The sequence below is a fragment of the Stomoxys calcitrans genome, chromosome 3 (genome assembly GCF_963082655.1).
Source record: "Stomoxys calcitrans chromosome 3, idStoCalc2.1, whole genome shotgun sequence".
Taxonomy (NCBI): Eukaryota; Metazoa; Arthropoda; class Insecta; order Diptera; family Muscidae; genus Stomoxys; species Stomoxys calcitrans.
In genome coordinates this window covers 123,145,987-123,218,075 of record NC_081554.1, presented here as the reverse complement: position 1 = coordinate 123,218,075, position 72,089 = coordinate 123,145,987, and the positions used below count along the sequence as shown (strand labels likewise).

The 72,089-nt window shown below is 37.1% G+C and overlaps 1 protein-coding gene across 1 annotated transcript; it reads right to left on the bottom strand.

The window, feature by feature from the left end:
- Positions 1-16,691: 16,691 nt before the first annotated feature.
- LOC106090688 (neurogenic protein big brain) lies at positions 16,692-55,027 on the bottom strand. Its single transcript, XM_013256968.2, has 5 exons — positions 54,395-55,027; positions 51,001-51,167; positions 45,396-45,522; positions 22,357-22,564; positions 16,692-19,038 (listed from the first exon to the last, which is right to left on the bottom strand). Exons 1-5 carry the CDS (start codon positions 54,580-54,582, stop codon positions 17,590-17,592), a joined length of 2,139 nt encoding a protein of 712 aa, XP_013112422.1. The 5' UTR covers positions 54,583-55,027; the 3' UTR covers positions 16,692-17,589.
- Positions 55,028-72,089: the final 17,062 nt, after the last annotated feature.

Here is a 72,089-nt window from a genome sequence, read left to right as displayed (position 1 = left end):
ACCTTCTTTAAACATTGATTAAAAGGGTAAAACTAGTCACGACGTTACTGCAATTCAATAGACTTTAGCTTAAAAAAAAACAATGTAAAAGAAACTGATACATATACTAATATTTATGGGTACATGGCTAGATTTAATCGGATTTAATGGCCTCTCATCGCTTCCTCTTCTTCTTTCAGGGCTCCTGCCGCCGAACATGGGTCTGCCCCCGCTGGAAGCTTACGTGCTGTCCGTCCGTCTATGTCCGTCCAAATCTTGTAATAGTATTGTGTAAGTATTAGTATTATTAAACAAAAATAAAAGGGTTTTTAAATTAGTTTTCTCTTTATAATTTTCTTTTCATTAGGCCATTATCTCACGCCTGAAAGGATGGCAGTCGGGTTGATTTGGCTGGGACAAACATCCCTACGGAAACTCCCTACCTGGCTAGAAAGAGCTCTATCTATGGGGTATGGAACTAGACCAACCAAAGCTAGACTTGGTCTTTTAAAAGATAAGTATAAACCAAATATAATAAAAATGCCTACCTAACAAAACTAATTTATTCTCTTCTATTTTTAGATAATTTATTCGTCCGTCCGTCAATGTGTGGAGTATAGGAGTAAGTCTAGGTAAGCTATCACCTGGGGACACTGCTGAATGTGAGTGCCTTGTTCTGGAAGTCCCACGATGGTGCAGAAAGGATGAGCCGGTGGTGAGCAAGCTGAGCGGTTGTTTTAATCGTCTTTTTTTTTCCAATTGATTTTAGTTTATAATTAGTTCGTAATGTAGTTCCTTTTTTTTTTGTTTTAATAATAACAGCTTTTTATTCAGTTTCTTTTGCTTTGAAAGATTAGCTATTAAGTTGGTTTTTAAGCGTAGCTTTTAATGCAATTTCTAATTCAATAGTTGGTAGTTTAGTTTTAAAGATAATCTGGTTTTCCTCTTTCTTGTTGATTAGTTTTTGAAAGTTCTTTGGTTTTCTTTTTTTTTTTTCAATAAAGAAATAGAAACAGTTCGACTCGGATTTTTTATATATATTTTTTTTTTTTTTTTTTTTTTTATTAAACTATTTGTTTTACTTGGGATCTTAATATATTCAATTCATAGTTTTTCTGTTTGAGATCATCCAAATATATTTTCCCTTTTGCTTATTTGGTATTTAATAACCAAGAGCATTAACCAAAAACAACAACACCAAAACTGCACTTGACTGCACTTCACTTTCCTCGTTTCAATTCCTCACTTTTGTTTCGGCTGCCAGGCTCACCTCCGGTTTGCTGCACGTTTAAAATCGAAAAGAAAGATTTTTCTTCCCAGGCTAGTGGCCTATGTTGTCATTTTGTCCATCATGGCGCTCTTCCCAGCCAGAACTTCCTCTGATGGGCCAAATGACAACACCACACCAACTGTCCTACTGTCAATCAGTCAGGGGTCGTGGTTTATGCTAAGCAGCTGACAACGTTCGTCAAATGTCCGCTAGATGGCGCTTCGAGCGACATTAAGGCGCACGCGACAAAGAAATGACAAAATCTCAAATCTACTACACATTTTTAGAAACTACAGTTCACTCACATTCAAATCTTATCACACAATACACAAAAAAAAAATAAAATTAATTTGATTTAACTGCCTTTTTATTCAACTGGACCACACAAACAAAGGTATTTTAATTAACCGGGCAAAACGATCACTTTACTTCTTCCCACGACTTCTCTTTGCTAAATGGCTTCTTTTTGGCCCCACCAGCTTATATAGGCCCATTTTCCTCCCGCCAAATGCCAATTTTCCACGATCAACCATTTTCCTTGTAACTTTCTTTTGGCCGCATTTTCTTTTCTCCAAAAAATACACAACCTTTCTCTGTCACTCTTTCTTCAATGTCAGGGCCGGTATTTTGTTATGGTGAATGTTTCTTCAGTATCAACCCTGGCCATTCAACCTTCAAATTAACGGACAACAGATTTGTCGGACAATTCGTCGCTCTACACCAGTGCGACTTACCCCACGTCATCCATTAACTCTAAGCTCCTCTGACAATCTGGTGACACTTGCAGCCAACTTCATGCATTTCCACATTCACTCGCACGCCACCACCACCTCACAACATCAACCAGAAGCACGCCGGAGAGCACATAAGAAAATATATATTTAATTTTAAAAGAAAACACAATGTGCTCATCCATCTAGGAATATCTCCCTATTTGGATCGCCGTCCTAGTTTATACATCGGTGGTGGCGTGCTTTGGCCATAACAATTCTAACATGTTAATTACCATAGCACCCCCCACCCCCTTATAGCTATCGTGGCCTCGCTACTGACTGTTCGTCTTAGGATGGCCTGCAACAACACTTAGGTAAAATTAGAAGTTTGGCGATCGCGTTTATTTTACGTAAGAAAACGACTTGTAGCGCAGCGACAGTGGTTGTGCTCTTTTTGGGCGTCGTGAAATGTAAATTTTCCGTAGATGAAAAACAAGTTATAGCAAAATGAACACTTTTCATTAATATTTTCCTCTCATTGTTTATATGGAGTTTCACCGCGAAAACCGACTATAGTACCAACCTTTACTTGTTAATGTTTCAGGATTCACTGAAACATATATATTCACATGAAACACAGATATACATTTTTTTTTTTAATTTTTGGCTGTACTTGGCATTGAGAATGTTAACTTGTTCTCTTTTTACATTCATTCTTTGGTTATGTTTTCTCATATTTGATGAATTTTTCAATGGGGAGATTTGACATCCTTAATGATATTCATGGAGCCTATCCACTTTATGTTTTCGCAAGTGACCAACCTTCTATTAGTGAATCTTGTTAATGCTTAATAAAACATGAATAATATTCACCGTTTAATTAGTCATTACACATTTCCCTGTACGACGTACAGATGTATAGAATCGAAATCCATGTGCCAGAAGTGCTGGGGTCTGGTAGGAATTTTGATAGATTTAACATTTTTTTCAATTTATTTACACATACTCATTTACCCGTATACATTTGTTGCAATGAAATCAAGGCGGATTTAAAAAGGTGATTTTACGCGAACAGCTGTTAACAGCAGGTTAGGTTTGACGGTATTAAGATGCCAGATTTTTGTTTTCATTCTCTTTGTTGTGTTATCTTCTATCTCGCATGTTTTCTACTCATGTGCGCACACGTATACACACACGCACACAAATTTCTTTGTGTGTGCTGCAAAACGGCGATCAGCTTGATGACAAGATGGCGGATTGCATCATATCATTTGTGGTTTTTGTACAAATGAGACCACCTTCAATTGTTTCGCCATGCAATGAGATGAATAAGGTCACAGTGAAGCTTCAATTTCATATGATAAAAGATCACTCTAAACTTAATTTAAATATAAAAATTTATTATATTGGATGTTAACCTCACCCCAAATGTAATACAACGCAACACTAACAAGGAAAAGTGCTACGCCCAGTGTTAAGTGTACCGATCGACTTTTTGTCCGATTGTCATCAAATTTTGCATATATCACTTTGTGACCCAAGGACAAAATCTTTTTGGCGCAATCTTTTCAACATCTTCAACGAAATAAGTTGAGATTTGTATATACCTCCAATATATATTTTTTATTCGATTTAATGAGTGCAGTAACCACAATTTTGGTCCGATAATAACAATATCTAGTAAGAGGGTTTCCTTCAATACCTTAAAAGGTTAAAAAATTTAAATTTGATCAGATTTAGATTAAGTTATATGAGCGCGCCGCAAGCCTTTTCTTAACTGTTTAAAATCTGCTTCCAATTAAAAAAACAAATTTTAGAGATAAGATTTAATTAATTTTTTTAAGAAATTTGTGTATGTAAACTAAAAAAAACAGAAAAATACAAGAAATACATTCGCATCCTATAAGAATTCGCTCAGGATTCGATAAAAAATGTCGCAAAGAATATCCGAATTCTGCAAAATATTATTCCAGAATTCGGTCAGAAATCGAAACGAGGAGTCGAAAAAAACATTAGAATTCTTTTAAAATTTGATAAGAATTCGTAAAGACAAGTCGGAAAGTACATCCGAATTCCATAAAACTTAAATTCAGAATTTGGTCAGAAGTCGATACGATTAGTTGGAAAACAGACTCGGGTTCTATTAAAATTCTTTCAGAAGTCTTAACGAAAACTACAAATTCCGTTCCGAATTTCCCATAATTTTGGTTCAAAATTCTGTTAAAAACATCAGATTTTCCTCCGACATTCCGTTCCGAAGCGATGTCAACCATTCCATACATTTTTCGTTAAGAATTCGGACAGACTGCGGATTTGAATTCGGATAAATGTTCCGACTTTGTACAGAGTTCTTACCGAATTATGAACGTTTGGTTCACTGGCTATTCACGTAAAACTCACACGTGGATGAATAGGGCAACATCTGTTGTTTGTTTGCGTATAATTAAAGTAGCAATAGCTTTCAATCGGTTAACAGCAGGAAGTGTATTTTTTGTTAGTTTTTAATAATGCACAAGTTTGCAATACAATGCTGTTTTTGCTTGCAAAACTTGCCAGTAACTCTAATGACAGACTCTAATCAGGCATGTTAATTGCTCCCACTTCCCAAAAACTTTAAAACAGGCAAATAGAATCGGCTCCAATCGATGGAAGATGTGAAAATTTTCAATGATTTGTAGAAGCTAGTGCAATCGCGTGTGTATAATATGAAAGCTTAAATATATTGATTTAATTAAGTCAGTTAAATATTTTTTTGAAAGAATCATAGATTTCCAAATTGAGTTGATAACCGCTTTAATTGAATTATTCAGATTTTCATTATTACAAATTGAAAAATCGTTTACTAATAATGCAAATTTCTTTATAGGACCGATTTCAGCAAAAATTTTAACTGAGTGCATAAATTTCTTAATTAAAGGTTGGTAATATATTCGGATTTCGCGGTGAAACTCCAAAAGAAAAAATGAGCAGAAAATATAAAAGTGTTAATTTCGCCATGTTAATTTCGCCATAACTTGTTTTTTCATCTAGGGGAAATTTAAATTTCATGGCGCCCAAAAAGACAACATATATGAATTTGAGTGCGGGCCATACACTCACATTTGTATGTAAACATGTACGTAAGCAGCTGATAAATTGGTTGGCGCCATATGATTTTTTATATGTAAATGGCAAACCTTTCAAACCACCGAAAGAACGATTTAGGGAATTTCGAACAGATTTATTGAGTTGCATGTTGTGAAAGAAATATTTATTTTTCTATCGAGTATAATTACTTATATTAAAAAAATACTTTCTTATTTATGTATCCACAAACACTTCATTTCTTCCAACCAGAGTAAATACATGTGAGCCACATTACTAATACTAACAAACACCCAGTTGCAATTAGAAGTTTGGCGATCGCGTTTATCTTGTGTAAGAAGATGACTTGTTGCACAGCGACTACGGTGTGCTCTCCCGAAATGTTAATTTTCCCTAGATGAAAAAACAAGTTATGACGAAACGAATACATTTCGGCAAATTTTTCCGTTTGTTTTTTTTATATGGGGTTTCAACACGAAAACCGAATATAGTATCGGTCTTTAAACAGAGATTTTTACTTTTTTTGTGTGGAGCGAACAAAATGTTGCAAAAAACTTTTAGCTGATTTTGCCTTCAGTATATTAACAACGATCAACACAAATTAATAGAATAAGCTTTTCTCCATTTAAGGTTATAATATAATATCACCCAGAAAAAATTAAAAAACTAGGTTCAATTAAGAAATTTGTACATTCAGTTAAAAAAAAAAATGCTGAAATCGGTCCTATAAAGGAATTATTATTATTGATTATCAATTTAAATGTATGATAAGCTTAAAAATTCAACTAAAAAAATTCCATAAACCAATTAATTGGTGTTTGCCATTTTGAAGCAATTTTTTCTGTTTTAACAAAAATAAATAATTTATATTTTTCACATGAATAAAAACCATTCCATTTCATTGGATTAGATTGTGTACAAAACAATAAATATATTGCTTAAAATTTCATACATTTTAGTATCCCGTGCTTCGAAAAATATAAGAAAAATTATCGTTTACATTATGAGCCTTTCTTTATTATAGGGGACATGGTCTGTATAGAGTATTATAAACAAATTAATTTATAAACGTATTGAAAACGTATCGTAATAAATACCAATCTTCGCATTTTGCGTACAATGCCACGAAATCTAGCGCCGTTCTCCAAGTCAATATAATCTCTATATGGATAATAAACTATTAGAATTAGATATTAGTATTAATATTTATAAATATCACGTTTACTTTCTACAACGCCCCCCAGTTTGTTGCGATTGGATTTTATCCACTCTATTTGTTCAGATCCATGGCGAAAAAATTAAAGGTGGTCTTATTTGAATAACAACCACAAATCATGAGGTGCAATCCGCCATCTTGCCATCAAGCTGATCGACGAGAAAAAGTTGTACTCAGCTGTTACGTTACACTACCTGATAATTATGTCATGATTCTTTTGGCATTACATATGTGTGTAAATTTGTGTAAATTTTGTAAAGTTCAGAGCAATATTGTGGCTACTACAGCCTTGAAAGGATGAAAGATATATATAGGAGCTTTATCTAAATCTCAACCAATTTTGTTCAAAATATCTTTGGGCCAAAAAAGAGTCGTTTGCAAAATTTTGTGACAACTGGACAATAAATGCGACCTGTACCTTGATCACAAGAATACATGGACTGACAGACGGACATAGTTAAATCGAATCAGGAAGTGATTCTAAGCCGATCGGTTTACTTATTTAAGGGTCTAGCTTTTCTCCTTCTAAGCGTTGCAAATAAATTATATACCCTGTATCACAGTGGTGGTGTAGGATATAAAAACGTTTCATTTACATTTACAATTTTGTGAAATTCTGTGCAAAATTTTGTGTTCGCAGAAAATACTATTGAAATTTAATCTTTTTAAAATACTTTGATTGAAATTTTGTTTTCAGTGAATTTTTTTTATGGAAATTTGCCAATCTGCCAACCATTGTATTGCAATCTGCCAACTGACAGCTCTATCGTAAATCTTGACATTTTTGAGGTTATACGTACTCAGAACGTTTTGACATACGAGCGCTATTTGTGTTGTTTACAAATGCAAATGCAAATGCAATGCAAATTTTGCCCACGAATATTCCACTAAGGAACAGGGGCAAACTTCTCACATATCAATGAGTGCAGTCCGATTCAAGTTTAAGCTCAATGATAAGGAGCCTCCTTTTTATAGCCGAGTCCGAACGGCGTGCCGCAGTGCGACACCTCTTTGGAGAGAAGTTTTACATGGCATAGTACCTCACAAATGTTGCCAGCATTAGGAGGGGAAAACCACCGCTGAAAATTGTTCTGATGGTCTCGCCAGGATTCGAACCCAGGCGTTCAGCGTCATAGGCGGACATGCTAACCTCTGCGCTACGGAGTGTTGTTTACAGTAACTTAAAAGATTCATCTAGCCCAAAAAATGGAATTAAATCTTGAACATTTTCGTGCGATTAGACGTGGATTCACTCAAGAACAGTGCATAGATGAACTTTATTAAATTTTTGGCTATGGCCATCAAGGACCAGTGTTTATCGATTGTGTGGTGAATTCGTCGTCCAAAATCAGTTGTTGTTCCAAAAACCATTGGTGCTGTGCGCTGATATTGCAAGATCGTCATGTGACCTTTCGTGAGATTGGTCAAAGAAATGCTCCAAAAATACGAAACAACTGCGTTTTTGAGCACTCAAAACAACGATTTGATGAGTCATCAGCCTTATAGTCGTGACATGGCACCGAATGACTTCATTTTATACAATACAATGAGAAGTCAATGTTTTTCGACACCTGCGGTTGATGCGTTGAGAATGCATGTTTTGGAGATACCTCAATCAGAGTGGCAAAAGTGCTCCGACAATTGGTTCAAACGCATGCAAAAGTGTATAGATCGTAATGGGGAATATTTTGAAAACAATAAAGCGATGATTAATATATTTTTTTTTTTTTGTTGATTAATATTTGTTTTTGTGTTCTCTAAAGGCAAATATTAAAGGCAACGCTCGTACATTCACTTTTCTCGATATTTTTAGATAATAGGTTTAAAAGCAAAAAACTCGCTTATTTCATTTAGTAGAACATTCTGTCAATACTAATGGTAAAAATTTAATAATATTGTTAAATTAAAATCTTACTGATTTCAAAAAACTCTGTACGTCGGCCAAATAATATTTTTAAGGTGTAGCTGTATTCCATTTTTAAGAGCTGTGGACTAATTTGTAAGGAAAGTACCATTTTGTACGTTTTAGTACCATATGAACGAATTTCCAAAAAAATCTTCATGTCGGCCGGTATATAATGACAAGATATAATTGTATCCCAATTTTAGAAGTTGTACCTCAATCTGTAAAGAATGTACCATTTGTACGTTTTAGTACACTAATGTACGAATTTAAAAAAATCTTCTAGGCGGTCGTTACATACTGGCAAGGTGTACATATCCAATTTTCATAGCTGTAGATCAGTTTGTAAAGAAGTACCATTTTGTACATTTTAGTATCTAAATGTACGAATATCAAAAAATATTCTAGTCTCTCGATATACGTCGCAAGGTGTATCTGTAACCTAATTTTGAGCCTTAGCTTAATCCGTAAAGAAAGTACCATTTTGTACGTTTTAGTACAGAAATGTACGAATTAAAAAATCTCCTAGTCGCCTGGTATATACACTCAAGGTGTACCTGCATCCAATTTTTTTTATTTCCGTTCTGATCGCCCAACACGAGCTGTCATCATTGGCATCCCAATGTTGAGAGTTTTATCTCAATCCGTAAAGAAACTACCCAGTTGTACGTCTTCGTCCAATAAATGTATACCTGCATACCGAATTTCAGAGCCCTGTAAAGAATGTACCAATTTCACCACCATAAGTACGTTTACTTCCAGTTTTGGACGAGCCTACGATTATTTTTACCATATAGCTTAATTCTAGCTGCAGCTGTTCGCAGTAGATGAAGTAAGGCTGTTTCGTACTATTTTGTACTTTTTGGTACCTAAATGTACGAATTTTGAAAAATGTATTAGTCACCCACCGGAGGCCACCTGAACGCCTGGGTTCGAATCCTGGCGAGACCATCAGAACAATTTTCAGCGGTGGTTTTCCCCTCCTAATGCTGGCAACATTTGTGAGGTACTATGCCATGTAAAACTTCTCTCCAAAGAGGTGTCGCACTGCGGCACGCCGTTCGGACTCGGCTATAAAAAGGAGGCTCCTTATCATTGAGCTTAAACTTGAATCGGACTGCACTCATTGATATGTGAGAAGTTTGCCTCTGTTCCTTAGTGGAATGTTCATGGGTAAAATTTGTTTATTAGTCATCCATCATATAACTTCGTAGTTGTACCTACATGGTAAATTTCAGAGCTTTAGCTCAATCCACAAAGAAAGTACCAAGTGGTACCAATTTCGGTACTAAATGTAAGTTTTCTCCCGGGAAATATTTTTCAAAATTTTTCCACCCCACCGCAATTTTTATGACACAGCATCCTTTAGGCAAAATTTCGAAGTTTTAGCTCCAACCGTTCGTCCTGTGCGAAGTTTACCTATTCTTACCTTTTTGGTAATTTTTAGTACCTAAATGTAGAAATGTCCGAAAATTCATTTAGACTCCCAACTAATGTTGCCTTAGTGTACCTAAGTACCAAAATTCAGAGCTCTACCTCAATTAGTAAAGAAAATACCAAATAGTATTAATTGCGATACTAAACGTACTATTTTCCGACTTCGATTTTGCGAAATTTTGTTCTTAAATTTTTTCGAGACGCTCTTTAATTTGAGTCCAAAATCACAACCCTGGCACTTTCCGTTCGCGCTGGACAAAAGTTCATCATTTCGTACAAATATCGCAAATCCCGCCTTTTCTCGCGCCTCCGACCCAAGACCAACATTCATGATTCTAGCTTTAGCCGTTTGGCCTGGGCAATGATCAGTCAATCAATCACGCATCACTTTTATATATAGAAACTAGCATACTCCCGGTCCGCTTCGCTACCCCCTGCTTTACCATTATCTCACATAATCCAACCATCGATATTGCATTTTAATTACTAGAAAGTAAAGAAGAGTATTCTGTTCAGCTTTCGGAATTGTTGTGAAAAACTTATAAAATATCATAATTTTTTAAACGTAAATACATACAGTTTTTATACTAACTCAATCTTACATTCATATTACGCTAGGATTAATTGTTTTTAAATATTCTTTTTAAGCCAGTACTGAAGTAGTATTTTTAGGCGTCAAAGTTTTTGCTTTTTGGGATTTATTTGGAGAGTTACATTTTTCAACGCAACGCTCAAAAACAATGCTCACTCCGTTTTGGTCTTAAAAGACGCAAAATAGCCTTACAAATAGGAGTATATTGAAAAGCTTAATTTCTTTTGGTTATAAAAAAGGAAGAAAAACTGTGAAAAGTTGAAGTGTGTTCTTTATTGAGTGGAAATATGGCATTCATTTAAAGCGTAGACGAAACGTTTTCAACTTGGGCCAACATAAATAAAAAAGAAATTTTCGTCGCTTTCGCGTTGCATTTTCGTTAATTTTCTTTTAAATAATTTACAATTGTTACATTAAATAATTGAAACAATTAAAGGTGGTCTCATTTGTATAAAAACCACAAATCATATGGTGCTATCCGCCATCTTGCCATTAAGCTTATCGTCGTTTTGCCAACACACGCAGACAAATTTGTGTGCGTGTGTGTATTCGTACGATTAAACCGGCCGACTGTTAACAGCTGTTCGCGGGAGACCGAACTTGAATTGTTAGCAAATATAGCTCTTTCACTTTTATTTTTAATGATAAAACTACGCAAACAACACAATTTACCAATATAATGCTGGTGGTAAAGCATATAATGGTAGTGTTGCCAATATGTCTTTTTTTTTTGATAAAACCTCCTAATGCTGGCAACATTTGTGAGGTACTATGCCATGTAAAACTTCTCTCCAAAGAGGTGTCGCACTGCGGCACGCCGTTCGGACTCGGCTATAAAAAGGAGGCTCCTTATCATTGAGCTTAAACTTGAATCGGACTGCACTCATTGATATGTGAGAAGTTTGCCTCTGTTCCTTAGTGGAATGTTCATGGGTAAAATTTGTTTATTAGTCATCCATCATATAACTTCGTAGTTGTACCTACATGGTAAATTTCAGAGCTTTAGCTCAATCCACAAAGAAAGTACCAAGTGGTACCAATTTCGGTACTAAATGTAAGTTTTCTCCCGGGAAATATTTTTCAAAATTTTTCCACCCCACCGCAATTTTTATGACACAGCATCCTTTAGGCAAAATTTCGAAGTTTTAGCTCCAACCGTTCGTCCTGTGCGAAGTTTACCTATTCTTACCTTTTTGGTAATTTTTAGTACCTAAATGTAGAAATGTCCGAAAATTCATTTAGACTCCCAACTAATGTTGCCTTAGTGTACCTAAGTACCAAAATTCAGAGCTCTACCTCAATTAGTAAAGAAAATACCAAATAGTATTAATTGCGATACTAAACGTACTATTTTCCGACTTCGATTTTGCGAAATTTTGTTCTTAAATTTTTTCGAGACGCTCTTTAATTTGAGTCCAAAATCACAACCCTGGCACTTTCCGTTCGCGCTGGACAAAAGTTCATCATTTCGTACAAATATCGCAAATCCCGCCTTTTCTCGCGCCTCCGACCCAAGACCAACATTCATGATTCTAGCTTTAGCCGTTTGGCCTGGGCAATGATCAGTCAATCAATCACGCATCACTTTTATATATAGAAACTAGCATACTCCCGGTCCGCTTCGCTACCCCCTGCTTTACCATTATCTCACATAATCCAACCATCGATATTGCATTTTAATTACTAGAAAGTAAAGAAGAGTATTCTGTTCAGCTTTCGGAATTGTTGTGAAAAACTTATAAAATATCATAATTTTTTAAACGTAAATACATACAGTTTTTATACTAACTCAATCTTACATTCATATTACGCTAGGATTAATTGTTTTTAAATATTCTTTTTAAGCCAGTACTGAAGTAGTATTTTTAGGCGTCAAAGTTTTTGCTTTTTGGGATTTATTTGGAGAGTTACATTTTTCAACGCAACGCTCAAAAACAATGCTCACTCCGTTTTGGTCTTAAAAGACGCAAAATAGCCTTACAAATAGGAGTATATTGAAAAGCTTAATTTCTTTTGGTTATAAAAAAGGAAGAAAAACTGTGAAAAGTTGAAGTGTGTTCTTTATTGAGTGGAAATATGGCATTCATTTAAAGCGTAGACGAAACGTTTTCAACTTGGGCCAACATAAATAAAAAAGAAATTTTCGTCGCTTTCGCGTTGCATTTTCGTTAATTTTCTTTTAAATAATTTACAATTGTTACATTAAATAATTGAAACAATTAAAGGTGGTCTCATTTGTATAAAAACCACAAATCATATGGTGCTATCCGCCATCTTGCCATTAAGCTTATCGTCGTTTTGCCAACACACGCAGACAAATTTGTGTGCGTGTGTGTATTCGTACGATTAAACCGGCCGACTGTTAACAGCTGTTCGCGGGAGACCGAACTTGAATTGTTAGCAAATATAGCTCTTTCACTTTTATTTTTAATGATAAAACTACGCAAACAACACAATTTACCAATATAATGCTGGTGGTAAAGCATATAATGGTAGTGTTGCCAATATGTCTTTTTTTTTTGATAAAACGCTTTTTAGAGGATTTCTACAATAAGAAAACATTGTTAAGTAAAAACTTGCCACAGTGAACGATCTTAATACCTACCCAAGGCGGATTTAAAAAGGTGGTCTCACGCGAACAGCTGTTCGCTTGGCGGATTGCACCATTTGATTTGTGGTTGTTGTACAAATGAGACCACCTTTAATTTTTTCGCCATCGTTCACTGTGGAATGTTTTCACAAAAAATTGTTTCCCTTAAGGTCAAAACAGAATGAGCGTTGAGCTTTGTTTTTGAGCGTTGCGTTGAAAAATATAGTTCCGCAAACAAGTTCCCTAAAACTAAAACACAAAAATTGAAGAAATTTCAACTTTGGCGACTAAAATCGAGCGTCATTCTGTGTTGCCATACGTGAAGAAGGCTGTCTAGGCGTCAAAGTTAAAACTTGTTTAATTTTTGCGCGTTGCTTTCGTGGGATTTGGTTCAAAGTTAAATTTTTCAAGGCAACGCCCAAAAACAAATATGTTTTGGCCTTAAAGGTTGGTACTATATTCGGTTTTCGCGGTGAAACTCCAGATAAAAAGATATTGATGAAAAGTGTTCGTTTCGCTAAACTATTTTTTTTATCTAGTCAAAATTTGCATTTCACGACGCCCAATAAGAGCACAATCACAGTTGTTGCGCAACAAGTCGTTTTCCTATGTAAAATAAACGCGATCGCCAAACTTCTAATTTTAACTAAGTGTTTTTTAGTGTTAGCGGTCTTGCTCACATGTAATTACTCGGCGTGAAAAAAAAAAATATTATTTTTGGATGCATAAATAATAAACTATTTGTATATAAAAAAATAAACGTTTCTTTCATAACAAACTATTGTACCAAGGCGGATTTAACAAGGTGGTCTTACGCTCATGTACGCACACACGCACACAAATTTCTTTATGTGTGTTGGAAAAATGGCGGATTGTACCATATGATTTGTGGTTGTTGTACAAATGAGACCACCTTTAATTGTTTCGCCATGCTATTGTACGAAGTAATCACGATTGTGAAAGTATTGTGCTTTTGCTCTTGCTATTACAACAACATTATTTTTATACAAGTGGAAGATGCAGGCAAAGTCTTTTGGAAAGTTGTATTTATTTAACATATACCAACAAAAATACTACAGAATCTAATTATTTTTACAAAAGAAATCAGAATTCGTTTCTTTTAAATATTGTAGCTTTGTGTTTCATTATTTATTATTTTGACGGGATGGGTTTTGTTTGAAATTGCAACAACGTATATGAATTTGAGTGCGGTCCACACAATCACATTTGTATGTAAACATTTACGTAGCAGCTGATAAATTGGTTGGCGCCATATAAATGGGTTGGTGCCATATGAGTTTTTATATGTAAATGACAACATTTTGGCCAAAGAAATCCAAAAAATTAAATGTGGTAACCTTGTCAAACCACCGAAAGAACGATTTAGGGAAAATTTGCCATCAAAGATAGCGTAGTACCAGCCTTTAGTTCCAATTAGATGTTTGGCGATCGCGTTTATTTTACGTAAGAAATTACTTGCTGCGCAGCGACAGTGGCTGTGCTCTTTTTGGGCGTCGTGAAGTGTAAATTTTCCCTAGGTGAAAAAACAAGCTATAGCGAATTGAATACTATTCATCAATATTTTCCTCCCATTTTTTAAATGGAGTTTCTCCGCGAAAACCGAATATAGTACCAAACTTTAATCGAAATAATAACAGTCCGAATTTATATCATAACCAATTATTGTTACTTATTTAAAAGACAAAAACCGACGAAAATTCCTTTTTTTCATATTAACAAAATTTGAAAAACGATTCGTTCCTTCCATTCCTTAAAACAAATTGTACAATTTAAAATCTTCATAAATTCGATTTTTATTTTTGTGATAATAACAAATTGTTTTTAAGAGAAAAGCGAAACACAGAACACACCCTATTGACATTCTAAATATTTCCAAAAAAAAAAAACAAGTAAAAGCGTGCTAAGTTCGGCAGGGCCGAATCTTATATACCCTCCACCATGGATCACATTTGTCACGTTCTTTAAATTACTTTTCCAAATATATATGAGCTATATCAAGTTATTGACCAATATGGACCGTACTGGTCATGGCTGTTAAGTCATAGAAGAACACCACCTCCAAAATTTCAGGCAAATCGAGTAATAATTGCGCCTTCCAGAGGCTCAGAAAATTGAATTGATAGATCGGTTGATATGGGAGCTATATCAGGTTGTCAACCGACTGAGACCATACTTAAAACAGTTGTTGGAAGTCATACCAAAAACGACATATGCAAAATTTCAAACAAATTGGATGAGAATTCCGCTCTCTAGAAACCCAAGAAGTCTTATCAGTCTAATTGAGAAATCGGTTTATATGACAGCTGTCTCAGGTTATAAATCGATTTGAACCATACTTAGCACAATTGTTGGAAATGATACACGTGCAAAGTTTTAACCAAATCGAATAAGAATTGCTCCCTCTAAAAGCTCCAGAAGTCTAGACCCAGATCGGTTTATATGACAATTATATCAAAACCAATCAAGTATTTGGAAGCATTTTTGCAAAATTCCAAGCGCCTAACTTTGTTCCTCCGAAAGTTAGCGTACTTTCGACAGACAGACAGACGGACGGACATGGCTAGATCGACCTAAAATATCATGTTGGTCAAGAATATATATGGGGCCTTAGGTGTATATTTGGAGGTGTTACAAACGGAAAGACGATATTAGTTTACCCCCATCCTATGGCGGAAGCTATAAAAAAGAAACACTTTATAATGTTATGTATATGTAATTCGTATGTAACATACAACTTGATATATTTTTTGGAATTTATGTGTTTTCTTTCATTTTATATAATTATTATTCTTTAAAGCACAATAATAACTAAAAAATATCTTAGAACAATGATTACAACTAATATTTACAGACATTATCTATAGCCAAAATATTGTAAGTTTATGCTAAACTTAATTGAGGTGATGGTGGCAAAACATTTTATACTCAAATTTAAATGTATAAAAAATTGGATTTGGAATATAATCTGCAAAACAGCATAAACTAGACTACATTCTTTAGTTTTAAATATAATGAAAATCCATTTAGTTGTATATAATCCTGGTATAACAGGACAACATAGAATAATTGTCATACATACATATTATAAATTCAGTCTAAACTTGAGTTCTTTATAACAGGTGAAAAAAGTTACAAATAATTATTCCTAATTTTGAATTGATTAAATAATACAATACATAATCGTTGCAAGGTTTATGGTTCCATTATTTTGAGATGCATTAAAACTTAGTGAGTGGGGTGGGGGAGTATTATATTTGTAGAATTTCTTAAGATTTAGACTATACATTATACTCCTGTTGGTTCTATGTTAAATGAATTATTAGGCTAATGTGGTTTGTTTGTTTACATATTGTGGGGTTTTGTGACAGCTCCTTTGGACTTTACATTGATATAAAAATATATAAACCTCGTAAAGACTAGCTATTATGGATATTAATGAAACGGTTTAGTCTTTTAGATACCAACCGTATTTGGGCAAATGAGTGTATGAGACAAGGGCAGTCTGAAAAGTAAACTCAACCTTTTAAATTACTAATGGCATGTCAGATTGTTTTTACAGTTTTTTTTTTATAAAGAGATTTGTGCTAGTTTAAGTTGTCAATATATCTCGAATCATATAGTCAGCGTTCAAAATGGTTTGGAAATACTACTTCAAGTTCTCAACTCAGGTAGAAGTAAACAGTCTAAAATGGCACTATCTGCACTGATAAAATGTGATAGACTGAGATTAACTTCGCAACCGGATATTGGAATGGATTGGATGGGATTAAAAAACGTTTATTCCATAGTTGAAAGGCCCGAGTTTAAGCCTTTGGAATAGTTATCGGAATGGAAGAAATCAATCTTAAATTCGACACAACTGCTTATAAAAAAGACTAGAGTAGAATACGTTGTCAAGATTTTATTAATAACACAAGCACATTTTTATTTATCAATAAAGTTCTTTAAGCTGAAGAAGCAAGACCAAAAAGCCTAACAGACAAATCTTTTTTTGTTATCCATTTCCCAAAGCCAAGAGAGTAGGGCTAAGCGACCATACGAAAATGAATTGCAAAAGATAGACGTATCGGTTACAGTACTGTACAGTGTTCTCCCGCCTCCTGGCTGCCGGGCTTACAGTTACCAATCTATTACCTATTGATATGTGCAGGTCAAAACAATCGAAAGGAAAAATAGATTCGAAATACTTTCGCATGATTCGACTTCAAATTAGAAATTGATTTTAGAACTGAAAAGCTTCACTCATGATTCGAACAACCAATGATTTTCCAGGTAAAAAATTCAATTGCTACGATAGAAATGTTGACTAAAGGTCTACACAAGGTTTCTTTAAACATCTAGTGGGCATTTTGTGTTAATTTTGAAGGACTTTTCATTTGTGTAATAGAAGAATACTATATAACAACTGATTAATCAGGCCAGCAGTAGTAGTAGCCAGAAAAAACAATTATAATAAGCCAAAACATTTAAATAAGTCCGGGCCAAGTTGGAAAAAGTGTAGCAATAAAAAACAAAACGATTTCGAAACATCACTTCAAAATGATCCTGCTCGTAAAAACATAACCTTGAAATGCGTACATTGTAGCTTGACTAAATATGATTTCGTTTACGCCTTAACTACTTCCAACATAAAAATTAAACCACTTCCATAAATTCTTTTCAGTCTTTAGCCAGTTCTTCTATGCCTTGAAGAAACCCTGAAGTATTAGTTCTCATGAAGTCTTGGAAGTGGTGTCTTCTATTTCGTATTGTTTTTGTAGAGCTGGGCTCCACGAAAGCCTTTTTCAATTGGACCTCATGGGCATCATGCCATAATGCTGTTGAGGATGTGCGGGTGGTGGGGGTTGCTGCTGCTGCTGCTGCGACTGTTGGTGATGTTGAGCCATCATTTGCTGCTGCTGTGAGGGAGGCTGTTGTTGTTGGGTATGAGATGGTGTTGGGTGGGTTGGTGTTGCCTGACTAGTTGAAAATTGTCCTATTGTTGTCGTTGTGGATGTCATCGTGGAAGCCTGTGATGCCACCACTGGTGCTGACACTTTACGTTCTGATTGTGTTCTCATTGGCGCTTGACTGGAGGAAGAGACTTGATGTGGATTTGGTTGAGGTGGTGGGGCATACATTATCATGGGTGGCTCAGTGCTTGGAATACGGGCTGGTGGTGTCATCGAGGATCCGTGATAGGAGCCATATGAACTGTCATCCGATTGGGCAGACTGGCCACGATTGCGAGGCACTGTCATGCCATAAACCGATTCAGGACGACGTTCAAATTTTATGTTGCCATCGGTGGGATTTGGATTATGTCTGGTTCCATAAACCGATTGGAAACTTTGTGGACCATTGTCCTGGGGCTGCTGTGAATGGAGTTGCTGCTGCTGCTGCTGCTGTTGTTGTTGTTGATTGGGTGCTGGCGGTGGTGGTTGGTGTTGCATAAGTTGTCCCGTTAGATGGTGTGGCATTTGGCCTTGATGTTGTGGTTGCTGCTGATTCTGACGATTGGAGGTTCGCATGCCATAAATGCTCTCTGATCTCTGTTGCAATTGGTTCTGCACATTTTGATTTTGAAGGTGCGAAGATTGTTGATGCTGCTGCTGCTGCTGTTGTTGTTGTTGATGCTGTTGTTGTTGATTTTGTTGGATATTCATGCGGTATAAGCTTTGGGCTGGAACCAGAGGTCCTGATCTGGGCACTATATCCCGATTAATATTTGTATTGCTTTTGGCATAAACCGATTGCGAACGATTCAAATTGGTGCGAGTCAGTGTGGGTGAACGACAATACATGGAACGTGTGCCGCCATACAAAGGCTCTTGTGGTTGGTCGAATTTCGGGGGAGCTGTGTACAAATTTTGACAGTAGTTACCAGTTCCACCACTGGGACCAGATGAAGCAACGACACCAACTCCACCACCACTACCACCACCACTGTTTTGGGTAGAAGGCATGTTGGTATTTTGTGCACGTTGGAATGTGCCCTGGTATTTGGTTTGCATAGTTTGTTTTTCCATATCTAAATCATAATTCAACTCATCTTCTGAGTTGATGGACGATGATTCATTGTCCATGGCTGCTTTAATGTGACGAGCATTACGTTTTGAGCTGAATATGAATTCGTAGACAATGCCCGAAGCGATGCCTCCAACCAATGGACCAAACCAATACACCCAGTGGTTATCCCATTTATTGAGAACGAACGAGGGACCCAAGGAGCGAGCGGGATTAAGATATGGCATCTGCAAAAACAAAACAAGATAGATGATATATAAGTATATGTGAGTGTGTAAATATGTAATGGAATCTATAAACAGAATGCAGTTGTAATAGTATGTGTTGTGTTCAGAACATTTTTTGTTAATTTTTAAGCCTATATTCATCAACCCATAGGCGTGTGTATTGTCTGTGTTTTCGTGTGCACAACAACTGCTACAATGACTTTCTCACGCTTCACTAAAATCCTGTGAGTGATCCTTGCAAACGCACGGAAATCTCTTGTTCTAGCAGCTACCTACCCTAGCCTAGACAAAAAGAAAGAAAATGAAAAATCCTTAAACATGTGCAGCTGCAGGTTTTGTATTTCAATACCTGCTTTTCGTAGAATTGGAATTTGTAGCTACATTTTTCTATATACATATGCAGCATACATTTTTACATTTTTACCTTTTATCCAAACAATATACATATTTTTTTTGCAATTTGACATGTATATACTTATGGCGATTTTGTGAAGGAATTATGTCATGATCTATTCATAATTCAAAACCCACTCAATTCACCACAATGGCATGGGAGTATATTTATTTTGTATATTAATGTGTTCGCTTGTCAGTTGTATTCACACACATCCTCTCATGCTGAAATGTAGTACAAATTTTGTTCTTGTACAATGACAGGTTAAGCTGAAAAGATGTATGTATATATGAAACGAACCGATCTCCGTAATTTACTTCTTGAGTGCACATAAGCAGATTTTTCATCATAAACACTCTTTCCACCTTCCGTGGTCTGGAGATCGATAGTTGTGTGTCAGGCCCAAGTCTTGCTTTCTATGGGCTTAAGGAGTTAAGCATAATCATCAATATATGTGGGAGCTAAATTCCGCATCGACCATGGACATATTTACCTTGTACATATTACAAGCACACAAGCAAATATACGTTCTACTCTAATTTCATTTGAGAATCAACGAGTAAAAACATACCAACTTCGGCAGGGCCGAGACTTATTTACCATGGATTGCATTTGTCAAGTTTTTTGCACGATTTACCTTAATATGTAGATAGACAATAAATAAATAACGAAAAGCGGTTTCGTAGTTGCTCAAAAAGACAATTCGAGAAAAATTGCGCATTCTGGGATTTCTTGGGGATTTCGGTTTATATGGGAGCTATTTTAGGTTATGGACTGATTTACACCCTACATAGCATGAATGTTGGAGTCCATAGTAGAATTCATTGTGCAAAATTGCAGCCAAATCGGTTAAGATTCTAGAGGTCCAAGTATGTTCGCGAAATGGGTTTATGTTGGAGCTATATCAGATAAAGATCCGATTCAGAACATATTTAGCACGAATGTTTGATGCTATGTGGATGTATTGGGTTGCCCAAAAAGTAATTGCGGTTTTTTTAAAAGAAAGTAAATGCATTTTTAATAAAACTTAGAATGAACTTTAATCAAAAATACTTTTTTTACACTTTTTTTCTAAAGCAAGCTAAAAGTGACAGCTGATAACTGACAGAAGAAAGAATTACAGAGTCACAAGCTGTGAAAAAAATTGTCAACGCCGACTATATGAAAAATCCGCAATTACTTTTTGGGCAACCCAATAATTTTGCAAAATTTCAGCTAAATCGTATAAGAATTGGACACTAGAAAGGCCCAAGAAGTATATTCGGGAGATCGGTTTATCGGTTATTACATAAACATTCCATTAAGGAACAGGTGCGAACTTCTCACATATCAATGAAAGCTGTTCGATTCAAGTGGGCCGATATGGGCCATTTGACACTTCTTTGGGGAGAAGCTTTTAAATGGCTGTCATTCCATTTTTTTTAAACGGCATAGTTCCTCACAAACTTCGCCAGCATTCTATTTGGACTCAGTTTCAACAATCTTCTAAATATCAGATCATTAAAATTTTTACATAAGTTTATGGTGGGAAAGAAACCCAGATATTTGTTTGAGAGACTGAGATTTGCCCAATCTGATAGAGGAAGAAAGTCAATACCTTTTAGAAGACGGAGTCTTAGGACAATTTTATATTAGCAACATACGTCTTTGGAATAATCTACCACACGATATTCTATAACTTTAATATTTTATTTCCTTAAATTTTGCTTTAAAATTTTTAAAATTATTTTGTTTTTGTATTTATTCTTTGTTTGTGCTTTTTGTTAAATTCCCAATTACATAGGCTGTTTTTTTTACACTTTTTATTCATTGTAACCTAGTTTATTTATTGAGAACCTACGTAAGTCGGATATATTATATAACAATAAATCTACACTTTAATTATAAGATCATTATCTTGTTGTGTAGACAATAAAACCATAAATAATAGGGAAATGATAACCAACGCTGAAAATTTTTTGTGATGTACGCGCCAGGATTCGAACTCAGACGTTCAGCGTTATAGGCGGACATGCGCGGTTTCCGGCATAGGCGGATACCGCTCTGCGCTACGGTGTCCTCAGTTTATATGGAAGCTATATAAGTTTACGGACCGATTCAGACCATACTTGACACGAAGCTTGGAGGTCATAGAAGACATCATTGTGCAATAGTTTTCAGCCAAATCGGGTACGAATTGCGCCCTCTAGGATCTAAAGAAGTCGTGTCGATGGCCCATTTGCAACACCCAACGACCTACATCAATTAGAAGTATGTGTTCGACCGCTATCGTGATTTCCACACACGGACGGTCGGACGGGCATTTCAAGATCGACTCAGAATGTCGAGACGATCAAAAATATACATTCTTTATGGGGTTCCAGGGTCCAAAACGGAATGACTATATTAGTATATTCCCATTCTATGGTGGAGGGTATAAAAAGGGTAGTGGGAATAAAGATCTCTACAGACCAATATATACATTTAATCTCTAGTCAATTACATTAAAAAAAATAAATCTTCTGTTTTCTACTCCTGAAGGTCATGCAGGAACATGAAACCTTCCAGCCGACTACAGACACAAGGCAAGAATCATCGCCACACACAAATAGCCAACTTTCAGAAAACACCGCCTTTGAAGCTTCCTCATTTAGCCTGTTACAAAAAAACGAAAGATGACAACTAAAATATAGGAGCAAAGGCAAGCTTAAAAAAAGTAAATCTTTAAGTAAATTGCTTTGATATTAAGAGATTTTTTGTTTTTTTTTCGGGCAGCTTCCTTCCCAAACTACACACATAAAAATACCTAAACAGCAGGTGCTTTTTTAGTGACCGAAGTCATTGAGCGAGAAACGGATGGACGCTGACGATACAAATTACAAGATGAAAAAAATGAAACATAAGTATTTTGTGAAAATTTATAGGACAAAAATCTTAAAACTTACCGAAACAAAACTGCACGCACTATACGCTGCGGCTATGGAGGATGCAGAATGTCCCATAATTTTTTTAACAGAATCCGTTGAAACGAAATATGTTAAGACCACAACAAACGTTAAAATAAATTCCACGCCAAAACGTTCCCAGGCTGCTAAGGTGGCACTGTGAGATATGGCTGCCTGTAAATTACCCTGATAACCAGGTACGGTGACTCTGAAAAGGAGAGAGGCAAGAAAAAAATTAATAAAATCTCAGATTTAATATGAACCAAAAAATAATAATAAATTATAATTAAAAAAAGGCTTGGACAAAATCCCAGGAACCAATAACTAGCAAGGACAACATAAAAAGGTCAAACTATACGCATTTCCTTGGTAAATTGATATTGATCGATTCATAAGCAAGATGAGCGGTCATCCAAAGAATGTATGAAATGCTGAAGAGATGCTCTATCTGATATCAAAAACATCCCATAATGTACTTCGCACGACTCCTTCTACCAGCCGGATCTCCCATAACGTCGTAGCAATACTGGACGATGAGCAGCAATAATTTTGCCGTATGATAATGATGATGATGTGTGAAGCAAATTGCCTGTGCTGTTGTTGGAAAGCTATAAGGTATTTCACACTGGAGCAGCATTCGATGCTTTCTTTTACTCATTTACTCTTGTTCGCTATCTACGTGGACTGGGAAAAATCCCAAAAATTCCCATCACTTAAAGTTCCCACAAACCATGTCCATTGGCTTAAAGCTCTTTATTCTTTCTTTTGTTCACTTTCCCCCTTAACTCTACCTTTTTGATAACACAAAGGCAGTGTTGTCGCTTTGGGCTTATTCGACTGAATTTGTTTGCATAGATTTTGGGCAGTATCCACCACCATAGAAAGGGGATTATACTAATCTCTTCATTCCTTTTGTAACACCTCGAAATATAGTTTTGTGACCTTATAAAGTATATTTATCCAAATCCAATATCACCATATTTGTCCGTCTGTCAATATCGCGATAGTTTTCAAACGAATGAAGCTATCCGCTTGAAATTTGGTACAGATACGTGTTATGCATGTAGGTCGTAAGGGATTGCAAATGGGCCACATCGGTTCATGTTTGGATGTAGCTGCCATACAAATGATAGTCCAATTTGCATGTCAGTCTATGAAGCTGAACGCCTGGGTTCGAATCCTGACGAGAATATCAGACAATATTCCAGCATTGGTTATCTCCTCCTACGTCACCCCGGTATCAGTGCGGGGGTCGTGTATTCGATTCCCACTAGAGGACTGGTCTGTCGCTACTATCTTATCACAATGGGCTAAAATAGTCTAAGTGAGTCTATTCAGAAAGAAATACTGTCACTCAAATCTAACCCATCTCCTGCTAGCAACATATGTAAAGTTCTATGACATGTAGAAACTTCTCCCCAAAGAGGTGTGGCCCTGCTCCGCGCCGTTCGGACTCAGCTATAAAAAGAAGGCATCATTAATGTGTGGAAAAGTTGTACCCAGTACTTTAATGGACATTTTGGATTTGCATTCCCATTTTGGTGGAAATATTTTATGCTTGTGGCAACACTGAACGAAGGATGCAATCATTTTGTTTTTGCTCACGATGTTATGAAAAATATGGTGGGAGGGAAAGGTAAGGAAGTGTACCGAAGCTATAGGTCAGACTGTATGACCACATTGAGACAACCTACATGGATGAACTTAAGCAGAACGTTTAAGCGGCCATAACCGACCGAGCAACAAGTTAGGGCCAACATCTTTTTCATTTTCATTTTTGCCACATCATCCTCTAAGATTAAGCCGAGACGCCGTCAGAATGTATGCAACAAAAATAAAGAAAAAATTGCCAACAAGTATATTTAAGGTGTTGAACCTATGCACTCAAAGTACAAGCACTGCGATCCGACACTACGGCTGGTGATGCTGTCCCCATGATTTATTTTCGGTTTTTTAGTTTCACTGCTGACCATGACATTCATATCACTAGATTTAGCTTTTTTAATTCCCGAGTTTCCCACGCTCATGTTCAATAGCATACAAGGAGGAGCAACTTAGACTACAGAAATACGTACATTCATACGTGCGTGTGGCATTGTATCTCTTTATTTCTAAGGGACTTTAAAAAGTATGATGAAGTCAAAAGATGGAAAGCCAAGTTATTTGTCAGCATTTTGTGATTTTTTTTTTTGACATTATAAAAATGCCTATGTTGTCAGATGCCAGCAATAACAGTGGGATAATAATAATATAATATTGATCCAGTTATGTAGCTGAAGAACACCAAGGTCATATTAGCTACTTAAATGGGCATGTATTTAGGGGACATATGGAGTAAAAAAAACATAAACCCAATGGGGGATCTGGGCTTTGGAATTTTAGAACTCGAAGGGTTTTCAATTTTTTTTTATAAAAAAAATAGCCTATTTTGAAGTACAATAAATCACACGTTTAAGCTGACAAAAAATTAAGGTATTTAAGCAAGTTTTTTTCAATAGACTAATCAATGAAAATACATTTTTTGACTTCCAAACTGTATAACTTTTAACTGTAAATAAACAGATGTGAACACCTTTAGCGACAAAGTCGTTGTAAATGTTATCACAAATCCAAATCATGCTTAGAAATTAAAAACGAACCATAGATGCGTTTGTAAGTTTGAAGCAAGTCGAATTTCGTCGAAACAAGACGATATATTGTAGTTTTTTTGTAGGTGTTTTTGAGCATTATCCAGCAAATTTTGGAAATCGGACCACAAATAAATTTTCGAAATACCGAGGAGACCAAATTGTGCGGCCTGCCAAATAGCGACCGGACAATCTATGGCCATGAAATTTGGCCTACCCGTTCTCACACGGCATATTTAAAAAAAAATCGGTTCTAAACCACCGTGAGTCGTGAGAACTCATTGAATTGCGAAATAATTCTATTGGAATAGAAAAATGAAAAACGCATTACGAACGACACAGTGTTGCCCAATTCGAAAAATCTTGGAAATTATTCTGGAACTTTTAAACGGATAGATATATGTCTAAGAAACTTTACAAAGTTAATGTTGAGGTTTTTTTCCAATTAGTGTGCAAAACTTGAGGCTGATCCATGGGGCAAATCAAAAAACACGAGGTCAGCCTACAAGATTTTTTTTACTCTTCCTGAGTAATTTTTTATCTGAGTTTAGCAATTTGAAAATAAAATTGTGGGGAGAACCTTACATCTTTTATACATTTTTGGAAAGGTTATTCCGAAGACTGTTGCAAAAAAAAATTGCCCGGAAAAATTCCGAACATGAACTATATTACATTCATTAATTTCTTTTGAAAAATGACGTGTAATATTAATGAGCTATAAAATCTGAACTCGTAGCGTTACTATGAAGATTTTTTTCACAGTTAATAGATAAAATGGGCTTTAAAGAAAAAAAAAAAAATAATAAATGTACCCACATGTTATAAAAAGCGCTCCAACTGGTCAAAATAGGGTACAAACTTCGCGAAAATGAGCCCTTTTTGTAAACTAGCTGTTTCTTACACGTTTATAGCTAGGATGTATAAACCTTTTGCAGTTTTTCGTAGACATGTGGTATTACTTGAAATTTTTAAGAACTTTGGAATCGGTGCTGTGCGTTTTGAGAAATTTTAGGGGAAAATATGTTTGCCTAAAAATTGACTATTTTGAGACGGCCTAAGCATATATATTAGTTAGTAAAATCGGGACTTCCGCAGCATTAGTCGCACATCTTTCTTTAAAATATATAAAAGAAAATAACACCTACTGGAAGAAAACAATTTATGAAGGAAAGGTTATATTATGTTAATTTTTAAGTAAAAAAATGCAAGTTTAATTTTTTTGGGAAATTTTAGATTCATGGGCTCAAGACCCTATCTCGGAATATCGGTCCATATGGAAGATATATGCAAAAAGGATCACATTTGAAAAATATATATAGGTGGAATTTTGAGTGCCATAATTTTCAAATACATGCTATGATTATGGGTTCAAATCGGCAGATAGGTATATGGGGCTGTCATACCTAAGAATGGTCCGATCTGGTTATATTCGGTGCAGATATCGAGAAGCTCGCTACAATTCGCTGTTCAACGAAATCAAGCAAAAAATGCGCATATTATGGGCTCCTGACCCTAAATAGTAGATCAATCTATATGGCAGCTTTATTCAAATATGGTGCATACTTTTATAATTAAGAGAAATTTTAAAAATGAAACTAGTTTTAGCTTAACGAGTAAAAAAACCCCTTTGTAACAAAAAGTGAAGAACAGCAACTAAAAGTACGTTTATAATACTCGCACCCGATCAGTAGTTTAAGCCATTTTCTGCGAACTAATCATCTCAATAGTTATGTTAGAAATACCTTACAAATTAATCTACTCACACATTCGCGAAGTTCAACTCCAAGGAAAGTCAAATACTGTTTCAATTTTTTAATGTTTTGCAAGAGATTAATCTTTCATTCACAAAATATGGTTTCCTTTTCAGTGACAAGGCAAACAATCGTCTGCTCTTCCTTTCCCACAGATCACGGTATATGCAGCTACTGTGTTGCCACCTGCTATAAATATACAACCATCTCTTCTGACATCTGATATCATTTGGGGATCTTGTTAAAGTAACCAACCATTCACGTACAATATTACATACTTGTATTTGCTTGGAGTACTTGCAGAGAAGAGTGAGCTACATGTACTTCGGTACACTACTTATAAAAAGTATCAAACTTAAGTGGTTGCTTGCTGGACTAGTCAGTGTAATTGAAACTTTTCGAATGGTAAAAAACATTTGGAACTAAAAAACGACAACATCCTGTTTCAGATCAATACAAGCATCGCTTCATCTTGTGGGTTAAGATAAACACGTAAAAGAGGGCGGTTTTTCAAAACTACCCCGCCTTGCTTCAAACAATAGCCAGGAGATTGTTGTCTAGGTCGTCTGATACGATTAATCAAATTAACACGGTTCACATTTTATGTGTGTATAATTGAGTTTGTTAATAAATTTTTAGCTTTAAAAAAAACCCCAACTAACAACCGCTCACTTGTCCATTTCATGTCTCAAAATTGTAGGGTGCTTTTGTATACAATTTGAGCGGATCGCCGAGACAATGTCATAATTTCAAAATTTGCAGTTTATGAAGGGTTCACCAAAAATTACAATTCGATAATGATTGTCCTCGCAGAAGAGTGTAATGTGTTCTTATGCTTGTCGACAATTGTGCGGTTTGAAATGCGTTGACAATGTCCGCTATACGAGTATGTTTTAGTACAAAATAATTAAAACAAACTGTAATAATTATTACAAACTGCCCCTTTTGCATTATGAAACACGGAACAATAAAAAATATGTTTCCACTTGTTGCTATATATTCGCATCACCATTTTCTTTCATGCTTATCACAAAATTAATAAATGTCTCAAACAGGAAAATGTTTTCGTTATTTTTCGAAAATATTTTTTTTAATCTTTCAGTGATGAAGAATGTGGGAGTGAATTGATTTAAAATATATTCTATCGATATTCTACAATAGAAATGTTTTAACCTATTCTATGACATAGTTGACACAACATCAGAACAAACACTAAATCGTTACGTGTTTATTTATCTTTCGAGTTGAGCTTAACACACGGAGGAAAATCGGAGGATTCCATACAGAAACTACGAGTTTCGTGTCTTGGCGGAGAGCATTAGTGAGGTGTATTGGCAAAATGCAATTTCTAAAACAACTCAACTATTGTGAACGGTTGTGATGTTTTTCAAATCGACATAAGCAAAACAAGTCAATGTAGACATAGAATTATGAATATCAACTTAAATTAATTCAAAGTCTTGAAAACTTTGAATATATTTTTTAAATTTTTCTTTATTTAGAAAAATGTTGGCCAGAAAAATATTTGAAATATTATCTCTAAAAACTTGGGATCTGTAGATCTAAATTGGAATATAGCTATCCACATTGGAATATAGCTATTAACAACACTTTATTGTCTCTTGAAGAAAATGGTGTAAATTTGGTTGCGTATGCTGATGACGTGGCAATAGCGGCTAAGCGAAAGTTTCCGCGCAATCTTAGAGACATACTTGAGGAAGCTCTACGTGCGACAGCGTAGTGGGCTACCGAAAAATTGTCTAGGCGTTAATCAGTCTAAAACAGAAGTAGTTCTTTTCAGCTGGAGATACAAGTTACCCACAGTGGCACTTGTCTCCTTGGGAGTAGAGAATGTTCCATTTACTAAAAGCGCAAAATACCTGGGTGTTTTTCTGGACAGGGAATTGAATTTCAAATCCAACAATTTGGAAAGGACTGGAAACGTAACTCTTGCCCTGTACACCTGAGGGTTTTAACCGCGTGTCATACACTGGGTATATATTGCAGTTGCCAGACCTATAATGCTATATGGTGTTGTAGTCTGGTGCGCGACGGTACAAAAGTCCACCTAATGTTTAATACTCAGCTGGATTCAAAGGATGGCTTGTTCGTGCATCACAGTCGCTCTCAGGATGTACTGAATTTCATGCTACACCTAATGCCTTCGGACATTGTGGCTAGACAAATCTGCAACCACTGCAGTGAGGCTAAGAGAGCTTTTTCTTTGGTCATATGGCTGCTATGGACACTGTGTTATCATTGATGTTCAATGTCCGATGTTCCAGGCGGTGTGGATTACACATCGCCTGAGCCGATTTTGACATAAAGTAATGTATCATTATTTCTGGTACATAGACTTCTTTACGAATGGTTCCAAACTAGACGACCAGGTGGGCTTTGAACACCACTCTGAAGAACTAGGACTGATCATATCGTAAAGGTTATCCGACCACTGTAGTGTGTATCAAGCGGAGATCCTTGCAATTAAAGAAGTGATGGAATGACTGAGATATAATGTTATAACGACGATTGCCATATTTTCTCAGACAACCAGACAGCCATTACATCTATGGGGAACATATCTCTGAATTTAAAACCCGCCTGTGACTGTCGCAGATCTCTCAACGAGATAGCAGAAGAGTTCAAAATTATCCTGTTTTGGATTCCGGGCCACAGAGATACCCCAGCGGATAAGCTTGTAAGACTAGGAACTTCACTACAAAAATTTGGCCCAAACTTTTAGATTTTTCTTTATTCGTAGGATATAAGCAATGAAAACGAGTCAAAGAACCAACAATTTAAAATAAATAAGCCATCTTCAAATTAATTTTCCTACTTATTAACATTTATTTTATTTTCCTATTATTAAATCCGTTTTAAATTTAGATCGCTGATTGATTCTTATTTTACTTCATGAATGACTTTCGAATTATTATTTTTTGAAAAATATTTTTTAAAACTTAGCATCTTAATCTATAAAAGTAAAACATTAAAAGACGTTCCTATTTATTTATAAGTTTATTTTGTGTCTTTATCTATGGTTCACAGTTCTTTTGTCCCAAGGTCAATTTCATTCTAAATTTTTGTCTAAAAAATCCTTAATTTGAGGGAAAATATTTTTCACCAAATGGAATGTTTCCTAAAAAAGTTGAAAAATTACTCATCTTTAAATGAAGTTTGCTAATCTTTGGCTCGAATCTTTAAAATTAGGACAACATTTTTTTCAGTGTACCTTACACATTCCAGGTGAAATGGAAACTGTTGGTGCGCCTCTATTGACATGCAAGCTAATTCTTCAGGATCAGGCCTGAAGAGCTAGGAATGACATTAGGACACAATGTGGGGGTTGTGAACACTTAAAAATTATGTGGCCCAGTCTAGTCTTTGCTGTCGCTGACTAGAACAGACGTCTCAGTCCTTGTGCCCTTCATAACAGTTCACTGCCTGATCGAAAAACATGCTGACAGACTGAAGGTTGCAAGTGGCGATTACTGCAGAAGCTTTGAGGACGTCAAAGAAGAAGAAACTGTAGAGGATCTGCTTTGTGTGTGTCCCGCACTAGCAATCAGAAGGAGTTCAACTTTAGGTACTCATTATTTGAGAACTTGTCAGATTTAGCGGATGTGAGCATTCGCAAGTTGTTGGGCCTTTTAAAGCGATCTGGATGGTTCAACGGTAGGAACTAGAAGTCATCTTTCTTTATACGTTTCTGTGGTAGCACAATGAACGAAAACGTCTAAGTGAGTGTGACGGGAGACATAAACCTAACATAGCCTCAACTTCTCTAAAAGATTTATGTGTAATCTGTTTAACAGGGTTTGGAAAAATTTGAAAATTTTTACATGACTCCCGAATTCAAATGATTGCTTATTGTTTAATAATTTCAATATCTCTCGTACTTGTGGGCTTCTTCGCATGGTAGTTTTACAGAGCTACAGATGTCTACCTCCCAGTTTTTATTTTTCCAAAAATGAAGATGGTGTTATTTATGATAGATTTTGTGACATGGTTTGTCATTTTTTGTATGACGACAGAAACTAGTACCTAACTGACAGGTATACTTATCGATCGTTCTGTATTACGTCCTTTGGCTGTTATATTACAAACTAATGCATATTATTTTAATAACCTGCGCTGCAGTTGTTGAAGGGCACCGTAGCGAAGAGGTTATTAAAAAGGAGGCCTTTTTCATTGAGCTTAAAACTTGAATCGAACAGTACTCATTGCTATGTGAGAAGTTTGCCCCTGTTCCTTAACGGAATATTCTATATAGGTACTTGATATATCTCAAAAATATACTAAACAAGTAAAAGCGTGCTAAGTTCGGCCGGGCCGAATCTTATATACCCTCCACCATGGATCGCATTTGTCGAGTTCTTTTCCCGGTATCTCTTCTTAGGCAAAATAAAGGATATAAGAAAAGATTTGCTCTGCTATTAGAGCGATATCATGATATGGTCCGGTTTGGACCACAATTAAATTATATGTTGGAGACCTGTGTAAAATGTCAGCCAATTCGAATTAGAATTGCGTCCTTTGTGGGTTCAAGAAGTAAAATAGAGAGATCGATTGATATGGGAGCTGTATCGGGCTATAGACCGATTCAGACCATAATAAACACGTATGGTAATTGTCATGAGAGAATCCGTCGTACAAAATTTCAGGCAAATCGGATAATAATTGCGACCTCTAGAGGCTCAAGAAGTTAAGATCCCAGATCGGTTTATATGGCAGCTATATCAGGTTATCAACCGACTTGTACTTTATATGACATAGTTGTTGAAAGTATCAATAAAAAACGTCTTGCGAAATTTCAGCAAAATCGGATAAGAATTGCGCACTCTAGAGGCTCAAGAAGTCAAGACCCCAGATCGGTTTATATGGCAGCTATATCAGGTTATAGACCGATTTGAACCATACTTGGCAAAGTTGTTGGATATAATAACAAAACACGTCGTGCAAAATTTCATTCCAATCGGATAAGAATTGCGCACTCTAGAGGCTCAAGAAGTCAAGACCCAAGATCGGTTTATATGACAGCTATATCAGTTTATTAACCGATTTGAACCATACTTGGCACAGTTGTTGGCTATCATAACAAAACACGTCATGCAAAATTTCATCCCAATCGGATAAGAATTGCGCACTCTAGAGGCTCAAAAAGTCAAGACCCAAGATCGGTTTATATGGCAGCTATATCAAAACATGGACCGATATGGCCCATTTACAATACAAGCGGCTAGCTTTACTCCTTCGGAAGTTAGCGTGCTTTCGACAGACAGACGGACGGACGGACGGACGGACATGGCTAGATGGACATAAAATTTCACGACGATCAAGAATATATATACTTTATGGGGTCTCAGACGAATATTTCGAGTAGTTACAATCAGAATGACGAAATTAGTATACCCCCCATCTTATGGTGGAGGGTATAAAAATATCGTAAAAACTAAAAGCAACAAAATAATTTCCTAATCTATCATAAAAAATTATCAGATATCTACGAAAATTTTACTTGCACGAGGGAAGCACTTTTTTCTCCCATATGAAAGTAACAAAAGTATTAGAGTCAAATAAATCTCTCCAAATTTGTCCTACCATCGTATTTTTTTTGCCACAAATCTTCTTAAAATTAGTGATTATATTCAATTAAATACCCATTGATTGGTTAACAATGTGAGTTTTTTATCACCAAAAAACAATAGGAAACGATTAATTAAATCTGCATACTCTAGCCCTCTTACTGTGCAATCGAATTATTTACATACAATCGCGAGGGCATAGTCTCCTTTCGATTGCCTCTAATCGTTGATTGAATGGATGGTGCATGTTCTACGCGTTCAATAAGACCCTCTGTTCTAATCATGGTAATCGTGTTGTGTGGAAAAAATTCGGCTTACCAAATTTTCGGGTTACTCATTTCATTTGGAGAATGCGGCAAAAGATGAAATCTATGCAATAGTAACAACAACAATTTAAGCTGTGGAAGAGGCACACAAATTGAATTAACCCCTCGCGGTCGAGTGCATGTGTTGCCTTCATAGGCATAAACAATACAAGAACAATTATAGGGGTTGTGGTTTTATTGCTGATGGTGATGCTAAGGAGGTTTACATTCGGTTGCTGGCAAGCACAATGTTCATGCATATTAACGGCACACATATGTAGTAAAATCGTGTATTTTTGAAAGCAACAAACGCTACTACTTGAACTTGTGCATCATTCGAGCGCCTGCAAGGGGTGGTTGTGTATGTATTTAACTGCTGAGATAGTTTTTTTTGGTTTGGTTTTGTGACACTTTTTTATGAGTGCCACTTAATTTTTGTTCACTGTTATATGCTCTGAACAACGAACGGACAACGGTAGTTGGGATGCACTTTTTGTTTTCTTGTTTTTGCTGTCATGTGTTTACTGCGTGTAACATCTCGCATTCAAATTTATGTTAAAATTTATGACCAAATGGTAATGTTATACTTTTTGCCGATTGTTTGTCTGGGTGAAATGTGGGTGATTTTTTTTATTTATTACTACAATGAATATTTATGAATGGATGGTGTTATGATATGTTACATTAGTAGTGAGATGGAGCAGGAGAAACAAGGGGGGAGAAGAGGTGTGCTGGGTTCACCTAATTGTTAATTGTTTTGTTTGCCAAGCATATGCGTAAATTTTTGTCCTCGATGCTTATTTTCTTTCTCTCTCTGTCTCTTTTTTTTGTGATGTCACAAGAGAATAGCACTTACAGAGGGTAAATTATCGTATTTGGGCATTTGATTAACATCTGGTTTAGTGGGAGAGTTGTATTGTAAACAACAGGTTAAAACTTCATCCTTCAATTGTTTGTTTTTTTTATAGCTTTAAACAATTATGAGGGCTTCTAAACACAAATGTTACAATTTTCCTTACAAAATGTTTAATTTATTATAGAAATTTCAGTGTTTAGAGCGTTAGAACATTTACAACCAGACACGACATATTTTTTGGGGCTAACACTCTAAATACATTCGTATTCAAAAGTTAGAAAATTTCTTTACCAAGAGGGGTCGTTCAACAACAACCTGCAAGGAGAGAGATATGGAAAGGGACTTCCTTTTCTTTAAGCTTTAAGAGTTGCGACGTTCCAAGATTATGTAGCCCCACCTGAACTTGTCTTGTACAGGTTTACTGCTGTTGGCTAGAACAGAAAACTCGTTCACTGTGTCCGTCCTGAAACTTCTATGCCTTATTGGAAAATATGCTGATATACTAAAGTTTCCAAATACCGATTTCTGCAGAAATTGTGAGGATGATGAGGTAGAGCAAACTATAGAATACCTGGTGTGTGATATGTCACGCGCTGCCAAGTAGGAGTCAACTTTAGTTAATTATCTTTGAAAGCCTATCTGAATTCGTGGATATAAACATTCGCAAGCCATTAGTCTTTTAAAGCGATTTAGGATCTTAAGCCCGCGAAAGCCGCATTTTTTGTCTCATTTCGCTGAAATTTAAAACAGGAAATTGTACAAGGGGCCCCAAAATTCATACCGAATATGGCCCATATTGGCCCCTATTTACAAATAGTTGCCACATAGACCGATATGCCGGTTTAGGGTCTTTAGTCTTGAGTGAGTTGTTTTAAGCCTCGCGAAATCCGACTTATATGGTTCCGATTGGACCATAAATAGATGTAAATGCAAATTTTGCCCATGAACATTCCACTAAGGAACATGAGCAAACTTCTCACGTATCCATGAGTGCGGTCCGATTCAAGTGTAAGCTCAATGATAAGGGGCCTCCTTTTTATAGCCGATTCCGAACGGCGTGCCGCAGTGTGACACCTCCTTGGAGAGAAGTTTAACATGGCACAGTACCTCACAAATTTTGCCAGCATAAGGAGGGGAAAACCACCGCTGAAAATTTTTTCTGATGGTCTCGCCAGGATTCAAACCAGCCGTTCAGCGTCATAGGCGGACATGCTAACCTCTGCACTACGGTGGCCTCCTTTAGATATAGTGGTCCATAATTAGATGTAGCGGTCATAGATCTAATTATTTAGGGCCTTAATCCCATAAAAGCTGCATTTATTACCCGATTTCGCTGAAACTGTGACTTGTATAAAAGTTCTCGGGACCTGAATCGAATGTGATCCAGACCAGCCACCATTTGCATATTACTATGGATGTGGTAGTGGAGTTTTATAAAAGAGCATGGTTATTTTATTCATGGTGGTGGGTATCCAAAGTTTGGCACGGCTGAACTTGAAACGTTTTCATTTGCTTTTATATGGGGTTTCACTGTGAAAACTGAAGCTAGTTTGCTTTTTAAAATCATACAGTTTTGGAAATAAATCTAATACCAAACCGTATTATTGTTTTATTTTTTGCCCATACCAGTATTTTTTTGATACCATACAAGGTTGCTTCTCTAGCAATGCCGTATGGTATCGAAGTAAGCACGTTTGGTATACATTTTTCTGTCAGTGTATCAACAGTTTCATAAATTTATAATCTTCTTTAAACTCCTTTTTTCAAAACATTATGTTTATAATTCCAATTCTGAAGTGTTTTACTAAACTGTGTTACTAAAGTGCTTTTTTTTATTGAATTTTCATGATTCATGATTCAAAGAAGTCTTTTCAAGGCAAACACGGAGGTACACGCAAACCAGGTAGACCAAAAGCCCGTTGGAAGGATCAAGTGGTGGGAGACACCTCGAAACTTGGTGTCAGAGATTTTAGAATGAGCGCAGGAGATCGAGGCGCTTGGAGCGCTTACGTTCGGCTAGTGGAACAAATTTTCTGTCATAGCCAATTAAATTAAGTAAGAAAGAATTTTCATGATAACTAACTTTTCCCAAAATTCCCATATATTTTAGTGTTTCCAACATTTGTTGATTGCGTTTAAACCATATTGTACACTTACTTTATTGGTTGGTAAGCCCTTAAACAATCTCTCCTTCTGAAGTACAAGCAATTCCTTCTTAATCCTTGGAAGATTGCAAAAGTTTTTTTTTGTCATAGTCTAAGTATACAGTAGGTCTTATGATAACATTGCAAACAAACAATCATCTACGACGCCGTTGTCGTTATTAAAGCCAACAAACACTATGGCAAGCTCACCTAAATCGTTTGCAATATTTTTGTGAAAATGTTCATATGGAAAACGCAAAGAAAAAATGTTTGTTAGTTAAACCCCGAAAAAGGATAGGAATTCATGAAATATTTATAAAAAGCATGAGCTGGGGTGTTGTCATTGGTAAGTACTGCTCACACTTGAGAACCATCATCAATAACAATCAATTTGCTCAAACTCTTTCCCCTAACCGTTGGCCTACCCCTTTATCCTTACGTTCAGAGTCCTTCAAAAGTTAACAGCAGAGAAATTGTTTTTTTATGGCGTAAGTCCTGGCGGTTTTTCGATTTATTATTCGCAACTGGTATGAATTTCGAATTTGGCACTCATAATCTTGTCGACATTTTTGCAGCAAAATTAAGGCAACATTTATTGACAATACAATGAGAATGTAGCTAAAAACTAATCCTTTTCTAACAAACTTGGGGTTTTATGGGTTTTTACAAACATCGAACAAAGTTAAGAGTTTTTTTTTGGGTAAAAAAGGTCACATAGTTCAGTGTTTTTATGCCAAATATGGAATTTATGATAGCACTGTAGCCAGCAATTTTCTAAGCTATTTTCGTATAGGGTTGTTACCGGCTGAACGGGTAAAAGACTAGGTAGCAAGTAAAGTAAATTTAATTGATTTATGACAAAACTAATTGAACGATGGAAAAACAATTTTCAACTCTATATTTTTGGTCAGGCCCAATGGTTGGCATTTACTTATCTTTATGGGCATATCTAAATGAGACTTGGAAAATAAAAATTGAAATTGTTTTTATTCGACAAATTTGCATTATTTATAGAAACACTATAATGTAAATTCTCCCACCGTTTAAGACAAAATAAAAATATGCCATACTGAATGCACATCATTTGTTTTTCTAGAGATTTTTCGCAAATCATTATTCACAGTGAATTGTTTAATTTGCATAAATATTGCATACAAGACAGACACTCTTGACAAATCAATGAAGGAATTTAAGGGTTGTTTCTAAATGCCGAAGGTATTGGTATCATGCTTCGGTTATTGTCTACAAAAATAGCTCTGGCTTGCTTGATCGCACCCAATTGATAAAAAAAATTGTTCCCTTAAGTATATGTGCGAAATTTAGCCTTTCTCTTTCAAAAGTTATAGACAGCTTGTGCACGTCGAACAATAGTCCAGACGAACCAACAGCCATCGCTCGCAATCGAATCTTTTTCGGTTAGTGTATATCGAATTCAGTTTATCGCCTGCACAAACGTAAATCAATATTTTCATTTTCACATCCTTACGATTTTGGGATTGCCATATGGGTGTTTATTTCGATTTTTCCTGATCTATTACCTATTTGTATGTACAATTGTTCAACTATGTTATGATTTTCTTCATTTCAAGGACATACACAAGCTCAAAACATTATTAACATAAAAAATTGTGTTGTGTTTAATAAAAAAACAAATGGAATCATCCATTGGCGTTTACTTTTTGCGTTTAAAGAGGAGCCTAGCCTTGCAAAGCTAGCTCGAAGCGCAAAGGTATAATTTTTTACTTTTGGAGCTCCTAGAAGCTTAAATTTGGGTCCAGAAGTACGCGTAACAGAGAGGTTCGCAAATTGTTATAGACACCCTTTCTTGGCGCCTTATTTTTGTCAAAGAATCCGGGGAGGGCTTCTAGGGTTCTTAAATGCTAAAATCTGTATAATTTTGTAACTTCCTTTGTTTTTGCTTTCTACTTTTGCTAAAGAAATCTCCCTCGACCGGTTTTGACATTTGCTTCGCATTTTGACAACTGTTACGATGTACTTGAACCCATTTTTGTATGAGAATGCTTACGTTTTTGTTTGATTTGTCGTTCGATAAATTTTTCGTTTAAAATGAAATACACAAACCGAAATCAGTTTTTTTCGTTTGCAGGTCGACGACAAACGGCTCTTAGTATAATTTTGGCTCATTAATATCGTTATACTCGAAACAACAATTTGTAAAAATTGTCCATTGTAAATGAACTAAGTGGCCAGTTTGATAGCAAACATAAGATTAAATGTTTAAATGAGTTTATATATATAGATATAAGTTTCTGGCCTAGGCTACACAATGTGTTGCCAGATGCTATCCAACTTTTCCATTGGAAAGTTTGACATTTTCTAGCATAATCGAACTCAGAACGTTTTGACGTGCGACCAACATTGGTGTTGTTTATAGTGGTTTGAAAAAATTTATTTGACAAAAGAAAAAGAATTAACTCGTGACCATTTTCGCTTGATTATTTTTCACAACTTTCGACGTGGATAATCACGCACAATTTGCCAGTTGCTAAAAAAGGCTTGTATCGGTATCGAATACGATCGCGGTGCTTCAAAATACGTTAATAAGATCGTCACAGGTGTCGAATTACGGATCTATGCATATAAGCCCGAAACAAAAATATCGGCGGTAAGGGTTTTCGAAGTCGAGCCGAATCCAACGAAAATTGTTCGTGAAAGAAATACTTCGAAGCAAATAGTCGCCTGTTTCTTCTGCAAAACTGGAAAACTGAAAAACAATAAAATCATTTTTGATGATAAAAATTTGCATTTTCTCGTGAGGATACATTGACCATCAGCAAACAGAAATTGTTATGTGTGCAAAATTGCATTAATGTCGGTTCAGATTTACATATTCATTGTCCCATTTTTCACTTTTTGCTATCATATTGTAAAGTGTATATTATATACTCCCATGCTATGGTGCAAAGTTGTCCACGAATATTCCATATCCATTCTCATATCCGATTCAATTTTTCTATGATACGGGATGTACTTTTAAAAGCGACACCCGATATCGTTCGGTTCCGCCACATTGTTGCTGTTTTACTTGCTTCGTGTTTCACAGCGATAATCAATATTTTTCATGAATACGTTTTTAGATAATAGATTTTAAAGCAAAAAACCATCATCATTATTTATGAAAAAACTAAATTATTAACATTTTAGTTATATTTTGTTTTGTTTTCACTGCGAAGCTTGAACTTAGTTATAAGCTTCAGACGAAAAGATCTTGGGAGTTTCTTAATTTTTTTTTGTCGCTCCGGTAGCAGATTTGTTGCTCGGATTATTAGTGCGGGGCTCGTAGGTTCGATTCCCACCAAAGGCCTGGTCAGTCGCTACTGTGGTATCACAATGGACTTAAATTGTCGCGGTATGTCTGTTTCGAAAATAGACTGCTATTCTAACACAACTTAAAATTTTTACTAAAGTCTTTTTATACCCTACACCACTACTGTGGTTTGTAACACCCAGAAGGAAGAGAGGTAGACACATTGATAAGCATACCGATCGACTCAGAATCACTTTCTGATTCTGTCTGTCTGTCCGTCTGTCCATGTTAATTTGTGTATAAAGTACAGGTCGCAGTTTTCATCCGATTGTCTTAAAATTGGGTACAAGCATGTTTATCGGCCTTGGAAAAAATCGGTTCAGATTTAGATATAGTTTTCATATATATGTTCGTCCGACTTTGAGAAACATTGCAATAAAGTGCAGGAAAGATTTTCTTATGACTCTCGACATTACTGGTGAATTTCATAGAAATCGGTTCAGATTTAGATATATCACCCGAGTTTCATTTCTTGAGCCACTGCAATAGCATTTATTGACAAATCTTGCCAAAACTTTGTACAACGCTTTCCTCGACAACTACCACATTATCTGAGAAGTTTGCTCTAAATGAGTTCAGTTCAGGATATAGCTCCCATATATATGTTCATCCTCACCGTAGTTATTACAGTTTGAACATATTTGCTCGAAATTGTATACGGCTTATTAAATAAGCCATCTGAAAACATCCGCCGAGCTTTACTCAAATTGGTTCAGAATTGGATATAGCTCCCACATTGTACTTATAGGGTAGGTGTAGGGTATTATACAGTCAGCACTGCCTGACTTTTGTTATCCTGAAATAGGGATTCTTGGTTTAATGTTAAATCAAATTAAATAAACAATTTTAAAGTCAGAAAGTTGACTTCGGCGAGAATGCTAGTTGATTAAGTCAAAGGTAATTTAAAAGTCTTTGTACTACAAATCAATCTGATTAATCAATATGCCAGTATATGCAACCATCAAACTAGATGAACCAAATCTACTCAACTTGTGATATATGCCATGCCTATTAAAACATCGCAACTCAAGTTGCGTTCAATCTGCTTTAACAAATGATTTGAATGTCCTTTTTGGTCCATCTTCTAGCTGTGTTCTAAATCGATCAGGGCGATCAAAAGTCACCATACACAGGTAAGCCCTGAGCCTTTGTTAAAGTAGTAAGCGTTTCCTTTGTTTCTGTTGAATTTTAATATGAACATACATACATATTTACAAACGCATGTGTCCGTTCACATGTATGTCTATACTTTAAAAAAAATGTACAGGAGCAGGTGGTTTTTCGGATGAATCAAATTAAACCCGTTTGTTTAAGCAGATGATGATGATGATGGCGACGATAATGACGAGCATAAAAAATTAAAAGAAAGGAAACCTGAATTTTAAAATTGAAACACGTGTTTTAAAAGAATAATTTCATGCACGTCCTTCTTGCATGGCATGCATATCGGTATGGGATGGCCAAGATGAATACAAAGGGGAACAGACTAGCAGCTAAAGTCAATGCCTGACCACAAAAATGAAAGAGGATATAGAATTCAACAACCATTGAAATTCAAGATTTCAGAAGATTGAAAACGAAGCCGAATATTTGTCTGCTGGGACAAAAATCAAAAACATAAGCGCCGCTCGTCGCCATACACCTTTGCACATGCGCATAAGCGCTCAGACATTCTCACTTTGAACTCAAAAACTTGACCACCGCCGCCATCGCCCATTTGAGCGCTGTTTGCATATTAAGTTAAGTTCGTCGGAAAAAGGGTATAATTTCTTGGCTCGTGGAACATGAAACCTCCACGAATGTATTCAAACGTCTTTGATTATTATGGTGATGATGGCCTCAAAACAAAAACGTTTGTTTTGGAACGTGCCCAAACTGCAATGAAATCCCAGTCAAAATGTTGTTAAAATTAAAATCAAAATTTGTGTTAATAAGCAAGCAGGCCAAGAACAAAGAATTTTTGATGATAACTTTTGGGAACACCCACAAACAGGATATTAATTGTCGTGTAAAGAAGAAATGATAATTTTAGAAGTAATGCCCATTTTGTTTGACTTTCAGTTTGTTGTGAGAACCCAGCGATGTTTTCTAACGATAAGCAGGACGACAGTGAGTCGTTAATACATATGGAAACACTTCTGTGCTGTACTTAGAGGGAATTTTGTAATGCATGGTGTAAGTCTCTAAAAACAACCATTTAGGAAATATCTCTTAAGCCACCACATGCTTAAATTGGAGGACAATGCCGACAATGTTTAAGTTAGGGTATTTTTTTTTTCTTGTTGAATGTTTTCTTAATGCACTTCCTAGTGGAGAGCAGCACTTAAACGTGGATTTTGGGACGTAAATCAATTTCGTTTTGACTTATAAAATAAATGAACACTGAAGAAAGCACCATAAAAATATACGAAAGAATACATGTATTAATAAACACGTTTTTCTAATGAGTTTAACAATAGTAATCAATAAAGGTAAAACGTGCTTAATAAAATTCCCATGTGATGTTTTGATTAGGTACTCAATAAACAATCCAAATTTGTTTTTAACTGGTACATTATCTGATTAGCCGCCTACAATTGCCTCTTTATTTTGTGAATTAACATATATTGAAGGCGGGGATTATTATTTTTCCCTGGCCTTATTCATTTCCCGGGAAAATCTTTTCAATCCCGGGATTTCCCGATATTTTGCAGAGCTTATCATGCGGATTGGAATGCACGATGTAATCAAATTTTGACATTTTTTGAAAATTGGTGATCCGAGCTCGCTACCAACTCAGCAATCGGCACGCTTTTCTCTTACGAATATGAGTTGACCGATATTTCAAATAGGCATATAATTGGTATTGCCTTCTGAGCCCTAGAAGCCTTAAATTTCATCCGATTGGCTGAAATGTAGTATACAAAGTGCGTGCACTAATGCCCTCCAATACCTACACTAGATAATGTCTAATGTTTGACTTCTGGAGCCCCAAGAGGCTTAAATTTTTATTAGATTATGTTATAATGTGGTATATAATGTGAACTTATGACTTCGACCCACCGCACCAAATACCGCTCAGTTAGTTCTACAGGTATATATATAGCCCCCACGATCTGCTGACAAAATTGTTGTTTGTCACAAACAATTGTTTACAAGACTTAGCGTTTCCTATTTCATTGCCCGACTTTCGCGGCTAACAGATACCGGTACCTTAGATGGGAACACAATACCAGTCATGAACCAACTTAGGGGCGTGGCATGGACAAAAATTAAAGATTTTGTAAATTGCACAGAATTCCTAACTTAGATTTTCTTTTTCGAGGTTAGTTTTTTAGTATTTAGTGCGCACAACACGCCGATTACTGGCTTAGGTGTATGTCCATAATGGCATGGGCGGATTAATATCCGCACCCCTTTTTCAACCCAACTTAATCTACTAGACTTAATTATTCCCGAGATCGTAGAATGAGCCGGAAATACAGGAATTCCCGGGACGAGATGAAAATCCCTATTGGAAGTAGTCCTACGAAGAAATTGGGAAAAACTATCAATATACTACTATGGTACATAATTGTTAAGCAAAAAAGTCTTTTGTCACAACATTGGCTTACAAAATATTTTATTTTTAAAATGTGGCCCTCAAAATATTTTTTAATTTTTTTTTTTAAATCAAGACATCAAAAGTTTTCAATGTTTTTGCCTTTGTTCAGAAAGAACACTTCATTTATATGACTGATGAGGTTGACCTTAGAGTAGCTTATATCATCTGGAATGTTATACGAACGACAGTTTCCTATTTAATTTGCCAAGTATTTCTAATCATTTCATATATCATTGCGTATACGTATATTTTAGAAATCTTTAATCAAAACATACAGTTTGCTCTTCTCCTACTCAAAGTGTTAATTGTAGAGTGGACGAGGACCATCTGTTTCTACTGAATAATAAAATTCCTGTTTAAAAGAGCAGCTGATAGATTTATTTCTAAAAAAGACGAATAATGCTTTTAAAAGATAAAGAAGCAACAGCAACGTGAATAAATGGTCAGTGAACGACGACTGTCTTCGAAAAACAGAAAAGAAAACATAAAAAACACAGAGACGCACGAGTTTGTGTGCGTAGGTTTGCTTTTTTTAATGGAACAGATGGTGCGCAGGCGCAGCAATTTAAATCCTACGAAAACGAAACACACACACATAGGGTATATAAAAACACGCATACAACAAGCAAATTTACTTAAACACAGCGAAGTATAACAACCATTTTTCAAATCTCAACGAAAGTGGATTTCTAATGATCCTTTTTTCCACTACAACAGCAGGTAGCTGGCAACTAGTCAAAGTAGAATATGGTTCTTTGGAATTGTCCCAAATTTAGAGAATTTCCTTTTGAGCACCTACACAAATGTAATCCTAACAGGATATCATCAATGTGGTCGGCCATATTGTAGAAATAGTTGCCGCTGATGGTGTTTGCCAAGGATACAAGAGATATGATAAATCTTTTTTGAAATCTTTACAAAAAAAAAGCATCTGCTTTTTCCCTATTGTTTCTTAGATTTTTTGTCTATGCATTACAGGGGAAGCATGTATACTTAAAAGATGCCAAAGGATATGTACTTATGATAATAGAGTTCATTTGTCATGGAGGGAAGGCAAAACTGTCTACCTGCTCAAATAGAACTCAGCATATTTTCTACTTCTTTTGCAATTTAAAGAATTAAGCGTTAATTCGTTCATAGTAATTATAGTACGTACATACTATATGGAAGTGTTGGTACGACGGAAGTGGTTTTGGGGATTGTATTTTTTCTTCTCTTTTTTAATATAAAATTTACCGAATACCGTTCACCCGTTTTCACTGTCATTTAACAGCCAGCCAGTGAGCAAGCAAGCCACCACATACATTTGTTTATGTAAAGTGAAAAGAGCAAAAAAATAGTTCGATTTCCCCCACATGGAAGAAGAAGGCTCCAAAAAATGAAAGTAGCATATTTGGCACACAGAAATACAGCTGCCAAAACAAAGTAAATTGTTGCTTTAACGCAATCATAAAATACATGACAAACATCTCCATAAACATGGAAGCGTCTTCATGTACACACACGGGTAGCATACATATAAAAGCTAAGGACAGTCCTATAATGAACACATTTCGTTGTAAACTGTACATATCCTTTTAATTTTTGCCAATGAGAGGGATTCTTTAATATTTAAATAAAATTTTTCATTGTTTGACATTTTGAAGAAAACAGAAAATAAAAAATCAGTTGTAAAAGAAGGAATTTTTTAATGTACGTCTAATTATGACGAAATGTACAATTACAATTCTAAACAAATTCCGAAAAGCACAACATTTTTTTTTCAAAAAATATAGTTATATATTTTTTTCAAAAGATTTTCTTTAACCATAGCCAATCTTTTTACTGACTGTACTAACAACTTTATTTTAGTATTTCTGTATTGATAAAAACTCAAGCTCTGGCCTTCTTTAAGTTTAAATTTTTTTTATAAAATTTGGATTTAATGGAGAAATAATTGAAAAAATACATAAAACATTTTTAATTGTTTATACCAAATAAAGACGTAAAATTTCATCGTCATTTCCGGGGTGGTCCTTAGCATTTTGTATGCCCTCCTTCGGATATAAATAACGCTCATTTAAACTCTTACCCCAGGTTCAGCTTGAGGATTAATGCATAAGAAGGAAGAGTTATAAGAAAAGAACAATATACTCGTAAGCACATATCATACCAATAGAAAAAAGCTTTATATTTCTCTGGCTCTCTCGTCTCTCATAAGATGTTCCCTCCCCATTCGACTTTTTGTCAACCTCCCATATTTTGAGGTCAACAATTTATCCAGAATCGAGCAAAGCGTTTGTTGTATTGTTTTCTTGCATATAAGCAAAAGTATTTTTATAAAAACAAGTAAAAGCGTGCTAAGTTCCGTCGAGCCAAATCTTATATACCCTCCACCATGGACCGCATTTGTCAAGTTCTTTGCCCGATATCTCTTAATAGGCAAACAATGGATAAAAATTGCTATGCTATTGTAGCTATATCAGGCTATGGTCTGAAGTTTTAAGAAGCTCAAGAAGTCAAATCGACCGATCGATTTATAAGGGAGCTATATCATGTTAAGTAAGTGTGCTTTTGATGGACAGACGGGCGGACGCACATGGGTAGACCGACTTAAAATGTCATTACGATTAAGAATATATATAACTTATGGGATCCTAGACGAATATTTCGAGGTGTTCCAAACGGAATGACGAAATTAGTATAACCCATTCATCAGTGCAGGGTATAAACATGTATTGCATTTCATTTTCTTAGCTCTATACTTTCAACTTGAAAGTTGTTGGTGTCTTCCCCGTTCAGCCATTTTATTTCACATTTTTAAAGTTGTTCCTTTCTTATAGTTCAGAAGGTACTAAAAAAATCATTTGTGAGAACTTACCCATAAAGTAGAGCAGCTCCAGCTATGCCTCCACCACATTGGGCCGTTATGTACATAGCCGCACGTAGTGGTGATATGGAGCGTATGACACAGGATGCTAATGTTACAGCTGGATTTATGTGAGCGCCTGTTACATTAAATAAGGAAAACAAAATCAATATTTATTAACAGTATTAAAAAATAGTCTTAGGTATAAAGAATATTTGAAATATTTTGTGATTAGCAATAAAAAAAAAAAAAACAATAAACTTTAGTGATATTAAGAAAATGCAATAAATAAACTTGCCGTTAAAGAGAACAAATTGGCATATCTATGGAATATTAAAGATACACGAGACTTTTGTCTGAAGGTATAAGACCGTGTTGTAAAATATGTAGGAACGTGCTCAGTTCGGCCGGGCCGCATATTAAGATTCTTTTGGATTCTGCTAAAAATGTACACAAAATAAATTTACTAGAAGGGCATAATTTTACCCTACGTACCGAATTTCTGCCAAACCAGGCAAAACTTAAAGCTTCTAGGAACCGAACAAGAATAATGGAGCTAATCAGGTTAAAGACCGTACTTGGTAAAGTTGTCGGAAGTGGTGAAAAAATATTATGTGTAAAAATTTTGCTTAGTCGGACAAAAATTGCGGGTTCCAGGGGATTTATACGTGAAATGGAGAGATAGGTTTATATGAGATCTTTATCAGGTTATGGACCAATTTGGACCGTACTTGACAAAGTTGTTGGAAGCCGCAGCGAAACACTACGTGCAAAAGTTCAGCCAAATCCGACAAAAATTGCGGTTTCCAGGGATTTAAAATGTCAAATCATGAAATCGGTTTATATGGAAGCTATATCAGGTTTTAGACCTATTTGGACTCTACTGACACAGAAGTTCGAAGTCATAACAAAACACTATCTGCAAAATTGTAGCTAAATCGGCCAAAAATTGCGGCTTCCAGGGGCTCAAGATCTCAAATAGGGAGATAGGTTTATATGGGAGCTATATGAGGTTATTGACCGATTTGGACCGTACTTGACATAGTTGTTGGATCTCCATCCATCGATAAGAAGTGTCCGTGCAAAATTTCAGGCGGCTTGCTTTAAGCGTTTGACCGCTATCGTGATTTCGACAGGCGGACGGACGGAAGGACATGGCTAGATAAACTCAGAATGTCGAGAAAATTAAGAACATATATAGAAATATTATATAAAATATATCTATTTCATGGGGTACATGTTTATATATAGCTTGCATATGTTCCCAATTTTACATCTTGAGCCCCTAGAGGGCCCAATTACAATCCAATTTGGCCGAATTTGCACAATGGCTTTTCCTATGATCTCCACCAAGTCGAGGACATGGCTAGATCGACTAAGAATAGCTTCCATTTGTTAGGAACCGATCCCCCGATTTGACTTCTTAAACCCCTAGAGGGCGCAATTACAATCCAATTTGGCTGAATTTGCACAATAGCTTTTCCTATAACCATCAATATGCCGAATGTAGTCTGAATCGGTCCATTACCTAATGTAGCTCCCATATAAGCCGATCACACGATTATACTTGTTGAGCGCATAAAGCTCGCAATTCTTAACCGATTTGGCTGAAATTTTGCATATAAATATCAATTATGATGGAGCAGGTTATAGACCAATTTAGGTGCATATGTTAGAGTTCATAGCAGAATCTTCGAGCAAAATTTTAAAAATTGGGGATTGCGCCATCTTGTGACTCAAGAAGCATATGGGAGATCGATTTACATGGGAGCTTTATCAGATTACAGAACAATTCCGACCATACTAGTTTAAGATGTTGAAAAGTCACCGGGCAAATTTTTAACCAAATCAGATAAGAATTTCGCACTTTCGAGGCTTAACAAGTAAAATCGGGAGAATGGTTTGTATGGAAGCTACGTCTACACAGGCCACTTAGCGTAGACGTTAGCATGTCCGCTATGAAGCCGAACGCTTGGTTTCGATTACTGGCGCGAACATCAGAAAAAAAATGTCAGGCGACATTTGTATGGCAGCCATGTAAAAAATTCCTAACAAAGAGGTGTCGCAATGCGGCACGACGTTCGGACTTGACTATAAAATGGAAGCGTATTGTCATTGAGCTTAAACTCATTGACATATGAGAAGTTTGCCCCTGTCCCTAATGGAATGTTCATTTAACGTGTATTCATGGAACAATTTGGCCCATTTACAACCCCAACTGATCTGAACTAAGTGTTACCATGGATTTGTACTATATTTTTTGATATCTTAAAACTATCTTTTAAACCTCCAATATTAATAATTGGTCGGCATTGATAAACTTTACCAAAACACTATTTCGTAAACATTCTATTTTCTGTACATCTAATGCTATCAATTAAATCCCGCAAAGGAGCTTAATTATCTAGATTGGAATCATTTATATCTTTGCTAGCTGAACCGGTCCGTTCCGCTGTGCCTTCTTTCACTCTCTAATAATTCTTATTTTTTAAAAAGTCTTGTTTGTGGGGTGAGCCGTCTCCCCTCAAATATTTCGCCTCAATGTGGACATCGAATTAGTGCTCTACTTCCAAATATCTTTTTTTGAGTCCCATATTGCCTTGGTCGATTTGGGGGGTGTTCTAGGGGTGGCCATGGTAAGCAAATAAATCTGGTTTGGGGGGTGTTTTAGGTGGGTGGTATCCCCAAACATTTTTTTTCATTTTATTCAGATAATGAAGCCATGCAGTGGACAATTTAAACAAATTACAATGAACTACTCCTTATGTTTAATATACAAAATATATTATAATAATGACTTAAAGACTAAGATAGCAAAAATGAACTACCATTTGGTCCCGAAAATTGATTTCAGTTCCGTGCTCTACTCCCAAACCCCTTTGATTTATGTCCCATATTGCCATGGTCGAAAAATATGTCCGAATTGGGGATGGCGCAGTTCCCAAACAAAAACCTTTAATTTGAGTCCCATATTTTATGATTGGAAGCCCACTGCAGCGTACAGGTTAGCATGTTCGCATATGGCCCCAAAAGTTCGCAAATGACCCTATGAACCCAGGTTTGAATCCTGGCGAGAACTTCAGAAAAATGTATTTTCCCGCTGTGAGATACTATGCCAAAACTTCTCCCCAAAGAGATGTCGATGCCGTTTACACTCACCTACAGCACTCATTTACATGTGAGAACATTTGGCCCTGTTCCTCAACGGAATGTTCATGGGCAAATTTGCTTTGTTGATTGGTCTATATCAAAAATCGTATCTTTTTGATTAAACCCCACGAACGCAACCAATAATCTCTAGTCAACGCACATGCCATGAACAAACACAAAAATGATTTTGCGGTGGTACTGATGTGTATGTATGGCTCTATAGAGAAAATGAGCGACCACCGCAAATGCTAACGATTTTCATATGTATGCGGTGATAAGTATTTGCCAAATCAACGCATCAACGGATATTGAAAAATATCCAAAAAATTGTGACAATGCTAAAATATATTTCTGTTAAAATAAATGGGCTTTACCACCGTTGCAAAAACACTAGAGGTGTACACGTGACTCGTGTGTTGTCGTGTCATGCGTGACCGTGATAGAGTTAAAATTCTTCGTGCGTAAGTGGGTGAAATCATGCTCACGACACTAACCACGACTCACAAGACGCTCACGACTCATAAGGAAATCACGACTAAATTGGGTGGTAATGTAGGGCTGATATATTTTAAATATTAATATTCGTACTTTCAAATTTTGTAGAATTTTATACGCACGAAAAATAATATTCGCTTTCATGAAAAAATATTTGTTTAACAATGACTCCTGAGTTTTTCGTGAGTCGTGATTTTCTTGTGAGTCATGATTTCCTCGGGAGTCGTGAGTTCTTCGTGAGTCATGAGTGTCTCTTGAGTCGAGATTTTCTCATGCGTATTTAGTGAGCGTGCGTGAACGTGAGTCAACATAAAAAATCGTGCGTGAGCGAATAACATTTTTTCTCGTGAGCATGACTGAAAAATCACTCACGCGCACATCTCTAAAAAGCACTTCCCCAATTATGATTCCAGTCAATCTGTTGTGTTAATGAGGTATTTCCATTCTCGTTTTACATTCACTCAACACCGCCATGAACAAAGACGATGTAAAAAGCGGTGGTACGCAAAGCATGAAAATTAATGTAGGAGTATTCATACGATCCCTACTCATATCAGCGTGCTGAGCATAACACCGATTGATACTAAGCCCGCATATTTATGAGTATACCTCAAATCAGAAAAATACTACTGCTTGAAGTTCTCTGGTCTATATAACCATTAGGAGGGCTTTGAAATTTTATTATCAAATATTTGGTTTTAGATTACTTAAAGAGTGCAAACAGAATATCGCTAAAGGGGCCCCAACCATCCCCAAGATCCGGCGTTTTTGAAAAGTAGGGTAAGGGCGAGGGTTTACCCCCTTCAGATATCAAACAACTAATTACCCTATTTTCACCGCGGGACTATTCTGCACCTTCTGTAAAGATTTCAAGAAATCAAACCGACAAACAAATTTCCAGAAAATTAAAACAAACACAAATTGATTTTTATGTGTAAGAGATGTACTTCGACCAAACCGAATTTTTTAGACTGCTCACAGTATGTCTCTCTAATTGAATTTGAAACCCTATTTTGCAGCAATTGCAGTTTCGTGTGGGTTAAAGAAAACCATTGTTCGTTAATTGTTTAATTTCCACAATTTTAAATTTTTATATGGAAAAGTGAAACCACAAATGCTGCCAAGTGTCAAGTCGTTGGTTAGTTTTGAAATCACACTTTGCGATTCCCTTGCCGTACAAAACAATATCATTGTCCTGAAACACATAATTATTGTTAAAACCGCAAGAAAAATAAAAAAAAATACAGAAGCAACATAAAAATTCAAAAACCATAAACCTAAGCAAACGCGAGCAAATAAATCACAAACACATGTTGAAAATTTGTTCTCAACCAACTCAAGAAAAATTAAGTATAAAAAAAAAAACAAAACATTCAGAGTCCATACAAACCAATAACACAGGACAGAAGAGGCAATCTCCCATGGGAGCAAACAGACTTGGCAATAATTAAGTTTCCCTTCAAGTCGGTCGTTATCTTTTGGTACATTCAAACATACACTTGTATGTTTTGCGTTGCTGGTTAGAGGGTATGGTTACTCGCCACCCTTTAAATGTCACCATTCCGAAAAATTAAAAAAAAAACAACTAAATTCCTTCAATTCTTTGAAACTTCGTTCTCTCCCCCATTTTCCCACGCATTCGACCTAAACTGAAAACAAATCCATTATGCGACAGCTCCACTATCATCACTACCATATACCACACACTTGCTCACACACATCCCCCCACGCTTCAACATACACATTATTTTCTTTGCATTTTTTGGAACACATACAAACAAATACATGTAAATGCCTCTTTTTGGAACAATAGTCTGAACACCACCCCACTTGAAAATGCTCAGAGCCCATCAGCCATCATCTACCATACCATGCTAATGGCCTGGATTTGAGTTTTATCGGTGGCTTCTCGAGTTTGGGTTTTTCGTCCGTTCGTTCATTTGTTTATTTTGGTTCTGCGAGTTAGGCTTACCCGATATATGCAGGAAACATTGTGTGAGGGTACCCATGGCTAAACCCGAAGCTAAAGCTGTAGCCAATAACACCGAGGAAACACTGGCACCCACGCCAGCCCCCGCGGCCGCACCGCAAACGATGAAGACATAAAAGAACGATGCCAGACATTCACTAATTATGGATCTGAAATTAAAGAAGAAAAAGACAAAAGTTATAACGAGAAAAGAATAAAAATGGATTATAAAAGATATGGAACAAATGTTCATTTTATTGTACAACAATTTGTCAAAAATTTAACAAGAAAAAATGAGTGTCCAATTGTCCGAGTTCATAAATTATTGGTAGTTGTGTATTTAGATAATTTACATTGCAATCTATTGCAAAAATAGATTTTATTTGGGTTACAGAGCGATTTTAAGTATAGATATACCGTCTAAAAGACGATGGGATGTACTAATTACGTTATCTGCGTTTGTAACACCTCGAAATAATAACACCCTATAAAGTATTAATTATTTTTGATCAACTTTTCCTGTCCTGTCTCTCGAAGGCCAGCTAACTTTCTTATGAGTAAAACTAGCTGCTTTTAATTTTGCACAAACGCTTCATATTGATGTAGGTCGGTTGGGATTCTAAATGGAGGAAATAGTTATTTGTTAAGATGTTACTTCCATATAAACCGATCTCATGATTTGACTTCTTGAGTTGTTGTGCACGTGAGACATGAGTTCTCGTGTCACGCGTGAGTCACGTGATTCGTGATTAAGATCGAAATAAAGTCACGCTATCGTCTTGGTGCATCAGCGTGAGTGAGTGAAATCCTGCTGACGACACTAATAGCGAGAAAAAAGTCGTGCGTGGGTTATATTTTTTTCTCGTGAGCGTGAGTGAAAAATCAGTCACGTGAGCATTTCTATTCTTGAGCCCATAGCTAAAAAAGAAACATTCTGAATATTCAAGTAGCGAAATTATAAGACATTTTTATATGAAAGCTATGTTTAATCATGGAAATGTGTACCCTCCCATTTTACGGTTTTTGTTTCCTATAAAAATGGCTTAACCGGCGAAATTTGAAGAATGGCTGGAAATTTAAAGAATGTCTGTAAATTTTTGTGAAAACACATACGCATGTTGTGCTTTATATTGGGTTGCCCAAAAAGTAATTGCGGATTATTCATATAGTCGGCGTTGACAAATTTTTTCACAGCTTGTGACTCTGTAATTGCATTCTTTCTTCTGTCAGTTATCAGCTGTTACTTTTAGCTTGCTTTAGAAAAAAAGTGCGCGAAATTTTGTTTACATTTGTTTGTTTGGCGTCAATTTTAATATGGGCACCACATGTATTGAAAGAAATTCATTTAACAAACCGAATCAACGCTTGTGATATGCACCTTAAACGCAATGAATTCGATCCGTTTTTAAAACGAATCATAACTGGAGATGAAAAATGGATTGTTTACAACAACGTTAGTCGAAAACGATCATGGTCCAAGCATGGTGAACCAGCTCAAACCACTTCAAAGGCTGATATCCACCAAAAGAAGGTTATGCTGTCTGTTTGGTGAGATTGGAAGGGTGTGGTATATTTTGAGCTGCTTCCAAGGAACCAATTCGATCCTTGCAGAACTCATTAAATGCTAAAACTTTCGGCAATGATGAGGCTATAAAATCGCACTTGGTTCAGTTTTTTGCAGATAAAGGCCAGAAGTTCTATGAGCGTGGAATACTAAATTTACCAGGAAGATGGCAAAAGGTTATCGAACAAAATGGCAATTATATATTTGACTAAAGTTCATTCTAAGTCTTATTAAAAATGCATTTACTTTCTTTTAAAAAATCAGCAATTATTTTTTGGGCAACCCAATACATGCTGTTTTTTAGACTAGGGGGAGCGCCCTACAACAAGAAACATATACAACGATTGGTATAATAGACCCCACACTCTTCCAAAGCATTCTAGAAGCTCAATAAGTCATATAAGGCGACTCATGCATAGCGTTCTATATATAAATATAAACTAATATTGTCCCTTACACTACCCAAACGACCTGCATAAAACAATTTCGACAGTTGGACCGGCATGATTCTGGCGACTTACAATTGAATATCCCAATTTTATCGTGATGTCTTTGTCAAGTGAGAACTTCTCTCCTTTAAAGCAAAACTGCTCGAAAAATGTCAGAAATATTTGTATAATCCTTAATGCTTGAAAAAGCATTAAACCGGTCACGAGGGTACTACGGTACTCTTCGGGTGGAAAAAGTACTGGCTTTTCCGTCACTGGACTGAACCCATTTTTTAATTTTCCTCACAATGTAGATTTTGTTTTTGCGATTAAAACAAATTCATCCAGTGATAAAATTTGAGGCACTTCGCAACCTTAATATGCATCCCGACCAAAATAATTCACAGGGGTGATTCTGAAATTAAGATTACTTCCACATATTTTTGTCGATCAATCAATAAAAAATATTCTCCCAAAAAATGTATTCGTTTGAATAGGTAACAATTTGTGTCGGCCCCCCTGTATGAAGCGAAGGTAGGGTGTTTAAGAGCTTGTGTAATTACGGTTCCTTGAAAATATTACACTATAGTACTCAACCGAAGTACAGTATACACTCAGTGAAATAGACTTAAAAATAAGTATGTGCTAGTTTAAGAAGTCCAAATTAGGAGATTGGTTTTTGTGAGAACAAAAAGCGTACCACAGCGTGTTTTGATATATATTTCTTGATTTTTCAACGTAATCGGACGAAAAATTAACTTTCAGCTGCAAATCTATAGATCGGTTAATACAAAAATTAAACATATTTGGCTCTACAATGCTCATTGTGGTTTTATGAAATTCATAGTCAAAGTTATGTCTAACATAGTAACTGGAACGGCAAGAAATCAAAGATTCATGGAGTATAAATGAATCGGGAGAAGATATTTTATTCTTACTTTGGATTTCTTTATTAAAAAAAAATAAAAATAATAAAACCAACAACTTATGCTGCTTTTCAGGAAAGTAACTATTTTTTTTCGCAGTGTACCTACTTATCCCACTATAATATTTTCTTTTTATTATAAATCTAAAACATCTGCATATGTTTTTCCTTGAAAATTCAATCGAAAAGAGAAGCGTTGGTGGGGACTTTATCGCTGTAGTTTGTATTTCGAAATATAATCACAAATTCGAAGAAGACCATGACCAAGACGAGCTTCGTCGTGTTTATAAACAATGTGTTCTTTGTCATCATCGGGTAAGGAAGGCTATGTACATAATTACAGAGAAAATAAACACGAAATAAATTAAACAGCTGCGTTTGTTGTGTTAAAGGCATTAACTTTTAATTGTCGTGAGGGGGGACTTTCAAGAGGTATGGACAACTATTGACACTGTATATTGGCAATTGAGACAGACTCACCTCCAAAATTCCAAGGTTCTAATTTCAGCCTGCATACTCCTCTTGGGCTGCAAAGTGCTGGACAAACGATTGTTAATAGCATTGCACTGATTGTCTCGACGTATCGCTTCCAGACGTTCAAATAGTGTTACAATATGCGCATCAATATTGTTTTCCAAGGGTATCGTTTGCAAAGTTTCGTCAGCCATATTTTCGAGTGATGAAGTTTTCTTTTTCTTTAAGGTTTTAAGCTTTGATTTACCGTTTGAAAATTTTATTTTTTTTTTTAATCACAAAGATTGGGCTAGGCAATCATGTTTCACTTGGCGGCTTTCAAATAGACATAAAATAACAACAGTAGTAGGCCTTTTGCAAACACTGTTCTTAAGATCTCTCTACAAAGGAGTCCACAACCGTTTTTAATTGAAATGAATTAAATTCAATTAAAGTTGCATGTGCGCATTTTTCACTAAAATTTGCGATAAAAGTCAAGATATATATAAAATAAATTTAGTAATTTATGGTATCCACTACTGAAGTCCTATATTTGTGCAACAACTGTCAAATACACACGGAAAACGTTGTATCGATCTTTTCGTTTTTCTAGTTTTGATTTGATTCTGTATCACCCGCGTAAACTTGGCAACGTGAACCTCTCCTTACCGAGTAATAAACACGAATGAATTGATTTTGAAATCGCATTCATGCCGGCAAATATGACAACAATGAATGACAGTAGCTGCTCTTGTGTGAGTGTGTTTTTGGGAAGTGTATGGTGGCGATGGTGAAGATGTACAGAAAATCCCACTAGTTCTCCGTTGCAAAGTGAAATGCACATGTTGTTCACGCGACAAACACACATCCAATTTTAACTCACCACCAACAACCTGATGCAGGGCATGCCGTTGTGTATCAAACTTACCACACTAGTATGGTAGCCAAATTCATTTTAAAGGCAATCATACATGTTGCCTGAGCCGACTATCAAACATAACATCCCCTAACAGTTGCCATTGGGTTGGTTGTATTATGTTCAAGAATTGTTCCATGTGCGTTACATTTCAAGCGTTTTGTCATACTAATTCGCTATTGTAATGCACGATGGTGTCGGTCTTCCTAAGAGTAAATTAATTTTCAACCAAAAATGTTTCTCAGACTTCACGGGGCAATTTTTAAAAAACATTACCAAAGCCGACACAAATTTCATAAACACGATTCATGCCTCTGCACGTTGAAATACCTTCAATTCTAATTTTTTTTCTATAAACAAGTAAATGAAGGCTGGTGTCGGGCGGACCAGACTATACCTTATACCTACCCTACAATTACATCAGACCTAAAAATGGGTAACAAGCGATACTTCATACGTAATCGGGTGGTACAATTAAAGGGTGGTTAAAGGGCCGTTTAAGGGCCGATGTGGTATGTGAATCGCATCTAAACGTCAGTTTCAGTTTTAGACTTACTCAATTTGCACCATTGAATTTTATGAAGACAAGTTTCATTAGTCGTTTTAAACAAAAAATTATTAAAATATTCTTTAAGCCAAAATCTTCATGGGATTAAATATTTCAAAAAGAATTGTTCCGAAAGACAAACATCTAACAAAAATTTCTCTAGGGCATAATCCTATATGAATTTTTTCTAATTCTAGTTTTATTATTTTAATTGATATTTTATCTGTGGAGAAAAATTTAATATTTAGCAAAAAATTTAACCCTATTTACCAGCATCGACATGATGATCTTAATAATTTTGTGACATAAAGGGATTTAAAACAAAAATCTTCAAACATCAAAAGGCCCAATTTTGGTCCAAAAAATCGTCAATATGCCGGTAGTCCGAAAAAAGAAAACGTCAGTTAATAATAAAAATGATTTTTAACGAATACTTTTAATATTTAGTTATAAATAATTTGAATTACATCAGCAAAGTAAAGAAAAATTTTAAGGACTCGGAAACATAATTTTAAAAAGCGCCGAAATGATCGCCCTGATTAATTTACATTTCAAAATAATAATTTCAAATGAAACCATTGTGCTTTTTTCCCTTGAAATTAACTCGTTCTCTATGCAGTGTTTAAGACAATTTATACGCTCATAGCGATTAAGGGTCGAACCATATCAGTCAATAGGAAGCAGCGTTGATTCTCGTAAAAATGTATTAGTTCTGTAGGCTTTGACCGTAGGTTTGGGCACAGGGAAATATTTTTTAAAAAATGTTCAAAATTCACTTCTTTTTAATTTTTGAAATCGTTTTACAATGAAAAGATTTTACGAATAATGATTTCCTTAATTGTTATGTACGCAAAACTTTAATAGGACTTGAACATTCAAATTCCATGTTTACAAAAAAAATTCCAAACTCCCTAAGTAAGGAAATGTGTTTAAATGGGAAAGATTTTTAAGAATTGGCTTTTGAGAATATTTTAAAATAATTTTCATTTTGAAAATGATCAATTTTGAGGAAGATATATTATTAAATAGTTGACGAAAACAAGTCAAATAAAATTTAAAACGAAAATTGAATTGACCAAGAAAAAAAAAGGTTTACAACTGCAACAACGTAGAAATCTCCACGTATTTCTGATTTTTAGTTCTATTACGTTTTTATTTTATCACCAAAAAATTAGGAAAACTTTAGGACTTATAATTTTTGCCGGTAATCTTTTCCATCAAAAATTGACATTCTATCGTTTTAAATAAAGTTTGAGGGAGAAATTAGCGACATCGTTTAACCAGAATGTAGATGGCTCTTCGTAAAAATTGGTCAAAATTTATTTCTTTTTAATTATTTATCAATTATAGGTACTTAGTGTTATCAGATTGTTTGCGAAAATTTTAATGGAAATAAAAGTATTTTGAAACCAATTGACCGACACAAACAATAAATTGTTGAAATAATAGTTTGAGAGCAAATTAAAATGTGCGTAAATGAAAAAATGTCATCAAAATACTGAAGTCGATTCGCCGAAACTACCACTATAAAACTAAAACATTCGCAAAGACCAGCGGATTTTGTATATGATGAGGTATATTAATTTCGTCATTCCGTTTGTATCACATCGAAATGTTTATCTGAGAACCAACAAAGTATATATATTCTTGATCACCTTGACATTCTAAGATAAATTAGCAATGTTCGTCCGTCTGTCGAAATCATTTAACTTTTAAATCATTTAATTTTGCACGAATAATTCATATTAGTGTAGGTCGGTTGGGATTGTAAATGGGCTTTATCTGTCCATGTTTCGATATAGCTGCCTTATAAACCGATCTTGGGTTTTGATTTCTTGAGCATCTTGAGGACGCACTTCTTATGCGATTTGTCTGAAAGTTTGCATGAGGTGTTTTGTTATGACTTTCAGTATAGTCAAAATCGGTTCATAATCCGAAGTGGCTGCCATATAAAGCTCGGGTCTTGACTTCTTGAGTCGCTAGAGGGCGCAACTATCCGGTTTGGTTTAAATTTTGCATGAGGTGTTGTGTTTCGACTTCCAACAACTATGCCAAGTATTGTCGAAAAAGTTTATAACCTGATGTAGATCCCATATAAACCGAGCTCCCGATTATACTTCTTAAGCCTCTAGAGGTTACAATTCTTTTCCTATTGGGCTGAAATTTTGTAGAATGAAATACCAGCATTTTTCCGTTCTTGTCCCCAAATTTCGAAACTTCTGTCCTCAAATCCTCAAACAATTTTGAAATGTTTTTATATAAAACAAGTAAAAAGGCATTAAGTTCGGCTGGGCCGAACTTTGCATACCCACCATCTCGGGTATATATGAAAACTCCATTTCGTCACAATTCGGTGAAAATTGGATAACTTATGCACCCAAATTCGACACGAATATCGAGTGGGCTAATAAATATAAGCCACTGTTGAATTTTGTATTTAAAAAATCGGGTAATAAATAAAGCTTTTATAAACTTCAGACCCTTAATCGTCACATCGGTCTATATGAAAGCTATATCTAAATACAGTCCGATCTTTACCATATTTGAGTCGGATAGCGGGTGACCTAAAACTACTTACATAATAAAAAAATAAAGCTTTTATTCGCTTCAGGCCCTTTATCGGGATATTGGTCTGTATGGCAGCTATATCTAAATATAGTCCGATCCGAACCATATTTGGGACTGATGTCGGAAGAACTATGACTACCCACTGTTAAAAAATAAAGTTTTTATGGGCTTCAGACCCTGAATTGGAAGATCGGTCTATATGGCAGCTATACCTAAATATAGTTCGATTTGATCCATATTTAGATCGGATGTCGGGAGGCTTAAGATAACCCTCGGATTCAAATTTCACCGAAATCGGGTAATAAATAAAGCTTTTATGGGCTTCAGACCCTTTATCGTCATATCGGTATATATGGCAGCTATATATAAATATAGTCCGATATGGACCATATTTGGGTCAGATGTCGGGAGGCTTACTCACTGTCCCAAATTTCAGCAAAATCGGAATAAAAATAAAGAATTTATGGGCATATCGGTATATATGGCAGCTATATATTAATATAGTCCGTTATGGACTATATTTGGGTCAGATGTCGGGAGGCTTACTCACTGTTTCAAGTTTCAGCGAAATCGGAATAAAAATATAGCATTTATGGGCATTGGACCCTTTATCGGAAAATCGGTCTATATTACAGCTATACCCAAATATGGTCAGATTTGGCTCGTTAGATGTGTTTCAAACGGAATGACTAAATGAATATACCCCCTATCCTACGGTGTTGGGTATAAAAATAACAATTCATTGGTACGACAAAAATATTTTCTACTACAAAACTATTTTCAATGGATGTCAGGGATACTGGAATGATAACCATTTCCAAGTTGGGCTGGATAGATTGAAATCATGTAACAACAGTCGATATAAATAAGTCTCATTACTGGCTGGCTTCCGTATATATGGCACACGGTTGCGCGTTGAAGCCGCTTCTGCAGGGAAAAAGAGCCTCATTATAGGAAGTGATGCTAATGACCATCACAAGATATGGGGAAGTTCGGATATAAACGAAATGGCTGAGCTGCTTATCGGATATATTGTAATTTGCAATCTGGCTATTTGTAATATAGGGAATTTGTACAGGAAGATCTAAGCGGAAGGATATGCGACTGGCAAGTGTTGGACGACCACAGCTTCTCCGATCATCAGTATATTAGTTTCAGCCTTGGGGAAAATACTGCAGATGTGGTCCCTCGGCTAAACAGAAGAAAGGCGGATTGAGATAGATTTCGGTACACTTTCTGAACTAATATTTCTTCTATACCAGAAAAGGAAGTGGAAACTGCGAAGGATATAGACATAATGGTCAAGCGGATCACGAAAGCCCTGAATGACTCGCTTGTGTCAGCGTGTCCTAGTGCCACGCCAAGGAACAAACATCGATTACCATGGTAGACCCCAGAACTGGTTGGTCTAAGGAAGGGCTCTTCAACAGGGGGACAGGACATCTATAAGGCTGATTTATGAAAATACAAGGCAAGATAAGAAAGTCTCAGAAGAAATCCTTGGTTGAATTCTGCAGCTCCGTGGAGGATACATCTGATATCTCTAGGCTAAGGAAGATCCTATCCTCGAGACCTATTGCGGTGGGGTAAATTCAGAAGTCAGAGAACACATGGACAATAACTAGTGAGGAAACACTAGAACTAATCATCGAGACACACACTTCCCGGGAAACTCTCCAACGAACAACTTGGATCTACAAGATGTTGTCACTGGTATGCATTCGTCTTAGATTATTTTGAAGAAATTGTATCTGAGCCGAAAACACTATGGGTGATAAAAAGCTTCGACTCCTTTAAGTCGCCAGTCCCTGATGATGTATCGCCGGTTGAACTACAGGCTGTGTCCGACAGACTGGCTCCTTGGCTTAGGGAGATATGGAGGGGATGGAGGGACACAAAGATAACTTTCATTCACACGGTTTTCCTGCTTCAAAAAGCAGCACCACAATTGTCTCCTCTACTTTGGAATATATCCATTAACAATATATTATTATCTATTGAAGAAAAAGGTGTAAAAGTGTTCGTGTATGCTGATGACGTGGCTATAGCGGTTAGGGGAAAGTTTCCCAGAACTCTTAGAGATATACTTCAGGAAGCTCTACGTGCATCAGCGAAGTGGGCCACCGAAAATGGTCTAGGCGTAAATCCGTGCAAGATAGAGATAGTACTTTCCAGCAGGAGATACAAGTTATCTACAGTGGCACCTATCTCCTGGTAGGAGAGAATTTTTCATTTACAGAAAGCGCTAAATACCTGGGTGGTTTTACCGGACAGAATATTGAACTTCAGATCCAACATTTTAGAAAGGGCAAGCAAGGCTACTCTTGCCCTGTTCACCTGCAAGAGAGCCATTGGCAAAAGTTGGGTGTTTAGACCGCTCGTCATGCACTGGGTATACACTGCAGTGGTCAGACCTATTATGCTATACGGTGTTTTGGTCTTTTGGACGGTGTTTCAAAAGGTCAGCTACTGTTCAAAAGTCAACCGGATCCAAAGGATGGCTTGTTTGTGCGTACTGAGGACGACACCATCTGATGCACTGAATATAATGCTACATCTAATGCCTCTCGATATTGCGGCTAGACAAATTGCTGCGACCACTGCCATGAGGCTAAGGGAGCTTTCTCTTTGGCCCTGTGGCGGCTACGGATACTGTGTTATCCTTGATACAATGTCCGATGTTGAGCTGCTGTTTGATAAAAAGTACTGTACCACAATTCCTGATTGGAAATACGATATTGCTGGTAATAGAAGTTACATAGTCCAAACTAGACGACCAAGTGGCTTTGGGGTGTACTCTGAAAAACTAGAACTGGTCATATCGAGAAGGTTACCCGACCACTGCAGTGTGTATCAAGCGGAGATCCTTGGAATTCGGAAGTGGTGGAATTGCTAAAAATTAATGCCATAACGACGATTGCCATAAATATCTTCTTAGACAGCCATTAAATCCCCGGTAAACGTATTTCTGAACACAAAAACCGTCCACGACTGTCGCTGATCTCTCATCGAGATGGTTGAACAATTCAAAATTCACCTGTTGTGGGTGCCGGGCCACAGAGATATCCCAGGGCTAGCTTGCGACACTAGGAACTATTTTACACATTCCAGGGAAACTGGAATCTATGGGTATGCTTCTAGCGAGATGTAAGGTAAGTTTTCATGATGAGGCTGTGAGCATTCCAGTGACAGTGACAGCAAAGCGGTAGACTTGAAGAGGTCTACCGCTTTGCTGTCACTGGCCAGAACAGACGTCGCAGTTATTGTGTCCATCATGACAGGTCACTGTCTAATCGGAAAACATGCTGACAAACTGAAGGTTGCCAGTAACGACTTTTGCAGAACCTGTGAGGACATCGAAGAAGAAGAGACTATAGAACATCTTGTGTGTGTGACCCACACTAGCAGTCAGAAGGAGTTCCACTTTAGGTTCTCATTTTTTTGAGAACCTGTCTGATTTAGCGGATATGAACATTCGCAAGTTATTGGACTTTTTAAAGTGATCTGAATGGTTCAACCGTAGAAACTAGAAGGCATCTTCATTCTTCTGTTCCTGTGGTAGCAAAATGAACGAAAACGTCTAAATGAGTCTGACGACAGACTGCCACTTAAACCTAACCTAACCTTTCTATTAATGTAGGTCGGTTGTGATAGTAAATAGGCCATATCGGTCCATGTTATGATATAACTCCCATACTTGATATTACTTCTTGAATCTCGATTACGCGGCTTTATTTCTTGACTTCCTATCAGGCGCACTTCTTATCCGATTTGTCTTCTCATATGACCTCCATCATATATGCCTAGTATGGTCTGAATCGACGTTAGACTTGATAAACCGATCTCCCGATTGAACTTCTCAAGCCCCTAGAGGGCGCATTTCTTGTCTGAGTAGGCTGACATCTTGCAAACAACATCCCCTATGACCTTCAACATAAGTGTCAAATATGGTCTTAATAGATTCATAGCCTATTATAAAGCTCCCACTCTAAAAAAAGTGAACCCCAAATGAATGAAAATTAAACTAAGGGTAGTTACATTTGCCATTATTTGGCGCTTAAGATTTTTTTTTGTCCCGTTTGGTAAACAAAATTCCTTATTTTAGGTGTATGCGAGTGACCTAAAATCTAGTTGAAATTTTCAAGAAGTTGGGATATCTGAACTCAATTTCAGCATGTTTTGAATACAATTATAAGGAAAATTCTTATGCGTTCTAATACCAATTTATACAAATTTAAAGCATGATAACCCTTAATTTATTACGCACAAATTTGGAAATAGTCATGCATTTCTTAAAAACTATTCTCTTTTTCTTGTTTTTTGAAAATTTATTTCAACCTATCAGGTAAATGGAGAATAAATACATGTTAGGTTTTATTGGCATTAGGTGTTGATATAACTATTTAGTTCTCATGAATACTTTACCCAAAGCTTGTATATTGTGGAATAAATTGTGGTTTAAAATAATTATTATTAAAAAAAAATAAAAAAATTATTATTTTATTTCGAAATCTGTCATTACAAGAAACACATGCCTTGGGAAAAGTAGAACTAGTAGACAGGGTTTTCGAGCGTAGTTAATGTGGTATTTGCATCATAGAGGCGTTTTCGCAATAAATCTTATATATAAAAATCAATTGTTTGTTTGTATGTTTGTGTGTTCCTTATAGACTCAGAAACGGCTGAACCGATTTTCTTGAAATTTTCACAGATGGTGCATAATGATCCCGTGGTGAAAATAGGGTACTACATTTTTTGATGTTTGAAGGGGGGCGGACCCTCCCCCTTACCCTAATTTTCAGAAACGCCAGATCTTGGAGATGGGTGGTGCGATTTAAGCGAAATTTTGTGTGCACTCATATAGTACCCTAGAAATAAAAATTTGGTATCCAAATTTCGGATGGGGTACCTAGGGGGGCCGCCCCACCCTAAAACCTACCAAACATATATTTAGACCAATCACGACAATATGGGACTCAAATAAAAGGTATTTAGGATAAGAAAACGTATCTGATATCCAACTGTCGGAACAAGTGTTAGGGGGACTACCCCAACCCCCAAAACACCCCTAGATCGGACATATTTAGTTTCTGTGGGTCCACCCCTTTCCCAGAACACCCCCCAAACAGGACTTATTTACTGACCATGGGAATATGGGGCTTAAATAAAAGGTATTTGAGTGTAGAATTAGAATCTGATATCCAAATATGAGACCAAGTGTTTGGGAGGCAGCCTCTCCCCAAAAACTTTTCCCAAAGGGGACACATTTACGACCATAGCCACATGGAGCTCAAATGAAAGGTCTTTGGGAGTAAAGCACAAATCTGATATCAATATTCGGGAAAAGTGTCTATGGGGCCACCCCACCCCCACAACACCACCCAAATATTGTAGTAAGTATTTGCTGACTTTTGGAATATGAGGCTCAATAACAGAGTGGAACACGAATCCGATATATATTTTCAAGGCCAACTCACTGAGTGGGCGCCAATCCCCCAAAACACCCCCAAGCCGGTCACGTTTGCCGACTATGGAAATATTAATTTAATGGTATTTGGGAGTAGACCACGTATCTGATATCAACATTAGGGACCAACTGTCTAGGGAACGTCCCACCACTATAACAACCCCCAAATAGGACGTATTGGCTCACCAAGACAATTTGGGTCGTAAAGAGAGTGGAACTAAATATTTATAGTTTAAAGGGCCAATATCCCAAACGGGACATATTTGCTGACACTTGCAATAAGGAATTTAAATGAGATTTGAAAACGAATTTGATATCCAATTTTGAGGACAATGGCAATATGGGGTTCAAATAAATGATATTTATATATATGAGAATGCAGCACGTTGCTGATATATTTTCCGAGCTTAGTGTTTGGGCGACCACCCTTATCCCTACAACACCCCTAAATCGGCCATATATACCGACCATGTCAGTGTGGAGCTTAAATGAAAGGTATTGGGGGTAGAGAAGGAATTGATACCCACTTTCGGGACCAATTTTCTGGGCGTCAACTCCTTTCCCAAAATATGGAGTTCATATAAATGATACATAGATATATGAGAATAGAGCACGTTGCTGATATATTTTCCGGGCTTAGGGTTTGGGCGACCACCCCAATCCCCAAAACACCCCTAAATCAGCCATATTTACCGACCATGTCAATGTGGAGATTAAATTAAAGGTATTGGAAGGTAGAGCAAGAATTGATACCCACTTTCGGGACCAATTTTCTGGGGGTCAACCCCTTTTCCAAAATACCCCACAAGCAGCAAGTTTTTAGTGACCATCGCAAAATGAAGCTCAAATAAAGGTATTTGGGAGTAGAATACGAATTTGATATCCAAATGTAGGACCATGTATTTAGGGAATCACCCCTTCCCCAAAACATCCCACAAAGGGTAACAAATTTTCGACCATGCCAATAAGTGGTATTTAAGGTTAGAAAAAAAATTTGATAAACTATTTTGGGTCATGTGTTTGGGGGACGCCTCATCGTGTAAACTCCCCTAAACCAATAGCAATATGGGGTTTAAATAAATGGTTTTTGAAAGAAGAGCACGATGCTGATATTTTTCAAGGCCAAGTGCCTGGGGGACTACCTCACCCCCGAAAACACCCCTAAATCAGATATCATGAGAGTAGCGGGCTGAAATAATATAAATAATTTTAATAATGAAGTACACCTTACATCCAAACTTAAATTCGTAGACCAATAAAGATCATATGGGATTCGGACAAAGGCACTTATATTGTTAAACAATTAGTCAAGCGATATACTATATTCGTAGCATGGTATTTCACTAAAAGCTCTTTAATTGTCGAAAATAAATATTCCAAGAAAACTTTTGTTCCATATAAAGTAAGAGAAGGCGCAGCGGAGCGGGCCCGGGTCATCTAGTCTTATATATAAAAATCAATTTGTGTTTGTTTGTAGGTTTGTTTGTTTGTGTGTTCCTTATACACTCAGAAACGGCTGAACCGATTTTCTTGAAATTTTCATAGATGGTGCATAATAATCCCGTGATGAAAATAGGGTACTAAATTTTTTGATATCTGAAGGGGGGCGGACCCTTCCCCTTACCCTAATTTTCAGAAACGCCAGATCTCGGAGATGGGTGGTGCGATTTAAGCGAAATTTTGTGTGCTCTCATATAGTACCCAAAAAATAAAAATTTGGTACCCTAAAACCTACCAAACATATAATTAGACCAATCACAACAATATGGGACTCAAACAAGTGTTAGGAGGACTACCCCAACTCCCAAAACACACCTAAATCGGACATATTTACCGACCATGGCAATATGGGACTCTAATGAATGGTATTTGCGAGTAGAATACAAATCTAATATCCAAATGTGGGACCACGTTTCTGGGGGTCCACACCTTCTCCTAAACACCCCCCAAACAAGTCTTATTTACTGACCATGGGAATATGGGGCTTAAAGAAAAGATATTTGAATGTAGAATTAGAATCTGATATCCAAATATGGGACCAAGTGTTTGGTGGGCCGCCTCTTACCAAAAACCTCGCCCAAAGGGGACATATTTAGGACCATAGCAATATGAGTTTAAATGAGTTTAGAAAACGAATTTGACATCCAATTTTGGGGCCAATAACAATATGTTGTTCAATTAATGATATATAGATATATAAGAATGAAGCACTTTGCTAATATTTTTCCCGGGATTAGTGTTTGGGGGACCACCCGAATCCCCAAAACACCCCTAAATCGGGCATATTTACCGACCATGTCAATGTGGAGCTTAAATGAAAGGTATTACGGGGTAGAGCAAGAATTGATACCCACTTTCGGGACCAATTTTCTGGGGGTCTACCCCTTTCCCAAAATACCCCACAAACAGCAATGTTTTAGTGACCACCGCAATATGGGGCTCAAATAAAGGTATTTGGGAGTAGAATACGAATTTGATATCCAAATGTGAGACCATGTATTTAGGGCAACATCCCTTTCCCAAAAAATTTTCGACCATGCCAATATGTGGCTGAAATGAAAGCTATTTGAGATTAGAATACGAATTTGATAACCTAATATTTTGGGGCTATGTGTTTGGGGGACGCCTCATCCTGTAAACTCCCCTTAAACTAATGGCAATATGGGGTTTAAATAAAAGGTATTTGAGAGAAGAGCACGATGCTGATATTTTTTCAGGGCCAAGTATCTGGGGGACCACCTCTCCCCCGAAAACACCCCTAAATCAGACATCATGAGAGAATATCGGGCTGAAATAAAGTATTTTAAGAATGGAATACACATTACATCCAAACTTAAATTCGTGGACCAATAAAGATCATATGGGATTCAGATAAAAGCACTTATATTGTTAAACTGTTAGTCAAGCGATATATTATTTTCGTAGCATAGTATTTCACTAAAAGCTCTTTAATTGTCGAAAATAAATATTCCAAGGGAACGTTTGTTCCATATAAAGTAAAAGAAGGCGCAGCGGAGCGGTCCCGGGTCAGCTAGTACGATATATGTAAATACAACATACCAACGTATGACTCTTGACGCCATCACACATAATATGGTTGAAAATCATTTTTTACCAAAGTCGAAATGCATCCCATAGTCGGTGGTGTGTGCTGCGATATCTGATTTCCTTTTCCATATCCAAAGAAAAATATCCGATTCTTGAGTTCGGCTCGACTCGACCAGTTGAACCCCAAACAGTTCGGAGTGGTCACCTGGAAGAAAGGAATCGCCCTGTTTTGGTCCATACAAAAGCATGCACCAAAACAACATACATCAAGACGATATACACAAACACAAACAGGACACGACAGCCCTCACGGGCTAATCCACACATATCCGCTTCAACATGGGACTCACAATTAACGTGGCCACCCTCACGGATGACCGAACACTACCACAAAGCTACGGGAACCAACGATGGGCAAACGCCGCAGCATCAACATGGGCAAGGCAGGTTCCAGGCCATGTCATGCGTAGCACCAAATCACTCGGTCGCGCCAGTATAGCAACACCTCGTTATGGATAACTTGCGTGTATTTATACCTCCACTAAGTCTTGTCCGTCTCCTAAGAAATACTTCTCGTCTCGTCTTCAAGGGTCCTACTGAAATTCCACACCGCCTCGCTAATCCCCATCGCACCTAAATCTCTAATGTGTGCATAGTAGGGGCATTTCGTCACTACACGTCTCCAGTCCTCAGGTCTCCCACAGTCGCACAGATCAGTCGCGGACAATTTCCTCTGATGCAAAAATACATTTAAGGAACCATGTCCCGTCAGTATGAAGCCCAGACTTAGGCCGAAACCAAAGTTCGGGCGGTTTCGTACGAACGTCGTATCACAAATAAATTCGCTGTCACATTGTCAATGTTCGCCCATCTAGTTTTCCACCTATCATCAAGACGATCCAAAAGGAGTGCCTTGAGCCGCCTAACATTCCCATGTGCAAGCTCAGAAGCGGTGAGCTAATTCTCACACTAAACAGAACGGCCATATAACTCACGAGAAAATCAAGCGGGAGCCCCCAAGCAATACCTGTGGCGCATCTGTCGAAACAGTCCTACACACAGGTAAGCAAGCCAGAATTGCCACCCTCTGACAAGGGAGCATCTTCTTTCGTCCTAAGACTGTCGCAGCAATTCCATGCCATACAAGCGCTCAATAATCAACTTTTCCTTCACACGATCCAAATGGACCAGGAAACCCATTCTCTCTGAAACAGGTCGAATCGTGGGTGGACGATTCCGCGACAAGATACCTCTGAGCAATATTGTCACGGTTTCGTCCTCCGACAACCTATTTCGCCTAATCTCGTGAGTACACTACGCCATGAAAGGTAATCAAACGCCTTTGAAATCGACAAATATGCCAAGGACATATTTGGCGCTCGATTCTCTCACACAGTTTCGCACATGGATCCAGGCATCCACAGTGCTCTTTTCCTGGAACGGAGAAGTACCCTCCTCGTAGCCCTCCCTAAATCTTGTCACCATTATACTCTCCAATACTTTTGCAAGCATGGGGAGGAGACTGATGCCCCGATACGATCTTGGATTGCTTCTCAATCGATCGGGAGATTTTAGAAGGACTGCGACTTGAGCACATTTCCACGTACGAGGGAAATATCCTACTTCGACACATCTTGTGAGGTTTAACTCGACATGGTCAGATAAAGCCTTCCAGACGCTTTACACATCTGTCCAGTCATACCGTCCATGCCTGGTGACCTCCCGCTTCTAAGCCGGCAGACACTGTCCACTATCTCGACCCTTTCCAGTCTTGAAGGAGGCACGATCATCTCCACACTGGGAGCCTGTTCGTGTTCATCCGCATCTGGAAAGAACGTTCCCATTAACACCCTAGCACTCGTTTCAAGATGTCAACACATTGTTCCCCACTCTAAGACCGCCAAGGTCAACCTGACTAGAATCCTGTTGCCCACCGAGCCGACACACGCGGTATACCTTGCCCCATGGATCATCTATGTTGTCCTGTACAAATCTCCTAAAGTGATCTTCCTTGCTCCTTATCAACAGTTGCTTGTACGTCCTCAAATTGCTAAGGTAGTCGTTTCGGCGTGAGACAAAATCCTCTGCATTGGAACGTCTGGCTCTTTGAAATAGCTTCCGCAGACGCCCGACGTTCCCCCGCATTGTTTCCAGCTCACGGGTCCACCACTTGACCTCACATGGTTTCGCCTTTCGACGTCTGCCAAGGAGCGCATGTTTTACCGCGCTCATCCACTCTTTTACCTTAGCAATTTGGTTATCTATGGTCAGTGCCCTAAAGTCATCTAAAGGCAATGCTGATGCAGTCTCCCTAAAACTTTCCACACACAAGTCCCAGTTCACGTCTCGATCTTTCCAGCACCTTGGTCGTTCAGTCGTTACCCGAGTCCGTCGATCTCTGGAAGTGACCATAATCTCAATCGGATTATGGTCACTTGAGCCCCATTAAGCAGTAAATGCCTCCCCATTTGCAGCCCTAACGCCAATGTCGCTAAAGCTTGAAGGCCCATCAAAGGTCTACTTCTCGCTCAGCATGTTCAATACACCGACGTCTTTCAAAGTCAACCATTCGCTGAGCAACTGCCCACGATGGCGAGTAGTAGCACCGTATCCATATATCGAAGATAGGGTTACAAGTCGGCGCTAAATCTACAATAGATGCTAGCCAAGAACATCTTACCACACCGCCCTTCTGCACAAATGCAGACTCCCCACTGGCTATAGCTAACCACCGATCAGTCGATGTCGCTGTCATCAACAATTATCGCAGAGTCACCCCCGCTATTAGTAAAGACTCACATCCCCCCGGCAATCCTACAACACTACCATCCAATACATACGATTCCTGTAGCAGCGTGACTGAGGAACCAGTGCTGTGCATGACATGATCCAACTCCTGCGTCACCGCTCTACACCGCTGGCAATTAAATTGGACAAATATAATCCCCATGATGATCCTTAATGCCTAGCGTTCGCCTTAGCCGCCAAATCAGCATAGATCGAACAGGCCGCGGAGATCATCATATAATCTGCTGGCAACCTCTTGAAACCACATTTTCTACAATGAACGGTGTTCGGACAGGCCGAAGCCACATGTCCGCCCAATCCACAACGGCGACAAACATCACCCTGCACGCTGCAATCCCGTACCCTGTGATCGAAACCCATGCACCGATGGCATGCGAAGCCCGCATCCTGCATCCGGGCGGTGAAGCGGAACCACTTCACGTACGCCTCCACCTCACACAACTTATTTGCCACCCTCGGAGTGCACTCCAGGGTGATGTTGGCAGCGCCACCCTCAGGCGTCCGACCGACGAAAAATTTCCTCACTTATCGTCTCTTTCAAGTTGAGGGAGTACAACTATACCATGAACTCGTCAGGAGCTATGGCAGCATGCACTCCCCTCACAACCACCATCCACCTCCAACCCCACCTCCGCGAACTTCCCGTTCACCGTAATTCGGTCCCTCACAGCCCCCGAGGGGGTACGGTGGCTGAGAGGGACAGCCATCCCGAGTCGGTCGGACCCCGTGAACCCTCACACCAAGTGTGGGGCTTCCCTTATTCAAATCCTTATTCAAATTATGGTGTGGTCACTGCCTTTACACAAAAACAGCACTGGCAGTATCAACCGTTGGGTGATCGCCGTGCGAAGAACAAATGAGTTTTGCAAAAGATGTTTGTATTTGTTGCGTTTAGCATCGTTGGCTAAGTTGGATTTGAATAAGGGAAGTAAGATTTGATTTGTTTTCTATTGAGCTTATGAATCAAGTCGTCGTAAAAAGCCCTGTTCAAATTCAGATGTATACTTTACAACTTACTCTAGTTGGAATGGTTGTAAAGCACCATGATCCATTTGACATCTCCCGCTGATGATTTTTCTTGGTCGAAAATGAAATCGGGAGACGGGAAACCAATCAAATCCTTCTAGCAACAACACTCTATCGATGTATAGTTGGACTTTTAAATGTTTTTTGCTATACTGTTATTTGAATAGAAAGCATTAAACAATGGTCTAAAGCCGGACAATATCCTGCAATGGAATCTCAATAAGATTTTAGGACCGAAGAAAGAAAGCGCATACAGACAAGATGAAAAAATCGTTCAAAGAACTTGACAAAAGCGATTCATGATGGAGTGTATATGAGATTCGACACAGCCGGACTTCATTTTTTCTAGTGGAAAAGTGCTTTGACAATTGGTTTGATTTATTTAGGATAGGTGAGGATAAAAAGAGGATATTGTTGTTGTTGTAGCAGCATGTTGTGTTCTTTCTTTCATCTGCTTGATTATGTTGAATATCCACTTCCAGGAACTCTACGACTAAGATGGGGTGCGTTCAGAGGGATCTGGGTTTGGGTCGAGTGGGTTTGGCTGAGCAGTTCAACAGCTGACGCGTGTCATGTGGTCCCAGTTCACAATCGGGACACACATCCTGCAATTTGGGATCAATCCTAGTTCTGTAGGAGTTGAGGAGTCTGCATTTGCCGGAACGTAATTGAGCCAGAACTACTCTGGTTTGCTGGGGAGGTCAATTTCTTCAGGTGCAATGGGAGGCGGTCTTTCTCCAAGGACAACATTCACCCAGTAGTTATTGTATTTACCGCATCTGCTATCGTATCTGCACGAATGTTGTCTAGACCCGCTTGATCTAGAGGTTCTCTCTTGTAGCGCTGAAGCTCACGCTCTAGATCATGTTAATCTACCTTAAGGCTTCTTGGCGGTGGATACCTATCAAGATGATGATTTGGATGGTCTCTGCGATAACAGCCCAAAAGGTATTGCTTAGACAGCATGTAGTTATGTTTTCGCACTGGTAGGATCTGTTATTGAGCATAGGTAGAGGTTGTCTTAATCTACGGAGCTTTGACTTCTTATCCCTAAATTTCACAAGTGACTAGCGACCACACAGATAATTCGCGACCCTGCGTTTCAGGCCTGGCTGGAGGGACGTGTCGGCTATAGTTTGTCATGGCTGATCGTGTCGAATGCCTTCGATAGGTCCAGTATTCACGAGGAACGTCCTATCACATGGCTGATTGAAGCCACGGCAAATGTGTGCGGTGGTGGCATGCAAATCTCTTGTTTTGCTATGCAGTCTTCGAAATCCATGCTGATGCTCGGCGAATGGAAATTCTCCTACGAGGCGCAGGAGGAGTAATGCCTCAAGCG

What these genes read in the sequence shown, in the direction of transcription:
- LOC106090688 (XM_013256968.2), bottom strand. Translation starts at nt 54,582, where the DNA reads ATGGCTGACGAAACTTTGCAAACGATACCCTTGGAAAACAATATTGAT. An exon ending in AGAACCTTGGAATTTTGGAG is followed by an intron (nt 51,168 to 54,394) that starts GTGAGTCTGTCT and finishes CTTTAATTTCAG; the next exon opens with ATCCATAATTAGTGAATGTC. An exon ending in ATGTTTCCTGCATATATCGG is followed by an intron (nt 45,523 to 51,000) that starts GTAAGCCTAACT and finishes TTAATGTAACAG; the next exon opens with GCGCTCACATAAATCCAGCT.